Below are 72,089 nucleotides of genomic sequence, written 5' to 3' on the forward strand. Positions count from 1 at the left end.
CTTTTGGTATTTGGTTTGGGAACACAAACACAAACAAATGTTGTTTACTCTTTTTATTTTGTTTTGGTTTTGCTGGTAAAACATAAAGTGTTGAGTTTTTTTAAACATTTTTTTGAACTTTAGAGTTCTCAGTTACTCTCTTTCAAAGTGGTTCTATGTATTGAATAAAGCTGTTCGAAAATCTTCTAGAGCAATTAATTCAGAAAATTATAGTGATATCTTCGTCGCTACTATTATTTGAACTGGCACCTTTATCGTTTCCACGAGCTTGTTGCAGATCTAGACATCATTTTACATTCTTTTTAGTATGCTAGAAAAATTAAGCTCATAACCACAATTCATATTCATAACAATTGCACTCCTTTTTGTGGACTATAAAACTGACAACTTCTACTTTATAAAGGAAATTCTATCAGGAGGATCGCAAGTTTCATTCTTAAGACCGAGTGTTCGACTCAAGTTTTTCTTTCGCGCCATTTTACATTACACTTATTTTAATTATTTGAAAGCTGCTTCTACACTATTGAGGCAAACTGTGAAAGCATTCTAAATTTTTTGTGGATTTGGAAGCTCATTTTTAATATTTCTCGATACATTTATATTTTCTTACAATTTATAAATAAAGATGTCTGAATGACCAAATACATATAGTGAACCAAATTTTTGCTCCACTTTTTCTTTTTAATAATTTATTTCCCTCATTTTTTCATATTTTTAATACAATGTGCAGAAACTAGAAATTACCTATTCCACAAAATCTTTTTTCAAATTTTTAAAGAAAATTTAATTTCACATGGAACGTCTTTAAGGGTACACACTAATTAATTATGTATCCTTCATACACAGCAATTTTCCTGTCAAAATTGGCAAATGTCAAATTCTGGAGGAAAATAAATGCCAACTGCTTCTACATGGAAGCATACGAAATATCCTGAGGATATAGAAGCCCATTTTTAAAATTCTTCTATACAGTTATATTATCTTATAATTCTTAAAGAAGGATGTGTTTGAAGTACCAAATAGAGTGAACCAAATTTTTGCTCCACGTTGTCTTTTTTAATCATTTATTTTTCTCATTTTTTTCATATTTTTAATACAATGTGTAGAAACTATTGAATTTACCAAACACCTAACATGCACCTAATAGTTTTGAGGGTATCAAAACCTTGTCACGCAGTGTAATCTATTTAAAACAAAAACGAAAAAAAAGTTAGTTGTCTTCTGGCGACCACTGACCATTTCCAAGCGGCATTGAATGTGTACAGATTTGACTTGCTTCTAACAAAGTAATATTTTTAAATCTGACAAAATATGAAAAATAACACTTTTAAACTTTGGTCACAAGCGCCAAGCTTGGGAGGTCGTATTGGATTTTTTTTTATCGACCGTCCATTTAATTAGTTTAATATTGGTGATATTTCAAGGATTAAAAACAAAATACTAAATAATTTCTTTTTTCAAAAAGTCTTCGAGGTGACTGAATTTTTTCTCTTGCCCCATTTTGACCTCAGAACACTTTGTACTTCTTTGGTCTCTTCGTAAAAGTGATTTTGTCCTCTCGGGTGACCCTAATTTTCCTTCTTCAACTGCATTGGTGAAAACATTTGCGCAGGTTATGCTTCACCTACGTCTCATAGTTTTACATTTGCTTTACAAATTCTTCTTCTGAGCCTGAGCATAGAGCTAGCTGCGTCCTGTTGTAGCGCTCATAAAGGCCAAGGAGTTGTTTTCTCCTAAATACTAATATTGCATTTTCACTTTTTTGTCTACAATTAATATTTTTATTGATATTTTCATACTCCTAAAATTCAGTTCTAAAAGTTCCATTTGGTTGTCATACTTTTTAAGTAATGTTCCTTTTCTAAAACCTTATTAACGAAAAATGAGCGTCCGCATGAGATATGTTGAAGATAACCTCCTTTTTCCACGTCACTTAATTACGAAGATTAAAATTTATATTTCAAATATTCTCCGCAAATTTGAAGTTTCTTCTTTCTTTCAGTGGCGTTTGCCAAACAAAAGACTGTTTCTTTAATCAAAGACATGACTTGAACTTTCAAAGTCGACTGAGAATGAAATTTTTTTTTGACCGCAAGATACAATAAAAACTACTTTTCCAGCTTTTCTTTTACAAATTTCTCTGTTTTGGTTAGGATTGCTTGAATTTTTCTGACTTGACACTTGTTTTTGAAGAGCTCTTGAGTTTGATTGTTGTAAATATCGGTGATGTTTTTTTAAATGAAAAATAAATTTTAAATAATTAAGTTTTTCAGAAGTTTTAAATGTGACTGATTCGTTCTTTTACACCATTTTGCCCTAAGAGAGCTCAAAACTTTTTATAAAACCATGTCGACAGTGTTTCCAATCGGAGACATCTTATTCTTGTTCTGTAAAAGTATTATAACTTTTTCAGTTTAAAAAATGATTGTTACTGTTTTATTATTTTAATATTTAGAACAAAAACAAAAAAAACTAGTTGGCCCCTAGCGACTACTGACTGTTTTCAAGCGGCAGCAAACGTGTTAAAAATTTAACTTCTAATAAAATTAAAACTTTTGACAAGTTTAAACCTGACAAAATCAGAAAAATAACATCTCTTAATTTTGATTACAAGCTTTAAGCGCTGTTTAGAACCGTTTTATATCAACAGTCCTTCAAATTAGCTTCCTTTTGGTGGTATTTTAAGGATTTAAAACAAAATATTAAATATTTTTTTTAAGAAGTCTTGAAAGTGACTTATTCTTGTCTTGCACCATTTTGCCCCCAAGGAACTGCAAAGTAACAAAAGTATTTTCAATTTTTTGTTAACAGTTTAAATATAATTCATTTTGTTTTCTTATAAATACCGGAACAATTGTGTAAACAAAATAACTAAAAAGTGTAGAGTTAAAATAAATGAAAATAAAACAGTATTAGAAAACAATAAGATATTTTAATATCTTGAATGAATAATGAAACAAAGTAATTACAACAGTAGAAACGCACAAACCATCTAAAGTTTATTTTTTAACAATTTATTGACTGATATGAAACCAAAAGCGACTGTCAGAACAACATTGTTAATTCTTATTTAGATAGGCGGGACTTATCGGCTACTTAATAGGAGAATCGCAAAAACATTGTTCGGCAGCTTCAGTTTAGCAAGTTTCAAGTCTGGTGACATTCACAACCATTCTTCTAAATTTAAATACAATTTATAAATAACAAAATATGCACAAAAAAGACACACAGATAAAAAAATATTAAAGGTTCTAATGCCTGTGTAGCTGTGTGACTGCGTAGCCTTTTAGTGCAATTATGAAGGCCAAGACGTTAAAAATGTTAAATCCTAAATAAAACCAATATTAAATTATTTTTTTTAGTTTAAAAAATAGAAGTATTTTTTATTTACATATTAGTTTTTGAAAGTTTTATTTCGTTGTCATTGAATTTCAAGTAATGTTTGATTTCCAAATCCTCAACTATCGAAAAATGAGGCTCGTTGGGACGTCCGTGGTGTGGAGAAAGTGCAGAAGCGGTTCTAGGCTAGAGTCCTGAGGTACTACTTCCTGTCTTGCTCCATTTGTTGGTGGATTCTTCTTCAATCATTTGATCTGAAAACAGCGATTAGTAAGGTATTTGTGGAATAATTTAACGTAGACCAACAAACTCCGTTAGTTAAGTTAAATTTCCGGACAAAACCTTGGTTGGTGCTAGACTCTGTCGAAGGCCAAAAAGGCTCCAGACTCCATGTTTTTTTTTCATAAACTGACTAATGGGTCGGTAGCTGCTGAGGTCCTTTTTCTTTCCTTGTTTCTGGATCAACTTCCACGATGTTTCTGCTGTATCTGCTAGCCTACAATATTACCATCTTCACATGGTCTCTACGCCAGCAGTACCGGCTAGCCACTCCCGAAGCTACAAAATTTACCACAAAACGCTACTTTTTTTTTCTGTTCTCTGGGGGGTAATAATTTGGTACTACAGTCTATTTCACCAACTTATCCCGATCTCTCATAAAAATTTAAGAGTACGGTTCAAGTACCGATATCCCGCTCTGTCTGTATTTGACAGAGTAAGCTGTCAAATATTAGTTTATTTTTAAAAATTTAAATTCTCATTGTTTTGTTCCAAGTCAGGTTCAGTGAGTCGCGGGTACTAATTTCTCAGGTACTCAAGTGATTTTACATGGAGGTAAATTTTTTTATGTTTTCTTAGAGTAAATTTTGTGCAATTCTTTAGTGATTTTTGTGTTCTATTGTTGTCGGTGTTCGCATTCCTAGTTGCACCCTGAGAGCTGATCTAACACTCGGCGTATTTGAGAGCTTCTGTCTATCTTTACTTCTTAAATTAGAAAAGAACAGAGAGAAACACAATCTTAATGCTATACGTTCTTGGTTTGCTTTAGCTTCAGTTATCGGATAGAAAGAGATAAAACCATAAACGTACTTCATTTCTTGCTCTGAACGCTTGTATGAGAGATCGGGATAAGTTCGTGAAATAGACTGTACGTGTATTCTATGTCTTTTTACCACACGTTGGAACACGTCTTCAAGTTTTATTTTAATATCGACATTGGCGTGGATTCTAGGAAGTTTTTCACTATGCTCGAGTGATTCAGAGTTTCTTTTATCAACTGCACGCTACTGTCACATTTTCAAAGACAAAATATAGAAAGTGACACTTGTTAAATTCGATAACAAACGCCAAGATCTGTTTGGCACCGTCTGGAAAGTCCAAGCGTATGATTCTTACAACTGAACTTATTTGATAGCGTTTTTAAGCAGTCGCATCGAAGGAAAATTTCACTTTACTTGAAATGTCTTTAAAGGCACACACGAATCAATAACATCATCTTAATCCACCCCAACTTTTTTGTCAAAACTGAAAATTGTCAAATGATAATAACGGTCTGCTGTCGGTGCATCTTGTGCATGACGGCTTTGGGTACTTTAAATACTTCTACATTTTTTAGCGTAGTAACCAAATTTACGAGTTCTTCCATTTATACGGCGGTAACAATATAATAATAATAACATAATATTTGACCACACAAACACTTGATAAATGACATATTATTATGTATTTAGTATTTTCCCTGTTTTTTTCATACAAAGACTCCAAAAGTTTTATTGTTGTTTTGAATATATATTTGTATAAAAATATTTGTTTACTATTTATTAGCAACTTATCAGCTGCTTAGTAGAAGAATCGCAAAATAATTGCTCGGAAGCTTGGGTTTTGTAAGTTTCAAGTTTGGTGACGTTCACAACCATTCATTTTAACTACAATACAATTTAAAAATAACAAAATATGGACAAAAAAGACTTACAGAAAGTTTTATTTTGTTGTCATTAAATTTCAAGTAACGTTCGTTCTCTAAACTATCGAAAAATGAGACTCCTCCTCATAAGATATGTTGATTTTCCTCTTTTTCGAGTACTCTTAGGTGGACGTTGTTGTTCTTGTGGTACGGAGCAGCAAATGCAGGAGAGGTCCTAGGCCAGAACCCTGAGGTACTCCCTGTTTTTCTCCTACTTCTTGGTAGATTGTTTTTTATACACTTGACTATGCTTTTTTTCGTTAACTGATTGATGGGCTGGTAACTGGTGGGGTCTCACTTTTTTCCTGGTTTGTGGATCAACTTCCACAAAGTTTCGGTTAGCCACCTCTAACACTAGCTATCTTTACAGATTTTTGCGCTAACTGTACTGATTAGCTATTTCTCACTTGAATACCATCTAAAAGCTAAAATTTACCACCAATGTAATTGAAAGAAAATTTATTGGATTAATTCTTGGTGTTGACAAATTATCAAAATTACAATTTTTTCCCAAACACCAAATTTTGTCAAAAAATCCTGACGCGCGTTTCGATAGTAATGCTATCATCATCAGAGCGATGATTAAACTAAAAACTAACAAATAATTCGTCCTTATATACTAAAAGCTTGTCGACGCGCACCCTTTGGCGCAGGTAGCAGATAGCATTGCTAGCGCGTGAGCATTTTTTGACAAAATTTGGTGTTTGTGAATAAATTGTAATTTTGATAACCAATGTAATTGGCAAGGGGGAAGAAAGGTTCTGGTGTCCTAGGGAAATCTTGTCAGAAGCAGCAAGATCTGACGATCCGCCGTTCAGCCCGTGCTTATTAAGACGCTGCCCGAGTTGCTGACGCCCCAACTTATTTTTAAATTTTTATTCCTCGGCGGTTCGTTACAGAATCTCTGACCACACAAACACTTGTTAAATCTAGTTCAGCCAAATTGGTCTGAGCTACCATAAAATCATAAAAATTTGACGGCAATCGCAACCGAACAGTTTGCGGTATTTTGACATTTATGACGAAACATCTGACCTGTTTAGGGATGCTGTTCTTATCACAGGGTACAAACTTGAGCAAATAAATCCTCATTATGTGTGTGCACTTGAGAATCTTTTTAAGCTGCCCCGTTGCGGTAGCCCGCAAATTTTTATGCTTTTATGGAAGCTCAGACCAACTTGGCTTAACTATATTGTCGGTACCTTCTGCTGAATTCGTTTGCGCTTTTTTTTTGTAATCCTGAAAGACATTTTTGTCTTGCTTGGGCTTCTGATTACTGAATCTTTCAACACAATAACACACGTTTCCGTTCATATTTAGCTGATCCACGCGGATGCGGTTCTGAAAACTCCGGTTGTATTGGGGAATTGACAGGAAAATTTCACTTTACATAGAACTTTAAGGGTACACACTAATTAATTATGTAACCTTAGTACACAGCAATTTTCTTGTCAAAATTTGCAAATCCCAAATTCTGGAGGAAAATAATACCAGCTGCCTTCACACTATTGAGGCACAACTGTGGAAGCATGCTAAAAATCCTGGGGTTATGGAAGCTCGTTTTTAAAATTGCTCTATATATTTATATTTTCTAATAATCCTTAAAAAAGAATGTGTTTGAATGACTAAATACAGTAAACCAAATTTTTGCTCCACTTTTTCTTTTTTAAGAATATATTTTTCTTATTTTATTTTCATATTTTTAATACAATGTGCAGAAACTATTGGAATTACCTATTCCGATATACCAGGTGGGGATTACTGTTCCATCAAATAAATAAACGATCAAATAAATGTCCTTTGTCCGATTGCATTGGTCCGTTTTTAGTTCATTATTTTCCTTTACAACTTATGGATATTTATTTATACTTTTTCCAAATGGCATCCTTAACCTCCATCAAGCCTCCGTCGGTCTGGTGGCGGCGACTGCATGAGGGAAGTCTCTTATTTATTGGACTCAGCGGTGCGATTCTCTCCAGCATGCTTGAAGCAGCGCAGATTGACCTTACACAGTTGACACTAACTAGTTGTCATAAATCTAAATATTTGACATGTCCATGGTGGAACACGACCAAACCTTCTGTCTTGCAATGATTAACAGGATACTAGAGTGCATGTCCGGTTAAACTGAACTCTGCGCGAAGTTTTATTTTTGTAACTTCACCCACCAATCAGGGACGTTCGTGCGCACATACATATTGATCGTGTTCATTCAGTTTACAACTACCTACTATATCTCCTCTATAGATTTTTATATTCTCTACAATGATGGCAATTTAAAGAATTTTGTATCTTGCCTTTTTCATTTTTTAATTAATACATTTCTAAATTCGATGATTTTTTAAAATCATACGTTGTCTCTTCCATAGTTCTCTCTAGGATGTAAAGACACCAAAAAATATTCAAGCTTCTGATGCCTGTGCATTGAGCTACCTGCGTAGTCATTTAGCGCAGTGATAAAGGGCCAAGAAGTTAAAAATACCAATCTTGAATTTTTACTTTTACTTCACATTTTTTAGTCCACATTTTAATACATTTTTTGAAAGTTTTATTTTGTTGTCATTGATTTCCAAGTAACGTTCGTTTTCTAAACCCTCGACTATCAAAAAATGAAGCTTCGCATAAAATTGTTGAATTTTCTTTTTTTTTAAGTACCCTCTCAGGTGGACGTTGTTTCTGTTTTTCGGGAGAGCCAATTTGAGTCGTCCGCGAACGTCGCGATACGGTGTCCTCGTTGTGACCTCCGTGGTGTGGAAAAGTGCAGGAGCGGTCCTAGGCTAAAGCCCTGAGGTACTCCTGTTTTGTTCCGCTTATTGGTGGATTTTTCTTCATTTATTTGTCTTGAAAACAGCGATTACTAAGATCTGAGTGGAATAACTTATCGTAGACCAACGAACTCGGGAAGTCGATAAGTTTCCGGACGAGACCTTGGTGCTAGACTCTGTCGAAGGCCAAAAAGACTTCAGACTCCAGACTTCATAATTTTTTTTCATAAACTGACTGATAGGTCGGTTACTGCTAAGGTCCATTTTATTTCCTTATTTCTGGATCAAAACTTCCACGATGTTTCTGCTGTATCGGCTAGCCTACAATATTACCATCTTCACATGGTCTCTACGCTATCAATACCGGCTAGCCACTCCCGAAGCTACAAAATTTACCACAAAACGTTACACTTTTTTTCCTGTCCTCTGGGGGTAATAATATGATACTACGTGTATTCTTTTGCCTCTATTCAGTGACAAAATATAAAAAGTAACACTTGTTAAATATTGTTGATACCAAGCGCCAAGATCTGTTAAGTACCGTCTGGGAAGTCCAAGCGGATGATTCTTGCAACTGAATTGTTTTGTGTCCGTTTTTAAGCAGTCGCATCTGAGGTAAATTTTACTTCACTTGAAATGACTTTAAGAGCACACACTTATCAATAACGTAACCTTGATCTAAGCAACTTTTTTGTCAAAACTGACAAATTTCAAATTCTGGGGGAATATGATGCCAACCTTGTCATCTGAAAAATTCCAAAGTTAATTTATCAAAATTCCAACCCTAAAAATCAAATAACTGCCTTAGTGAACACTTGCAACCTAAACCGACTGTAATATGTAATAACTTAATAACGGTCGCTGTCGGTGCATCTTGTGCATGAGGGCTTTTACTACTTTAAATAACGGGTGTCTAAATAAAAATCTGGTCAAGAGCGTAATGCCACCAGTTTTTGTTTTTTCCGTATGTCGGTTCCAAACTCAACGGCTGTCAACACGTTGTCACACATTATAGGTTATTTTTCCATAATCTTTCAAAAAAACATTTTGTGCAAAAGTAAAACTTCAAGATCATAACTAGCATTCAAAAAACTTTAATGAGTAAAGAAAGAATTAAGACGGAAATAAACTGGCGAGACATCTCTCTTTCTGCTTTTCCTAGTGTAACTTAATAAACACGTTCAACGAATGACGGCTGTCAAAACTGATTTAGAAGAAGACATACGGAAAAAAACAAAAGCTAGTGGCATAACGTTCTTGACCAGATTTTTATTTAGACACTCGTTATTTGACCACACAAACACTTGGCATTTTTTAGCGTTGCTACGAAATTTACCAGTTTTTTCATTTATATGTCGGTAACAATATAATAATGTTAATAATATGTATATTCTCTGACTACTCAAACACTTGTTAAATGACATATTATTATGTATTTAGTATTGACAAACATTTTTTTTCACAACACATGATTGTTGTTTTGTATAGTTTAACCAAGATGGTCTGAGCTACCATAAAATCATAAAAATTTGAATGCTGCCTAGCTACGGACTACTGTCAGTGCTTTTTTTGCTGTTGGCTGGCGCATTTTAATACATTACTTGCGCTTTCTGTTGTAGTTTTTGATTGTCTTCTTATTTCACTTGGGCTTCTGATTGCTGAATTTTTCAGCACACGTTTCCGTTTGTAGTTAGCTGCTCTACTGAGATGGTATTTGGCAGCGTTAGGCCGGAAAATGAATATATCAAGCAATTTTTTTCTTATCAGTAGCTCTGTCGAAGTTTATTGTATCATCTCATCGTTTTCAGTAAACAGGTTTCGTCAACCAATTGTTAACTGAAATACCTGGAGAATCGGATAGTGTACAGAAAGAGCTCTGAGTGAAAATTTTCTTTTTTTTTGATTTTCTTGTTAAAGTTAAAAGGTTGCGAAGTTGACCAATCAGGACTCGAAAAATAATTAAGGATGTGATTGAAAACATAGTTTGGTTTTGACAAAAACGAGAATGCCAAACAACTGTCACATTTGACGTGATTAGTCAGTGGCGGCACAAATGTACTTAAAACTGAAAATTTATTTCGAATGATAAATCGTATATGAAATTAAAAAAAACCACTCAAATTGTCCTTTGTTCCGATCTAGACCAAGATAAAAACACCTCACCAAGGAATGATTTTCTGCAATCTGAAGACCATTGCAAAACTGTTCTGCACACCTTGACAGATACTTGTCAACGTACGCCTATGTCACAAACTGTAAGGTGTGACATTTTGTTCCACGAAATCACTTGATTTCCTAAATTTTCCAAATATCCAAATTGAGACGTGATTGGTTACTTTTACGTCCTTCCACTGCTTATAAGAAGTGCCTCAGAAAAAAAATTCTTTGAGATATCAATTACTACCACCTTCATAATACTGCTGTTACAGTTTGGTGCTTTACTTACTAAACAGCCTGTATAATACAGTATGATCCAAAATATTTCTGATCATTCCCTCTCTGAAAACCAAAAAACATGGATAACGTAGGTTCTAGTTGAAACAAGCTGCAGCTGTCAACCTGATTATTGGTTGTAAATGCTTTAAAAATAATTCAAATTGGTATTGGAGCAATTTGAGTTCTTGGTGGACAAACAACAGAGTGCAACGTGCACTTGCTGTTCTTAACAAATAAATGATAAATAAACATTAAAAAAGTGTATTTATTAAAAAAATATTAAAAGTGGTTGTTGTTCGCTTCCAGGCACATCCTCATGAGTTTTCATAGTTTTCAAAACACAACTTATCTAATATGCTTGTAGGGTGATTCATTGTGTTCACCCATTTTTTCATTCACATTTTAGCATTATTTCTAAAATAGAACTCGATGGCAAAAGTCTTTTGCAACGCTGAAAACCTTTTCAATACGGACAGTAAGGACACTAATGGCAGCTAAATGATAACTGATTTATTATGCAAAGCTTTTGACTAGAAAGGATACAGGCACGGCGGTTTCTCTCGTACTGAGCAGGATTATTATCACCATGACGAGTCAGTAGGGTAAAACTAACTTGTTTCACGACGGTCTAAACCTTAGTGGGTGAACAATGCGACGTCTTGCAAATTCTGCTTTGCAATGATAGAAACAGCCGACATCGAAGGATCAAAACGCGACGTCGTTATGAACGTTTGGTTGCCACAAGCCAGTTATCCCTGTGGCTACTTTTCTGACACCTTGGTGAAAACTTTTCAAGCCAAAAGGATCAAAGGCTGAGCTTTCGCAGTCTCTATGCGTTCTGAACATTGGGATCAAAGGCTTTTAAACACAACATTAATGACTCCCAGTTACGTCATCATCATTACGACATTTTTATTGTCTTACACTATTAGTAATAATAATATTAAACGCCTTTATTGTTGTATTTCTTTAAAATTTGAAACATATTTTTACAGTTTTATTTTGTCTTTTTTTAATCAGTACTCAATTTTTGTAGGCATAACATACTGTTGAAACTTATCCAAAATCTGATCAAGAAAAGTCTCAAAAAGTACTACATATGTGTATATATGTAGCAACATAGCTTCACGTACTATATCATCACAAAACTCACATTTGAAGGTTATGCCCAGAATATATTTTACGAAATGGCCTCAGTGGCAACATTCGATTTCTGGGTTTGAAAATTATTTCAATATTACTTAATCTTTTGTATTTCTGAACCATTGCCGATTCCATTATAAAAAGCCTGCCCAATAGCTTCCGAAGCCCGAAGTCTGTTCCCGCAAAGTAGACCATGAATACGCGAGGAGTAGTTTCGACAATTTTTTGAAACAGTTCTGGCATTTTATGATTTTTAATTTTATATTATTTATTAAATATAGCAGCGATAACACCAAACGCCCTGTATTTGCATGACTGCTTTCACCCTATTAGGCAAACCGAGAGATCGACGCGCCGTGCATCGGAAAAAAACTGAACTGTCCGGTTTAGGATAAAAATGGGACAAAATCTTGCGTTTTTGACTGTTAAAGTGTGTTGTTTTTATGTGGGGAGAGATTTTTTGTGTTGTAAATTTCCGAAATACAAAAGTCCATTTCACATTCTGGGTGCAGACATAAAAGTCCATTTTTTTAATATTCACTATCACTATCGCAGCAGATTTCGGTATTATCAGATAAAACCTTAACGTTTTTCAGCAGTTTTACACAGCTCGGATGACTAAAAGAGTTACACTTTATGCACATCGACTCGTTTAGGGCCATTATTTTGCACTTTTTGCAAGGTATCACAGAGGGATTAAATGATGAGAAATGTTTGTCCCATTATTAATAACATTTAAATAGTGGTGACATTCACAACCACTATTCTTAATGAAAATACAATTTACACATAGCGAAATTAGAACATTTTTTTCTGCTATTAGCATGGATATTTCTTTACTGCAAAGTCGCTCTAATAGAACCTTAAAACAAGACCTTTGCGAATTCTTGTTTTTTCACAATTTCTTTCTTGATGTCTTTTTTTTGGAGATGATCAAGCAACTTAATAAAGTTCACGACTTCTCACTTCCGTCAAAGAACAGTTAAAACTGTTGAGCTTTTTATCATCGTTGGATTCGAATGTTTCTGACGGTTTCGTTTGGAGACAATAGGCCACATTTATAGATCTAATAGTTCTCTTAAACAGTATTTTCTTAAATACATTTTTCTGTCTAATTCTTCCTCGTCTTCACTCATTTTGGCCTGAAACTTTCCATTTATTAAGTGACCTAGTAAGAGAATCAACAATTATCATAGGCAGAGCAAAACTACTCCATGTTTTATTTTATTCTTATTCGATCGTGTAGTAATTTTTTATGCAAATTAAAAAATGTCGCTATACAAAGATAATTAGAACGTTGGTTGCAAAATTTTAAATAAATATTTTTTTAAAATGATCAGGTAAATAATAATAGTTTTATGTTATTACTTTGGAAGCGTGACAGCTACCTTGGCAGTGAATTTTGAAGGTCAAAGCGATTAAAAGTTTGAGTATGTTGGTTGCATAATTAAAATGTCTCGATTCTTAATCACTATCATTACACAACTTGTTAGTTAAATAACTATTTTTATCAGCAGTCCATTAAATTGGATTAATATCTGTAATATTTTAAGGATTGAAAACAAAATACTACTAAATATGTTGTTTTCTTTTTCAAAAAGTCTTCAAAATGACTGATTTTTTTCTTGTTCTATTTTGCCTTAAGAGACCTGCAAAAACAAAAGAATTTTATATTTTTTATTAAGTTCTTTAAATTTGCTTAATATTCGCAGTAGGTTTATATTTGAAAACAAAATATGTTCTTAATTTTTTTTTTCAAGAAATTTTTAAAGTGACTCATTCTTTCTCTTGCACCGTTATGCCACAAAAAATTTGTCAACACTTGTTTTTGAAATTTTTCAAAATGAATACACTATTTCAAAGTCAAGAATTTAGCAAAATCATTTTCCATTTTTTACCAACAGTTTTTTAAATATACTCAATATCGGATTGAAAACTGAATATACTTTATTTATTTTTTTTATAAATACCGGAACAATTGTGTAAATAAAATAATTAAAAAGTGTAAAGTTAAACTAAATAAAAATTAAAGTGTATTAAAAAAGAAAGTGATTCGACACAGTACCAAAATTTATTCTTTAACAATTATTATTAACTTTTTTAATTGTTTCTGTGGTAAATTATTATATTATATTTTGTACTCAATTTTGAACGCCATAAAACCAAAAAATAGTTTATCAGCGAAACAGTGTTATACAAACTTTGCACGATGGCTTCCAAGCAAATGCTGCCTTCGACTGTTATGTATCCGTTAAATCCTATTTACATTTGCTCGAATGTAAATAACGATTTCAGTGCGGCAATTTGTTTCAATTGTGAAGTTTTTTTCCATGTTTAACATCAGGACTACAGACGATTTCTGAGTTGCTGTCCTCTAAGCTATAAAATGCTTGGGACTCATGACAGGTACCAGGACTTCTCAAACGCAAAATCTGGCGTAAAAGATTGACTAAGGTTTCTTACTTTAATCACACCCGTTAACGCACGGCTACTTCAATACTTTATTTAGCCATTAATTTCTTTTTTTGTTTAAATAGAAATTTGAACAGAGAACAAACCCTGTTATTCTTCACAACCTTTTTAAAATAGTACCAGTTTTGTTATAGTAAACATCTTCTACCATAGCGCACCTGACTTTTAGAGTCGAATATTATCTTATTGCACTCACAATGTGGGGGGTGTAAACAGACTATTGTGTCCGAACATTAAAATTTACGACATTTCAAGTAGGTAGGAAAACGTTGCACTCTTTTTTTGAGTCAAAATTGGCAACTTTTACTTTATAAAAAGGGAACTCAGAGAATCAAAGTTGCAAGTTCCATTCACAAGCCTGCGTGTGCCACTAGAGTTTCTTCGCACTTTTCTACATATTTGAATGGCTGATATTGTCATTTCTTACAATGCTTAAATAAGGATGTGTCTAAATGACCACATACTATCAACAAAATGATCGCCTCAGTTTTTCTGCTTTGATCATTTATTTTCTTTATATTTTTAATACAATGTGTAGAAACTATCGAAATCATCTATTTCACAATTTTTTTTTCAAACAAAGTTTTACTTTTCCAGTTTTGAAGAGGGTAGGTAATTACTGTTCCATCAAACAAATGTTCTTTATCTAATTGCATTTTGCCATTTTTTATTTTTATTTACTGCTTGCCTATGATTATTTAATCTAAAGTTACAAGCTCAATTTTCATGCTCTTATGTTCAACTGCTTCCTCGCCAATTTTCTTGATACTCTTCTCAAGTATAATTTGAATTGGTCGTTTCCATGCTTTCGGAATACAATTGTGGGAGCGCACAAAACAGACTGCAGACATAGAAATTCATTTTTCATATTTCTTTACACATTTATAATTTCTTACAATTTTCAAATAAAGATGTATCTGAATAACAACATACAGGGGTGTCCCAGAACTCGTGACCCAGAGAAAAAAGGCTTATTAAGGCAACAATTCTGAATCAAAATTTCAAAATCAAAATTTTCTAGCTCAAAAAAAAATCGAGTTAAGACAAAAAAACGGTAGCCAATCCGGAAGCTGAATAAAATAGAAAATTAGTAACTATGGATGGATACATACTATCGTCCATTGGTCAAGTGAACATTATACTCTTGTTGCCTAGGAAATTTTACTCCATCTCTAGAATAAGTTTCTAGAATTGGTTGTTAAATTTTTATCTTTTTTCCGAATAGTATTAAACTTAAGCAATTTTTGTTTTAAAATTTACCATCTGTATTGGTGCCGGCACCCTTTCTTGCTCTCTGGGTCGTGAGTTCTGGGACACCTCTGTATAGTGAACAAAATGTTTTCCTAACTTTTTCTTTTTAATAATTTATTTTTCAGATTTTTTTATATTTTCAATACAATGTATAAAAACTATAGGAATAACTTAATCCACAAATTGTTTTTTCAGTCTTTAAAAAAAAATTGACTACCAGTTTTGAGATCGTGATTGTTGACATGTTCTTTGTCTAATTGCATTGACTATTTTATTATTATTATTTGTTCAAATATTTGTTGCAGTTATTTGTTAAAATAACGATAGTTGGATTTACCTTCAGATTATTACTTTTTATTACAAGTTGGTTTGATACACTTTAATGCTATTGACTAGTGTTAGGTTAAGGCTGTAGAGGGCGTTTGCCGCACTTAATATTTGTCATTCTTTAGAGTGCGCTTACGCACCTCCTACTTAACCACCCCAGTTTACTTGGGAGGGTTGCTTTCTCTGTAAAAAGTGTAAGCTCAGGGAGTGGAATATATTTAGACGCTTAGTTTTGTTTACTACTTTATTGAACTTCTTAACCTACTTACATTATTGCGGGTATTCTCTGCCGATCTGCCCACTAGCCTCTTGGACACCCCCGTCACTTTCCACCCAACTCCAACACCAACTATCAACTGACTACCGTCTTACAAAACTCCATTGGTCAAGGAGCCGATGAACCCCCTCAAATCACGACGTTGCACTTCCTATTGCTGAATTGCATCGTCTGATCGTACGACAGTTCATCGATTTCATTGACCTTACATTATGTCTATTAGGTGGTTTTAGTGTACGGGGTGTCCATATCTTACAAAAGAGTCGGTTCACAACCCATTTATTTTTTATTTTCCGCTTTTATACATACTCAGTATTCAAATAAACGGTGAATATATATTTCCGAATCAGCGCATTATTTCCCGCACGACGCTAACTACGTTACGTGCACCAGTCGCGTAGCCCAAACAACTAGCACTTGAGAACATCAATTGAGATTTCTATTCACCATCAAGCTTTCTTTTTCTGAGGGCGGCAACTGCATGGTTTCTTGGACTCATTGCTGCAACGTTCTCAAGCACACTTGAAGCAGTGCAGGTTGATTTTAGACCAATGACAACTTTGGTGAAAATTTTCTCGGAGATTTGGATCACTCTGAGCACGAGGTCTGCATGACCATTGACAATTGGAGATTCTGCAGTAATTGGTCACTGGTGATCCTGACTGGGACATTTTTAATGACCATTGTGCTGTAACCATTTGGAAGGATTTGGCATGTATTTTTTATCGATATTTTTATAATTTTTCTGAAAATTTCTGAAAATAAATGATGAAAATTCACATTTTATGACAGTATAAAAGTTCTTTCTTTAGGACATGGCAAGCGTGAACACACCAGCTCGGTATTAATTAGATACTGTTACTTTTTACTCTTTCATTAATTAAAAACAAAGTCGACTTTTACTTTATTGAATAGAGCATTGACCATCAATTGAAAGCTTTTTGATGCCTGTCCAAAAAATGCATTTTGTGGTCTGTATTCCTAGAATGCAAAAAATGTGGCCAGGACTTTTTCTATTTTGAGATGTCAGAATAGCAATGAGCAGGATTGATAAACAGTTCCTTTAAGTTATTTTTTTTACTTAAAACTTTTTTTTAATTTTTATTAAATCATCTTTTGTTGGGTATGTTATGTACAACCTTAACATAATATTAATTTATTACATTTTATTATAATGTATCTGCTAAGTAAGTGAGCTTTTATGAGAGTGATGAGCTCATTGATACATTCTAGAGCTAACGTGATTACTTTAATTTTCGCAATTGAGATGATTTTGTCACAAACGGATACAATAATAGACCATTAGGTTTTTAGTTCTTTGGTCTCATCGTAAAAATGATTCTGCTGGTTTACGTTTATTGTTGAAAACAAGATTTTCCAAAGTTTTTAATGTTTTGTTGTCGGTAAGAAAGAATCCTCTTGCATGAATTCACCTTCTTTCAATGACTTCAATTTTTTTTAATAATTTTTCATTTTTCAATTAAATATCGTTTCAAAGTTTTAATGTTCTTTGGCATGATGTCTAGCTGTGTGTGCGTTTTTGCACACAAAACAGGTATAAAAACAGGTCTGAGCTGGTCAGGAAACAGGTCAGATCTGGTCTGGAAACAGGTCTAATCTGAGCAAGGTCATATGTCAATTAGCTTTTTATTTATTTAGTGAGATATAATGATCAAACTTTTGTCTATATCTTCCTTTATAATATTACAGTCTTTAAATATGGCTAAAAAACCATATGCATCTTTCCAGCAAACACCTGATGTCTTCAAACGTGTCAAAAGTCATATCAGAACCAACAAGATCAGTATATATGTATATGCCTTAAGATCCTGTTTGAATAAAACAAGAACATTTGCTTTATCTCGAAGAAGATATTAAAATAAATATTTGGGACCTGTTACACTTAAAGCAGCAAGAAGAAGAAGAAATCGTAAATTGGCGAATGAAGATACCTCATTAAAACGAGTGAAACTTATTTAAAGCAAATTTATTAAAAAATAACTGTTAGTTGTATTCTAACATTCAGTCAAGATGGTTAGAGTAAAAAAAGTTGCTAGAAAAAGAGTTAGTAAACATTTAAAAATCAACAAGTTTTCTACAAATTATTAAAAACATTCGACAAAATATTCGTAAAAGTAAAGCAAAAACTTTGAAAACTAAAAACAGCATAAAAAAAAGAAGAAGAAGAACAACATTAAAACTGCTCGTGTTATAAAGATACCAAAAACTGGTGGAATTTTACCATTAATTCCTATTTTTGGCTGGTCTTAGTGCACTTGGAGCACTTAGTGGAGGAGCTGCTGGAATTGCGAAAGCCATTGATGCAGCAAAAGAAGCTAGACAAGAGTTAGCTGAATCGGAGAGACATAATAAAACAATGGAAGCTATTGCAATGTGCAAAGGTTTATTTTTAAAACCATACAAAAAAAGGACTGGGTCTTTTTTTAGATTAAAAGGGCTACCCAAAAGACCCTTAACAAAAAATGTATAAAGTTCCTTATTTTCGAGGATTTTCAAGAGATGTTCTTCCGAAAAAAATACATCACAAAGAATCTGGTGTTATTAATTTGGATCGAAACAGTGAAAATGAACACATTGGGTAGCTTATCGGAAACAAAGTAATTTCGTTGAATATTTTGATAGTTTTGGTGATTTGCAACCTTCACAAGAAGTGGTTAGGTATTTTAATTCAAATGGATTTTGTCAAATTCTCTACAACCATAAGTGATTTCAAAAATTTAATACGTATAATTGTGGTCATCTTTGTTTATCTTTTTTAACTGAATAAATAAATAAATAAATAATCTAATAGAACATCATTTGGACTTAGTTTAATTTCAGTTGTACACGCATCAAGATGTCTTATCATTTTCTTTTCCGTGATAAGAACTTAAAAAAAATGCATTGCGCTGCATTAGTTTGCTGATACATGATATATTAGTAGTATAGGACACGGGGTTCTGGGACACTTCGATGGCATGTACCATCCGCATCTGTCCATGACCTTGGTGAAGGTCATTCTTGTATTTGAAGAAGTCTTCAGGAGCCTCTGGTGTTGTTGGTCAATCCGGAGGCTGCTGAAGAGGCCTTAGTGGATGCCCATTGGCTGTTCGGTTCTGTGCTTCTTGAATGATGGTTGAGAAGTTGATGGAGCATTATTGATGACAACTACATCATCCATCAAATCTTCATCTTCTTCTTCGACTGGTGGCTCTATGTACACCCGTTTCTTTGGACTAGTTAGATTCTCCACTTCGTTGACATCTTCTTCAACGAGGTTGAATCTGAAGCGTCTCACAACGCTTTCCAAAATCTTGAATTCGGCTTCATTGTCTAATTTTGTGCGAATATATCTAATAGGTAAATTACCAAATTTTCGTTTTAACGAACTGCCTCGAGGGCAATATTTAAGGGAAACAAACACTTTGTCTCCCAAACGTTTAATCTCGAGCACGCCATATCTGAACATACACCAAACACATGAGTCAAAAAATACTAAGAAAAAAATAATAAAAAACTTACTGGAATAATTGCTTCATTACAACCTTAATATGCTCAGCAGGCTGATTTTCAGGATCTTCGCTAAACACTACAATAGTACATGGTGTGGTCGACATTTTGGTTGTGGTGTTGAGATTCAAACACTGATGAAGAAACAGAAAATTCTCGAAGCTTTTATAGTATGCAAACTAAAAAATGTTGATAATTTTTGTTACAAAATTGTAAGGTTAACTGATAAAAACATGCTGACAGAATTGATGAAAAAAAACACACCAAAAAATATCAATTTTGCACTTACGCCGCATTAATTTGTTTTTGCAAAATATATGGAAAAACACACACCAGTTATCTTTATTTTGTTTAACATTTAAGAAATGCAAATGCTGCTTAAATTATTGGGAAAAACATCTTTATCAATAACTCGTGCATGCATTTTTAAAAAATGTTTAGGTATAAATAGGTGAAGATCTGTTTCTGTAATTAAATTGTATTTTACATCAACTGTGAAAAGAAGCAAAATGTATCTACTTGACATACAAGGTTACCAACTCGGTACATGCTTTGTATGCAAAGAATTGGCAATTCTGGATGTCGACACCCAACAATACCAACACGCCTTCGTCAAGTTTCCGGTCACAATCGAGATGTGCAGTGCTGCCTTCCAAAAACAGATTGACTACACCACTGATCAAATACACGGGGTTGAATACTACTATGAAGATCCATCAACAATAAGGTATGAAAGCATCGAGAAATTTCTAAAGGACTTCATACAATACAATCCAAATCAAAAAGTCCTTGTGGCAGTGAAAGGTCTGCCAAAGAAAAAATGGTTACAACAATTTTTTCTGGATGAATACTTAAATTGTGCTTTAGAAAACGTTCACAACTTATACATGTGGTATATGTATTGTAAAAAATAAAAATATATAAAATATAATTTTGGTTTTGTTTTTTTTTTGGAACAAACAAAGTTGGCTTTAAGTGGTTCGGATGATAAAAGATTAGTAAATAATATGAGCACAGACACTTTACCTTGGGGATATTTGTATTAATTTAAATTCTTTATTTCAACTTTATTTTAATTTATTAACACTTTCAATTTAAAAGTTTAACAGTCTGAGATCTAAATGGGACACAGTTTTTGTAGACGTCAATCGTTTTGATAAGGATATAACTGAAAAAGCTGTAAAAAGAAGAATTGTTCCTACACCCATCCAAAGCAGCAACAACAACGACCAAGGAACTGTGTACTGTCACAACTGTGATTGTTTTTTTTGTTTTTGTGATTATTCAATTGAAGTACATAGTGAAGAAGTAGTAGTAGAGACTAAAAAAAGTAAACTGTGTGGTGGTGGTGATAACATATTAAACTTGTTGTATTGTACTGAAGACTCAACATGGTTAAAACTAGCATAACTTATGAACAAGCCACAAAGGAGCGTATAAACAATTTTTTTAAAAGACGATTTTATTTATATCAGGAAACCAGATACTTAGTTGAGTTGGGTAGGAATCCACGACAATTAAGCAAAAATGATGTCAATAGAGTTGTTGTGAAATCGATTTTACCAAAAACACTTAAGCAAAAGTTTAAAGAAACGTTTAATTTACCAAACGAAATTGAAGAGTCTGACTATGATTCAGAAGAAACAATTGCTGAAGATGGATAAATCGTTTTAAAATGTTTTGTTTTTTTTCTTTTTAGATTTTACCACATCATATTAAGTATATTAGTAAACGATTTTATGGTGATTCCTGTGAGGGAACAAAATCAAATCCGTTTCACCAAGTTTTGACTGTTGTGCAAGAACAATTAAATTTGTATAGTAGTACTAGAAGATGTTTTGTAGCAGGTGGTTTTGCCGCTTGCATGTTAAATAAGACTAATCATTTTAGTGATGTAGATATATTTGTTGAAGGCACGCAAGATGATGCTCCTCAATCTGTTGATACAGTAATACGCTTTTATAATCAATATGTTGGTTACAAAACAGAACAACACTCATTTTTTTCATACTATAAAGTCTATAAAAATATTGTTTTTAACATTATTTGGATTGGAAACTATCCAGAAATTTCAAATTTCGAATTATTTGTATTTAAAATTATAAATACATTTGATATGGACTTTTGTAAAAGTGCCTTATATTTAGAAAATAATAATTGGTACAAAATAAATTTTGCTGTAACAAATTATAGAATAACTAGCAACCGTAATGAAGAACATAATAAGCGTAGGTTGAACAAATATCTCAACCGCAAAAGATCTGATAAATTTAACGTAAATTCCTTAGCTTTACTTAGTTTTAAAGCAGCAGCATGTCACATATAGTCTGCTTGTTTAAACCGCAACTTGTTAATTTGTAACCATAATCTGTTATGTATTGTTAGAGGCAACATGCCTGTACCTGTTCAATTCAAATGTCCAAAATGTCAAGGTGAAACCACCGAGCAAGGGGCTATGTGTACTATATGCCTTTATGTAAAATATGTCCAAATGTTATATAAAGAGAAACACCCAAAATACTAATATGTAAATTTACGTTAAATAAAAAAAAATGTTAAAAAAAACTTGAATATTTATTTGTTCCTTTCAGAAATCCAAACAACAACTGAAAAATCTTTTGAGACGGAAAAGAAAACAGACCGAATCTTTGCTCAAAGCCTTGAAGAAGTTAAGAGCTGACATTGAGTTCTTGCAATTACAAAAACAAATGCAAAATTTACATGTAAAATAAATAAAAATATATATGAATTAATTATATTGATTTATTGAACCCATTAGTTACAATGTTGCAAAACTGATTAAAGTTGAAAAACAAGATGATTTGGTGTTATTCATAAAAATATAATGTTGCAAAACTGATTGGAGTTGAAAAACAACACTTTCACATTTTTTCAAAGATCAATCCAACACAGGTAACTGTCACCTAAGCGAAACAGGTAAATATAAAAAATACATTTTTTTCCATTGATTTCAACCTACCTGGAAAACACCTTTAATTACACCTGTGACCACACCCTTCGGTGACCACGCCCACCTCGGCAACAACCACCACCACCACCACCTCTTCAGCAGCCTCCGGAATTGACCAACAATACCAGAGGCTCCTGAAGACTTCTTCACCCGACGAAGAATGACCTTCATGAAGGTCATGGACAGATGCGGATGGCATAGGCCATCGAAGTGTCCCAGAACCCCGCGTCCTATACTACTAGCATAAAAAAAAGAAGAAGAACAACATTAAAACTGCTCGTGTTATAAAGATACCAAAAACTGGTGGAATTTTACCATTAATTCCTATTTTTGGCTGGTCTTAGTGCACTTTTAGCACTTAGTGGAGGAGCTGCTGGAATTGCGAAAGCCATTGATGCAGCAAAAGAAGCTAGACAAGAGTTAGCTGAATCGGAGAGACATAATAAAACAATGGAAGCTATTGCAATGTGCAAAGGTTTATTTTTAAAACCATACAAAAAAAGGACTGGGTCTTTTTTTAGATTAAAAGGGCTACCCAAAAGACCCTTAACAAAAAATGTATAAAGTTCCTTATTTTCGAGGATTTTCAAGAGATGTTCTTCCGACAAAAATACATCACAACGAATCTGGTGTTATTAATTTGGATCGAAACAGTGAAAATGAACACATTGGGTAGCTTATCGGAAACAAAGTAATTTCGTTGAATATTTTGATAGTTTTGGTGATTTGCAACCTTCACAAGAAGTGGTTAGGTTACAAGGTTAAAGAATAGTGCACGTGTTATCAATTATTATCAAATTTATTGCAAAGATGATAAGATGATGATGTAAGAAATGTAAGTATTCCAACTAAAATTCAAATATGCTGTCATGAAAAAATGTAAAAATTATTCAATTGATACGTAAAAATATGTACATTTGGAAGATTACAATCTGATTACTTGTGATTGAATTCTACAAATGCAAATGCTGCAATTCAAAAGAAAAAACAAATGCACTCTGAACTATTGGATTACGTGTGTCAGCATTGTAAAAAAAATTTAAGTATAAATAGAAGTTGATCCGTTTCTCCATTTCTACTATCAAATTGTACTTTTCATTAGTTGTGTTTGTGTGTTACTTGAAGAACAAGAAGAAAAATGTTTATCCTTGATGTCCAGGGGTTTCAACTTGGTAATAAATTCGTTTGCAAGAAGACTGCAATTATTGATTGTAAAGATGGACAATTTCGGCATTCTTTTGTGAGCATGCCCTTTTCTGAAGAAATGTGTAGCCCTCAGTTCAAAAAACAGATCAAGTTCGTCAGTCGGTATGTCCATGGAATTAGTTATATGTTTGAAGATCCAACAAACACGATTCCGTATGAAGGAATTGAAAAATTCATTAGGGACTTCATTCAACGTCGAACTAGTGAATCCAATCAAGTTAAATTGGCTGTTAAGGGACTCCAAAAAAAAACGTGGCTACAGCGCTTCATGAAGGAAGAAGAAATTGTCAATTTGGATGATGAGGGAGTGTTAACCTTTCAAAAGCTGAAGACAATCTTCAAATCCTGTCATTGCCAGAAACATTGCGTGAAGCGGAATTGCTCGCTTGAAAACGCACATAACCTTTACATGTGGTGGACTTACTGCGCAAAAAAATAAAAGGTATGTAAATTTTTTCTTTCTTTTATGTTTGTAAATTATGTATATAAGTAGCAGATTTGATATAAATTCACGTCTAGAAAAAAACTCCAATCAGTTACTTCACCGACGAAGAATGACCTTTATGAAGGTCATGGACAGATGCGGATGGCATCGGACTTTGACATACTCGAAAGTGTTGTTATAAAGATATAAATTTAATATTGTTGAAGAAGACATTAGTGAGATTGAAATTCTTACAAGCCCCGGTCAACGCAACCATTCTGATGCAGAAGTTATTTTTTAAGGGTTTTGAATAAGGCAATAACAATATAATTGTCTTGTTTTTATTTTTTCAAATTAAATTTATAAAATCTTTTTACAATATATGACCAAGATCGGTCAGGCTCATAATATGTATCACCAATAAATGGCAAAGTTTGTTCTAAAAAGTGCAAAGTGCAATCTGATTTATTAGTTGACTGATGCAAGAAATGGAAAGAAATCCAGTTGAAATTCTAAAAAAATGCAATCTGATTACTTTGTGACAGAATTGCACCGTAAGCAATTAATAATAAAATTTAGTGCGAAGTTGCACAAATTCTATAATATGCGATATGATTTATCAGTTGGCTGATGCAAGAAATAAAATACAGCAATTAAAACTTGTTAAAAATGTAATATAAGTAAATTATTGGAAAACATCCTGTTACACTTTGAATATAAATAGAAATGAAATATGTTTATATTATCAAATTGTTAGTGTTTACTCTAAGAAAAAGAGTAACAACGTTCATCATCCATGTTCAAGGGTTACAGCATGGCAGGCCTTTTGTGTTTAAAAAAATGGCCATCATTAATTGTGAAAACAAAGAATTTGTTTTAAAAAAAGATATAAAACAGGCATGATAACAAATTGACATCTAAAAGATTCAAAAAATTTCACCTAAAAACTTTTCATATATTTTCAAAAAAGATTATACACGAACTAAAAAAGTCATTATTTAAAGGTAATGTAATTTCTTTTGGAGGATTTATAAAACTTCATACTTTAGAGACAACTCATTTTTTTTTTCTATTCAAAACATGGTAACCGACAAAAGTACGGATTTAAAAGATTGGTATAAACTGAATGTTATTGATTTTGCTACAGCTTAAAAAATTTCAAGGAAGGGACAGTGAATGAGCACTGAGGGAAATTTTACATTTTAAAGTAAGTATTAATGAATATAATTCGATAGACCGAAGTCTTAATGGGACACACTTTTTATAGACCTGAATCTTTTTAATGTTGATGTAACAACAACAAACAAAAAAAATCTTTTGAGAAGAAAACGAAAATAGGCTGAGACTTAGCTCCAGGCTATACAAAAGTTACGTAGTGACATTGAAGTTCTACAATTGCAAATGCATCACTTAAATGTAAAAAATAAATAAAAATGTGTGATTGGTAACTGACTTGGTGTTGACTGGTAACTTGTCTTCAGTCTATAGAAATCCAAACTCATGAGTGAAGATAAGAAATCATTTTTATTTTAGGGTATTTGATTTCAGTCCCTGTTATTGCATTACCATCTTGCTAAGTGAATAGTCATCACTACACTACCGACTTCGGTCTACAAGTTTATCAGACTCACCATCTTTCACTTTGATACAGTTTATTATTACCATCGAAGCTTCTATTAAAGTTCAAGTTTTACGGCTATCATAAGGGTATAGCGACCTATTAAACAGAGTTTAATTCAGCTTTACCAACAAACTGTTCTCCCCAGTTTAACATCATAACAATGAGCATTCAAATGTCACCTATCGAGGCTCTCTAGCAGGATTTAGAAAATATAACAATAGATTCAGAAGATTTATTCTCAACAGAAAACTTCTCAAGAAGAAAACTGCTCCAGCTGCTGCTTCACATATCTGCGCCAAAATTATCTTTTTTTCCAACAAATGAAAATTGTACAGCTAATAATGTTACATGGTCCACTGAAGTATTTGGCATTCCTTGTAGAAAATGTAAATACAGTGAAATCATCTCACGAAACTGCACATTAGAAAATTTTGAATATGAAGGTTTGAGAAACTATGGATGTTGTTGTCTTCCTGAAGGTTTAATTTACAAAAGTTTTCAAGAGAAACGTCAATAATAATTCAAGATAAAGATCACAATTCTTTAGAGTATACAAAGTTTGATTTGGATTTTTTTTTACCACAATTACCAATCCTGCTTGGAAAATAGAACGTTCTAGAAGAGAGCAATAAAATAACATATTTATTAAAGTACACAATCAGTCTGCCCAATGTCGATTAAAGAAAACAAATACTAAATAAAACAAAACAAATCATTTACCTAGTTTGAGCATGTCTGTAATTATTTTCTCTCCATTTGGAACTCATTCAGTGCCCCTTAATTAAAGACCATTAGGACAAACCAACGCGAATGTGTCTATACATTTAGTAAAATGTAAACGGCGTTTACAACCTGCCTTTAAAACATTTAAAGACCAACAACTACAAGAACGACAGAATGCTTAGAATAATAAAACTTCTCAAAAACAACATCTCATCTTCAAAAAATTAAAAAATGTAAAAATAGTGAATGTAGATTAACGTGTACAAAAATATGTACAGTAGACTTAAAATAATTTAAAATTCAAGGAACCTGGCAAAAAGTTTGAATTATCGAGAGTTCAAAATATAGTGTAATCCAAACAATCGAGATAAGGAAACGAAAAAGTTCAAATAAACGAGAGTTTAAAGGCAAACAGACAGACAGACTGAACTGACTATTGTCAGAATAAACAAACCAATCAGAAAAGAGAGCGAAAAATCCAGTTACTCCACTTTGAAGAAATATCGTAAAACTTATGTTTTGTAAGCTATGAATTCTTCTGGTGAAACAGATTTATGTTACAACGAAACTTCCAAGAATCCTTTATTAAAAAAGTCAAAAAATCTAAAATCTAATTTTAAAGCTGCAATGGAATTGTTAAGAATGAATTGATCAAAAATTTTCTGTTTTTCTTGTACGCCCATGCAAGAGACTTCAAATTAACGAGAGTTCGGGAGAAAAAAATTTAAATTATAGAGTGTTGGAGGAAAAAAGTTTTCGATTTCACTTTAAATTTTAAATTAACGAGGTAACCAAATTGCATTGAAATTTTTTAATTTATCGAAAGACATCGAGACCCGAAAAAACTTCAAATTATCGAGGTTCAAATTATCGAGAGTATATTGTATTTTATTTTTTTATTCAAAAAATTAAGGAGGCAACTTCTAAAAAGAAACAGAAACGTTCTGTTTCTTTCTCGAGTTTTGGCAATTTTTCGGATTCTTTGTTCAGTTTGGCAAACTTGCGATCCGTCTTCGAGGGTCATGATGGCCAATGTTGTCCCCCCTTGATCAATGAGACCATTTCAGTCCAATCTGTCGTTTCCGGGAGACAACCCGTAAAAATGTCGAAAATGGTGTGCATCAATCCCGTTTTCTACTACGTGTTCGTCGAAAATCGATCGCAATAAAATGTGACCGACGTTATTAGGTGACGTTTTTTTCTCACGTCGCCAGTACAAACACTTGATTTTAAAACATCAAAGCCCTTATGACTACGTCAAAAATATTAACGCAGTTAGCTTTAGCATGGGCATAGGGTGTATTATACCATATGAGCAAAAAAACTTTAGATAAAGGGTGGCTGTCTACAAACTTTTGTTTTGGAAACGTATGTCGGCTTTTGTTGTCATACCCAATCATATGTGCTTCAATCTTTATTGTCTTCGGCTCTTTGAACTTCTTGTTCTGCCAGAACCATTGCTACGATGCACGCTCCCGATTTCTTCAAATAACTGCACACCAATCCATACCATAATAAAATAATCACCATCCAAAGATGCCATGCCGAGAACTGTCAAATTTTGACGGCTTAGTTTAGACAATCAACGACAAATTCATTTGTTTTTCATGGCCTCCTATTATCTAAAATTTTGTTGCTCATACGGTATGTCATGATACTAGAATGGGTTAACAAGCCAGAATTGAACAAAACTTCCATACAGTATCCGGAAAGTCGTGCACCACCTTAAAGATTGGTTGATCACTACGAACTCTTTAGAGTCCGAAAAATTCATTTTGGCAGTAACTTTATCAGAATACATAATTTGAGTGTGTATTATTAAAAAAACAGTTTATTGGGTCATAAAAATAAAGTGTGTTTACTTAAATAACATGTTAGCACGAGTAGTAATAGCCACACATCAAACTACAAGTGATGAACCAGATGTTTTGACAACATAAATAAATCGCTGTCTTTTCTTTGTTTAAAAGACAGCGATATGAGACTGACTACAATCAATATCCTGAAAATTGCATTATTGAATAATTATTTTATAAAAATAAGTGAGACAACTAACTATACGCCAATAAAAAAAATACCAAGAATAAAATCTCAAGAATAAAATAGTTGACCTGCTCTCCTACCAACCTAACAAAAAATTACTAAAAGACCGAAACCCAGTTAAGACTCATTTAAGCCAAAAAGCAGGGTCTCTTAAAACCCCATCTAGTCCCCCTCACTTAACTCAAAGACAAACTAACATAGCAACTCAAAATTTGCTAGAAATTTAAAAACAAACCTAATTTTTCCGTAAAATTATGCTTTTTGAAAGTCAAATTTTACACGATATTAAAAAAGAATTTGTAATTTTTGACATATTTGAAGTTAAAACTTAATACACAGAATAAAAGCTTCAGAAAGTTTGTATTAAGTTCCAAACTTTTTATTTTATCGCGCCAAATAAATGTCTTGAAGTCTTTGATCAAGATCGCATTTTAATAAATTCATAAAAATTCCGAGTTAAACCAAATTGCGTTTGGATTAAAACGGTAAAATCGTTACAAATTAAGTAAAATTGATTATTTTAAGACTTACAATTTATTGCTGTGGAAAGTTGGAACCGAACACGTAAGGATCAACTCTTTGTGTCTGCTTCATCGTAGGTACTGCGTATCATGGAAGAGTTGCTTGACGACAACGAATGACCTCAAAAAATTGCGATAATTTTCTAATTATATACGTATCTACTTACAAAACAAGAGTTTCGTAATTTCTGCATTGAAGAACGAAAACAATTTATTTACTAGTTTAAACCCATTATCGAGAGGTATTCTATACAGGTGTACCAGGATTCATGACCTATAGAAAAATTAATTAAGTTTATTAGAGTTCTAGAAAGAATAAAAAATTAACATCCAATCCTGAAACCTTTTTTTAGAGGCAGATTAAAAGGACATCCCAATTTCCTAGACAACGAGAATGTAATTAATGTTCACCTGACCTCATGATTGATAGTATGTGTTCGTAGTTACCGATTTTGAAATTCTGTTCAGCTTCCGGCATGGCTAGCGTTATTTTGTGTTAACTCGATTATTTTTTGAGCAAAAAAACTTTGGTTTTAAAATTTTCGTTCAGAATTGTTGCGTCCATAAGACTTTTTTCTCTGGGCCACGAGTTCTGGGATATCTGTATACAAGGTGTATTAAAATGACGTACTGTGTACTATGCAGTTTAGAGAGAAGTACCCCAAATTCCAGAAAAATGTTTAAAAAATATTATTTTAAATATTTTTGAAGTAATGAGTGTGGGTGTTTAAAAATGTCTTAAGTATGAAGTCATTTGAATAAATATCTGATCATTTAATTTGTCTTAAAATTATGTTAAATTGTCCATATTATTGGTAAAAACAAGATTCTATAATAAAAAATATTTTAAACATTTAAACTTTTTAAATTACGTGAAAATTCATAACGGCAACATTTGGATGGAATTATTAATCTCATTATTAGTTTCCATTTAACGTCTTATTAATCTTAAATCAAAACTGTTAATTTTTTTCTGAGATAACGGTGATCCCCTATATTGAACGGTAAACAATGTACTTTTTTGATAGACCTGTATAGGACAGCCAGTGAAAACTAGGTAGTTTAGATTTGCTTTTTTTTGTATTTTTCAATTTTTGCCATAAAATACTGCCTTTGAACTTTATATAAACAAATGTTTTTAAGCAAATGCTTCCTTCAATTTTTAGCAATAAAACGTTGAAAAACCTCGGTTTTCTGTGCATTTATCTCCTCTCCGCATTTAATTTTTATGTGGTAAAATGATAAAGTAGATACACAGGGTGCTATGAAAATTAGTGCACAAAAGACTGGGAAGAGAACAACTCATTCATCATTTTATTTTGAAATTTTAATAAACTTATGTGACATCACTAAAAATCGTTTTCCATGATTTATGGTATCAGAATGAAAAGAGAGATCTCATAAGAGGCATTCGGTGTGATACAAAAATTACCGAAGCAGAAAAACAAGAGGAAGAAGACGATGTAACTTTGCTGTAAAGTTTTTCGAAAAAAAGTTACGTCAATTAGAGCGGAACAAACGAGATTTCGCAATAATAAAAATGCAATTGTTTCTGTACAATTTGGAAAAAAATGAACAATCTTCTTTTATTGTACCAAGTGATTTATTATAATACAAGTTTATAAGTAAGCCTTTAAAACACGCAGGACGAGTTTAAGAGCACGACGCGTCAGCGGAGTGCTTTTAACGTCGTAAGTGTTTTAAAGGCGCTTATAAACGAGTATTATACGCTATTTTTTATTATACCTATCCATTTACAATCCTTTAGGAGCATTGAAAAAATGTGAACTTACACAATAAAATTATCAAAGATTGATTGTAGATCGTTTTCGAAGAGACGGTTAGCAATTGTTTGTTTACGTTGTTAAGCACATTTTTTCAAGTTTGTAAAAATCCGTTCAGAAAATGAGTGAAGATATTAAAAGGCTACCAAAACATGCAGAACTGCGATTAATTCAGAATCTATCCGACGCTGAGAAATATACTGGTCATGCTTTCCGACGAACTTCATACGATTATGGCAAACAGTGGTATGAGCATCGATGAGTTGAAACGTCAGGTGGGATGGAAATCTTCGAGTGTGGCTAGTGGTTATATTGAAGAATCCACTTCAAACAAAATAGTTGTTTCCAAACGCATTGCTGGTGATCTGAACACATCGGTTGCTAAACCAACTTCATCAAGAGCTATGGACGTCCAACAGAAAAATAAAAATAAAAAAAACTTTTACTATTTATGAATTAGAAGCAACAAACAACAGTAACCAGGTTAAAGCGGCGGGCTTTGAAATTTCAAACAATAGTAATTGTAACTAGCCCGTCTTGATTAATAGCACTCGCTTGTTTTTTAAGTATACTTATCTTTTTTTTTTTTTTTTTTTTTTTTTAAATATCGCTTGGTTCGTCTATTTCTTAATTAAGACAGTCGGGGGAATAAGCGCATGATTTGTGTATTTGTGAATTAAGACAGTCGGGGGGAAAACATGATTCATCCATTTGTTAATTAAGACAGTCGGGATAATAAGCGCATAATCCGTCTATTTGTTAATTAAGACAGTCGGGATAATAAGCGCATGATCAGTCTTACTGTTAATTAAGACAGTCGGGATAATAAGCGCATGATCCGTCTATTTGTTAATTAAGACAGTCGAGATAATAAGCGCATGATTAGTCTTACTGTTAATTAAGACAGTCGGGACAATAAGTGCATGATTAGTTTTACTGTTAATTAAGACAGTCGGGATAATAAGCGCATGATTTGTCTATTTGTTAATTAAGACAGTCGGGATAATAAGTGCATGATTAGTTTTACTGTTAATTAAGACAGTCGGGATAATAAGCCCATGATCAGTCTTACTGTTAATTAAGACAGTCGGGATAATAAGTGCATCATCAGTCTTACTGTTAATTAAGACAGTCGGGATAATAAGCGCATGATTAGTCTTACTGTTAATTAAGGCAGTCGGGATAATAAGCGCATGATCAGTCTACCTGTTAATTAAGACAGTCGGGGGAATAGAGATGTAAAAATTTTATTTTCACGTGGTTTCATTTAAAAATGAAAAAAAAATTGTAATTCTTTTTGTTTTCTTTAGAATTCAACCTGCCCCACCTTCCCCTATTAAAATTCAAATTAAATTTTTATTTAGTTTTAATTTGCATGGTATGAAGTTATAAAATTAAAAAATTAAAGTCTCAGCTTTGTAACTTATTGAAAGAAATTTTTCTCCACCTTCCCCTACATATTCTAAAATTGATTATTTACTCCTTATTTGCCTGTTGTCGTAGTAAAAATTACCAATTAATATTTAGTTTATTATTTATTTGTTCAAAATCCATTAGGACCTACCTTTCCCTATATCGCTCAAAGATTACTTACTTTTGCTTGTTTGTAAGTTTTTATTTTAAAGAAACTAAGATTCTAAATTTTTATTCCAACATGTCTTTAATTTTGGATTTTCCAATTTTACCCACTTTCCCATACCAAATTTTTCAATTTGTGGAAAATGATCAACCCTCCTTTGCAACTGTTTTAAAGTCAAAGAAAAAAAGTTTTGATTGTCTATTTCCACATGTCTTTTGGAGTTTAAATTTTTACCCACCTTTCCATACCTAACATTTAAATTTGCCAAAAATGCCCGACTTTCCCTGACTATTGTTTCAAAGGCAAAGAAAAAAGTTTTGAATTTTTATTCCTACATGTCTTTAATTTTGGAGTTTTCATTTTTGTCCACCTTCCCCTACTATTGTTTTAAAATAAAAGGAAAAACGCTTTTAAATTATATTCCTGCATGTCTTTAATTTTAGAGTTTTCACTTTTATCCACCTTTCCATACCTAATTTTTCAATTTACCGAAATTGCCCTACTTTTTCCTACTATTTGCTTTGAAGTAAAATAAAAAAAAATTTTCGAATTTTTGTTTCCACGTCATTAATTTTAAATTTTCTATTTTTATTTACCCACCTTTCCATACCTATTTTTTTAATTTATCGTAAATGTCTTACTTTCCCCTGCTATTTATTAAATTGGTCTCATGTTCAATTTTTCTTAATTTATAATTTAAAATGGAAAAATTGTTAATTCGTACCGTTTTTTATATTTTGGAGAATGCAGTCCTCCCCTAGCAAAATTCAAATTGGACTTTAACTGTGAATCAACCAATACATAACAATAATGTAAAGAAAAAAAGAAGGTCTAACCGATGTCATTTATCTGTAAATCCAATTTGTCCTACCTTCCCCTATATCTGAGTTTACCTACACTCGTGTACCGACGAAATGATGACAGTTGAAAGTTAACATGGAGAGATGGGAAATTCGAATTAAAAAGAAACGGTTTTCCTATTTTCTAAAATACATTTAATCCCAGTAGGCAGAGATGGGGACTGTCTTAAGTTATTATTAAACAAAAAAGTGAGTTTGTAAGACAACCCCCATCTTTCTAATAATGAAACAATTTGGATAGTACCTTAAGACAACTTGAAACATTGAAGAACTTAAACCTGCCACTTCCATAGCTCCAGTTCCTCGTTTTGACATTCCAGTTTTTATTGGGGCTCCTCAATTGGACCCTTGGCCTTAATTTTCTTGCACTGCATAAGAAAGTTCTCGACGCTCCTCTAAGAAACTGCCCGATGGTTGCACTTCCAATGTTGATTTCTTTATAGAAGCTCGTGTTGTTCTTTCAATTTTCTACAAAATGGCGTCGTTACTATACGCATGGAACTTGAGTGATAATAAATACCTTGGATATAAGACAGTCTCATGCAAAAGGGCCCCCTTGTTTAGTCTTCAGAGTCTTGTTTCTGCATTCTTGTAGCTATCATGACATAACCTCACTTTTTGTTGATTCTCCATGACTGCCAGTGAAAGAATTTAATGGGGAACTTATCGGTTGTCTTCTTGAAATGCTTGAAAAGCAGTCGGCACACAAATCCAACGAAACTTCGATCGATATCGATTTATTTAACAGAGTTACCAACTTACTCAGGCTAACTTCAGAGGGGATTTTGTAGTTTTTAATAATCTTTCTCCATGAATCAAACATTCACAATTGAAGGGGGGCTTTCTGCCGTCGGCGTAAACAGCAATGGTGGTCTTCCAAAGCGCCATTTTCCTCCAAATAAATCCAATTTTCTCGAGCAAACGTCACTGGCGCGTCGACGATGGGAACTGTCAAATTTAGAACCTCCTTGATTTTGATGAAATTTTTCAAAATATTTTCTCATTTCTTACCGAAATGCTGGGTCTCGCACCACATTGACGGGCATCGATGGCTTGGTAATTTTTCTCTGCATTCTCCTGTTATTTTTGCTCTTTTACTTGAAATATTTAGTGTTTCGCGTGTAAAAGACAAAATCGAGTTTCTAGTGTGTCAATAATTGGTTGCTAAGCCAAAAATCGGTTTGTTAATCATTCCCATTTGATATCATCATCAAACATTAATAATACATTAATATATATAGGTACATTTCTTTCTATCTTATTTTAATTTGTTCTTCCAAACAAGTATAAGTATTTAAGATAGATTAAGAAATTCATCATTTCATTTTCTTTAAGTCAACACTGGTTATCTATTACAAACACTATTATAATTTTCTTATTCATTTTTCTTTGTTTCACAACCGTGTTTAGGCTCGTTCATCAACATACTGAGAACTGTTCGTATTTGTACTGTTTGTATTTTAAATTAATAATAAACGAAAAGTCAATTATCAAAGACTCAATTTCATAACAGTTGAATTTATTCTATTAATTGCATTTTTCTGTTGTTTATTTTTATGAATTTGAGGTAAGTAATAACATTAGATAAAATTTTATCCTAAATTAATTGAAATTATTATTTATTAGCCTTCTTTTAAATCACCTCTTTTCTGTATTTGCTTATCATTTACGATAGCACAATGGAGCAAAAACGTTTTGGGGTAAAAAATTCACGCATAGAAGAACTGAGATTATTTCAGTTGGGTCTTAAACACAGACACTTAACCATGCCATTTACCACAAGTGCCAAAGTTTTTTCGGGGGAGGACTTTGTGGAAAAAATAGTAACCGCAAATACAAGAAAAATCACGATACAACCAGGTGATCGCGTACTTAACATCCGGGATTTTGGGCTTCCAAGACAAGAGTTAGTGATAACAGAAAATAACAAAATTAAATTGAGGATGACCGATTATTTGAATATTACCATTCAATTTACAAGTATAGATGAAAGAACTAATTTTATTAGAGCGTTGGGAGATCTGGACCCTTTGTAAGAATGGTTTAACAGTACTTTTCATTTTATGTTGTTTTATTTTTGCAATTCTAGGGAAAGCTCAAGTGATTCAGACATCGACCAACCCAATAGACCATCAAATGGATTGAATGGATAAATTAGTCATTCATTATTATAATTATTATATGTAATATAAATTAATAAAATAATGTAGGTACCTACTTATAATTTATTCATTAAATTTAATAAATCCTTGAAAAATTTGCTTTTCTAAAATGTGTTCTGGAGGTGCCTACTACCTAGTTTTCTTAGTTAGTCATTTTCGTATGTTCTATGCATTTTTTGTCAACAAAAACCACAGATTCAGTTGTTACGTCTGGCTCACATTTTTAAGAAATCGTAGAAATCAGAGTAGTTTTCCTTATTTTTAGCATAAAAATCTGGCTCACATTTTTAAAAAGACTATAAAAAAGGGGGTAGTTTCCATAAAAAATTGATGTTTCAGTAGATAAAATGAGCCTAAAATAAGTCATTTTCTCAATTTTTTGTGTTTTTGAACCGACTTCAATGAGCTGTTTTTCCAGACTCAACAAACTTCAACGACAAAACTTGAAAATCGACTCATTTTCCTAAAAAAATTGATGATTTGGGAAAATCTGAGTTAGAACTTAGGATTAAAAATCAGGGTAAAAAGTCAAATTCAATGTTGTTTTTTGATGTTTTGCTAGAAATACGGGTTTTTGTTGAAAAAAATGCATTAATTTTGGACTTTTCATGTTGACCCAACTTTCCATACCTAATTTTTAAATTTGTCGTAAATGCTCTACTCTTCCCTATTATTTATAAAATTAATCTCATATTCAAAATTTCTTGATTTATAATTCATAAGAAAAACAATTTATTTGGTCCCGTTTTTAATCCTATTGGAATTTCTAATTTCTCCCACTTTCCCCTAGCAAAATTCAAATTGAACTTTTAATCAATCAGTTCATAACAGTAATGAATAGAAAAAAATGAAAAGCAGAAAGTCTAATCTATGTTTTTTATCTGTAAATTCAATTTGTCCTACCTTCCCCTATGTCCGAGTTTACCTAATCTCGTTTTTCGACGAAATAATGACAGTTGAAAGTTGACATGGAGAGATGGAGAAATTCGAATTATAAAGAAACGACTTTCCTATTATCTAAAATATATTTAATCCCAGTAAGCAGAGATGGGGGCTGCCTGAAGTCATTAATTAAACAGAAAAGTGAGTTTGTAAGGCAACCCCCATCTTTCCAACAATGAAACAATTTGAATGGTACCTTAAGACAGCTTGAAACATTGAAGAACTTAAAAACCTGCCACTTCCATAGCTTCAATTCCTCGTTTTGTCATTCCAGTTTTTATAGGGGCTCCTCAATGGGGCCTTCGGCCTTAATTTTCTTTTACTGCATAAGAAAGTCCTTGACGCTCCTCTAAGAAACTGTCCGATGGTTGCACCGTACACTTGTATCACCTCCAATGTTGATTTCTTTATAGAAGCTCGTGTCGTTTTTTCAATTTTCTACAAAATGGCGTCGTTACTATTTGCATGGAACTTGAGTGCTAATAAATACCTTGGATATAAGACAGTCTCATGCAAAAGGGCCCCCTTGTTTACTCTGTAGTTAACTCTGCATTCTTGTAGCTATCATGACATAACCTCACTTTTTGGACTTTCCATGACTGCCAGTAAAAGAATTTAATAGGGGACTCACCGGTTGTCTTCTTGAAATGCTTAAAAAGCAGTCGGCACACAAATCCAACGAAACTTCGATCGATATCGATTTATTTAACAGAGTTACCAACTTACTCAAGCTAACTTCAGAGGGGATTTTGTAGTTTTTTAATAATCTTTCTCCATGAATCAAACATTCACAATTGAAGGGGGGCTTTCTGCCGTCGGCGTAAACAGCAATGGTGGTCTTCCAAAGCCCCATTTTCCTCCAAATAAATCCAATTTTCTCGAGCAAACGTCACTGGCGCGTCGACGATGGGAACTGTCAAATTTAGAACCTCCTTGATTTTGATGAAATTTTTCAAAATATTTTCTCATTTCTTACCGAAATGCTGGGTCTCGCACCACATTGACGGGCATCGATGGCTTGGTAATTTTTCTCTGCATTCTCCTATACCATTCTTGTATCTTGAAAAACTCCAGAAGTCCCAAAACAAATAATGCACAAAAGTCCGAGCGCAGATTGAATTAATTCAGGGCGACCTCTCGCTTCATCATGACCATGAAAAAAATTATTTATTTTTCACGCACTGCATCTGTTCTAAACCATCTAAAAATGGGCCTTGATGATGTTTTTCATTAGAAATAACTCGAATTTACCTCTAATCCATAGACTTGAACGCATTTTTTGCTCAGTTACGGTAGGATCATCGTTGTCTCAAAATTCACTTGTCTCGATGAATCAAACACTCCCAGACGAAGGGGGCTTTCTCTCGTAGACGCACGCAGCCACAGTGAGCCCTCAGAGCCCCATTTTCTTGGAAATAAATCAAATTTTCTGAAAGAAACGTCACTCTCGCGTCGACGATGAGAACTGTCAAATTTAGAACCTCCTTGATTTTGATGAAACTTTTCAAAACATTTTCGCATTTTTTACCAAAATGCTGGGTCTCGTACCCGATTGATGGGCATCGATCGTTTTGTAATTTTTTCCTCTTTCCACCAATACCACTTGTGTACTTTGAAAAGCTCCAGAAGTCCCAAAACAAATAATGCACAAAAGTCCGAGCGCAGATTGAATTAATTCAGCGCGACCTCTTGCTTCATCATGACCATGAAAAAAATTATTTATTTTTCACGCACTGGATTTGCTCTAAACCATCTAAAAAGGGGCCTTGATGATGTTTTTCATTAGAAAGAACTCGAATTTACCTTTAATCCACAGATTTGAACGCATTTTCTGCTCGAGCACGGTGGGATCGTCATTCGCTCAAAATTCACTTGTCTCGATGATTTCGATGAATCAAACACTCACAACTGATGAGGGGCTTTCTGGCGTCAACGTAGACAGCGATAGTGGGCCCCCAGAGCCCCAATTTCTTCAAATAAAAGGCAATTTTCTCGAACAAACTTTACACTCGCGTCGATGAGAACTGTCAAATTTAGAACCTCCTTGATTTTACCAAAAATCAAAAAAACTCTTTTGCAATTTTTACCAAAATTTTGGGTCTTGTCCCAGATTGATGGGTATCGATCGATTTGTAATTTTTTTCTCTATCCACCAATACCACTTTTGTACCTCAACAATGTTCAGAAACCCCAAAAGCAATGATGTGCAAAAAGTCCGAGCGCAGTTTGAATAATTACATGCGACGTCAAAGCTTCGACATGATGATGGAAAAGTGAAGAATCTACCCATTTAACGAATTTTAAACCCAGATGTTGGTACAAAAACACATTCTAAACTCTTCAGAGAAGGTCCGGTCAACACTTGCAGTAGTGGAAAAGCTTTAACGTTTGAGAAAAATGGAAAAATATTTAGACCTGTCATTTGAAAATTTCAGTGACATTTCATGATTTTGCTTCACGTTAAAAATCGACGGGGTCGACGTAAAGTCGGATCGGAAAAAAATTAATAACGCAGCCCCAAAGACAGGTAAAATAACGAAAAAAATCCTATGCGCTGTAAAACGATATCCTCTATCCAAAAAAACACACTCCAACCACCTCAAACTCACACCTTTCAAGGAGTAGGATCCCCCAACGAAAACTCGGAACTGTCAACTATCTAAGCGAGAGAGCCTGCTCACGTTTTAGTAAGTATTAAAAAAACTAGCGGACATTTTTACTCCGTCTTCAAAATAAAAATTTCGAAAAACTTTATGTATAGCTCTAAAATTTTGAAATTTTGTACAGCTAATAAACAAGTCAAAAATAGTTAAACCTCCAAATTTTACTTTTAATAATATACCTATGCATAGTAACCTTAGTAATCATTGGCGTAGCATGAAAATTGGAATCAATTTCTTTTATTTTTTTCTGAAAAGAGCAATTTAAAAAACGAAACCTAAAAAAACTTAAAAAATAATCGCCATCCTCATTTGAACTCAGCGTACTGTCTAATTTCGTTTTAATTTTTTTTGTAAATGATCTTTACTACTATAAGAAATGGTGAAAATATGGGGTATTCCATACCAAATCGACCACTTTGACCCAGACCCTTTTCGATTTGGCTGAAAGATTTTCATCTTTTTCTACCATAATAAAAACAATTTTTATTTTTTTTTCTAATTTTTTAACCCAACCCAAAAAAAGTTTTTTATTTTCAAATAGCTATAACTTTTTTAGAAATTAACTTATTGGGACGTTTCAAAATTTTTGTTGTACTTTTCACCCCCTAAATCGTCTTCAATTTCAAAGATAAAAATTTGCAAGTTTGCATACGCTAATACTAGATCAAACTTTAGAATCTGTTTATCTTTAAATTTAAAGATAAGGTCCAGTTCGGTAGTCGCTCTTGTGTGAATATGCTTTATCAATTTTATCATTAATCAATTTATCAGCCCAACTATTGCTTATGTGTTACGAAATATTGTTTTAAATTTAAAGTTACGACTTACTTTTAGAGCATTTTAAAAAGTGAAGTGGCAACTGAACAGTGTTCTATTAAGAATTTTATGTCAAACAAGGTATGTAAAGCATCATGTTGAAAAAACATCGTTACTAGCCTACTCGAATTTCTTTTTTTAACAAAGTTATAGTACGCTTTGGCTAGTAACATCGCAATTGTCCCCTGCATTACTAGCTATAGTAATTTTCTAATAACCAAAAAAAATTAACACTTTTTTAAAGCAATGCCAAATTTTTTTACCAACACTCATTTAATTTTCTAAGCAAGTTGCATCTGCCTTTCCATCAAATTAAAACTCCTCATTGGATTGTATTTAATTAATTAAACGATTAATATTAACTTCATCTTCATCTTCAGTTGGCTTTGAAATTTCAAATCATGTTTTTATTAAAAAAACATTGTCAAACAGAAAAATTTGTGGAAGTTTTAATAAAAGATTTTGTTGTTCTCCATTTGTTTATATTTCAAGACACTTCCCTTTTGTAGTTGTCAAACTCCTCATTAAGGACAAGCTATAGAATTTTAAATCTGGATATAACTGAGGAAAAAAACAAAATTGTAACTGAGGATGAGTTTTTATTTGATCGCTTGATATAAGTTTTAAGACATTTTGACACAAGTTGTTGACAGTTTGATGCAGTTTGCGCATTTATAACGTTATGAGTTTGGAAATCTACTGGATTAAACAGCATGTTTTCTTCAAATTTTAAAAACAAATGGCATAACATTAAAGATAAAAACGGAGAATTTCTCCTGAACTTTAGTGATCTCTGTTCTGCAACAAGTACTTGCATTTTCTAGAAATACCCACAACATAGGAATGTTTGATGATAGAAACCAAATGACCAAATAGAAAAACTTTTCCAAAATCATGGAAGGAAATACGAAACAACAATCAAGTGAAATGGATGAAGTTGAAAATGACACCAGTAATTCTCAGGTAATATTTTAACTAATTAATAATAAGTCATCTATTATTAGAACTGAGAGTTTTGTTCCTTAAATAGTTAAAAACAACCACTATAATTTTACCTTTTATTGTTGGATATTTATGATAATAGTACATTATTAACATGTTATGCGGTTCATTATTTATAAGGTAGATATTTACGACATGAGCGAATGGTGCAAATCAACAGACTGAATAAGAGCTTTAACTTGCGTGTGTGATGCTTTACGACCATTTTCTGTAATAAATTTTTTATTGATGAAAAATTTATTAAAAAAATATACAGGGTGATTTTGAAATAGAGGCGGAAAAAAAATCTACTACAACTTATTGTAAATGAAGAAATTTGGCAGGTTTCGTTTTTAAAATTGCTGACTCAATTTTAAGAAAAAAATAAAAGAAATTGATTCCAATTTTCATGCTACGCCAATGATTACTAAGGTTACTATGCATAGGTATATTATTAACAAACAAAATGCTCTGCGTTGTTGTTAAGATTATTTTGTCCATATCAGTGACGCCGAGTAAGGTCAGGAATTTGGAATTTTTACCTTTACCTTAAAATTAATAAAAAATACCGAAAACCTCATCAACGTATTTCCGTAAAGCCGTGTTTTTTTTTCGCTTCTATCTCAAAATCACTCAGTTCGTTCAAAAAAACCGATGAAAGTCAGCTTTGACACCCTTTTGTTAGCGTGGACGTATGTCGTTAACTTTAGTTTAACCAATTATCAACAAAATCAATTAAATTTATTGACAGAGCTACTAATAAATTCTGTAACTTTGGCACTTGTTACCTTAACACAATAAAATTAGGAGGTTTTACAACTTCTGACCTGTTTAACAATTGTACAAAATTTCAAAATTTTAAAACCTTACACAGGATTTAAAAAAAAATACTTTTAAGACAAACCAAAAATGTCCAGCAATTTCAATTCAACTAAAACACTAAAATTTAGAGGTTTAACTATTTTTGACTTGTTTATTAGCTGTACAAAATTTCAAAATTTTAGAACTATACATAAAGTTTTTCGAAATTTTCATTTTGAAGACGAAGTAAAAATGTCCGCTAGTTTTTATTAAATTTTGTGACTTTGCACATTGTTTACTTAAAACAGTAAAATTTGGAGGTTTTACTACCTTCGACTTGTTTATCAACTGTACAAAATAGCAACATTTTAGAGCCATATACAGAATTTTTAGAAATTTTTATTTTTAAAACGATCCAAAAACGTGCAGCAGTGTAAACTGTTTTTAATTAATTGTAAATAAATTCAGTTATTCAAAATGTAAAAATGATACCAAATGGTCTATTGTAGGATACTTCAGGCAAACCTAACGAATCATATGAAAATTTCATAAAAAGAAAAGGTACAAAGGATATAGAACAAGGGCCTCTGTTTGAATTTTTTACATATGCTTTTTATGCTATAAAACTCACATTGGATAAAAAAGTTTCTAATTTTAAACTTACTTCAAATGATCGTGATGCTGGTAATTTTGATGACATAAGAATTGGTTTAAAGTTTGAAGAGGGGACGGAAAAGGAATACCGTTTTCAATTGAAACACAGACATAAAAACCAAAATATCACTAAAGAATTGCTTGAAAACCAAACCATTTATAAGAAAAAAAACAAATTTTCCTTAGACAACTATTTTCCAATCATCGTCTCCAACAAATGGTGTGAAGATGTGAATCACATTCTGTATACAAATGGTGGTACAGATATTAAAGATGGCGACGTACTGCAGAGTACATCGTCATTTGGAGTAAAGAAATGTCATAATGAAAATTATCATGATCAACTTTCTACTAATGAGGAAAACACAAATGCACTATTTCATATTGAACTAATTCAAGAAAGTCAAACCAAACAGGTTGAGGGTTGTACAAGTTTTTATCTGTATACAAAGCAAAACAATGTAGACACCTTGCAGACAAACATTGAAGCAATTCTACAAAACGATCTTAAATGCGACTTTTTACCATTTCTGAAAATTATGTATGACTTTTGGAAAAGCGATCATGTTCTAACTAAAGATATTGTACTAAAACAATTAACTGAATTAGTTTTGTCTTCTCATATATGTTCATTAACAAAAAAATGTACGAATTACGAAAATGAGAAAATTGAGCATCTTAAGGCACTAATTGCAGCTTATGACGTAATAATAATGGAAGAAGGGTCCGAAAGCAGTATAACAAACATTTGGCAGGAAACACAATACTGCAAGGACGAGAAAAAGTTAACAGATTTACGGTCTACAGAAAAAGTACCACTTGTTGTAAAAGTCACCGAATTCAACAAAAATTTGGTGAAAAAAGTCCTAAAATTGTTCCGTAAACCTTGTCAGAAATTTATTCTCATAGGAAAAATTGATAAAAATGACTTTAAAAACCAAAAAGTTTGTCAAAATTTGTACGACGTGTTTCAGGAAAATCGAAAACTTTACGACCAAATTGCGAAGTCCTTCAGAGTGTCTCTACAAGGCCGAGAAGATATCAGTTTAGAACAGTTGTTGAATATCGATTCAACCATTGCTAAAAATATAGGCATGAAAGAATTGTTTAAAATGTCGCTTAATGAGAGCTTATTAATTGGCGAAAAGACAAAAGTACCCAAGTTACACATCAGTAGAAGTATTGTTAAAAACGGACGTGTTTTCATGGAAAAATACATCTTTGAAATCTGTACAGAACCTTTAAAAGTTTTTTGTGCTCCTCCGGGAATGGGCAAATCCAGACTTTTTCGAGTTTTGACTCTGAATTGTCTTCCAGAATCTTGGGGTCACCTTGTTGATTTGAAAAAGATCGATTTTGAAAAGTATTCTCATGATTATCCTAAAATTTTACATAAATTACTTGAATTGGACAACGACAACTTAGCAACAAATATTAAGAAGATTTTGTTGAACAACAAAAAAATTGAGATATTTTTAGACGGATTAGATGAGGTGAATTTTAAGTATTTAGATAATGCAATGAAGTTCATTAAATATTTGTCAGAAAAATTCGGCAATGTTTGGATTTCATGTCGAGAAAATCTACGCAAAAATATAAACAGTCTTAATGTTACGCCTATCGAAATTAAGGAATTTGACGATAAGCAACAAAAAGATTACATAACAAGAAGTTTGGGAACAACGTATGATTTTAACAAAATTGAAAAAATAATTGACAAAATATTTGACAATGTTAAAATAAATAGCTACCCACAATTACTTGGTATTCCACTTCAGCTAAAAATTCTATGCAAAATCTTTTTGAACGACGAAAATTTGCAAGACCAAAGCATTTTCATCTTAACTCACATGTACCAGAAATTTTTCGAACATCAATTGAAGTTCACTCAAAAAAAAGCGGCTATAACTGAAGAAATGTTGCGTATAGGCGGAATATCTCAGGAAACTCTCTTGAAGATGTACGAAATTCCAGCATTAAAATTGTGTTTAAATCTTGATGATTTTAGAAAAATGGGCATCGATCATAAACAATGGGAAGTAGAATTGGATAGAATAAAAGAAAACGGAGATAGAAATGGAATAATACGATCAATTACCGAAAATAATGAAGTGGTTTTCAATCATCAAACATATCCAGAATACTTCACTTGTGTTTGGCTCAAAAACAATGAAAGCAAACTGGCGTTATTGGACAATTTCTTTTCCAAAAAATACGAAAATATAAGACGCATGTTTGACATCATGATGGCAGAAAAGAACCCTCTGCACTTGAGTGTAGTTTATCAGAATATGACAGAATTCAAGAAACATTTAGACGCGAAATTCGACGAAAAAGACGAAGGCGAACGCACTGCATTACATTTGGCTTGTTCTTATGGAAAACCATTTATTTCAGAAGGGACCAAATTGTTTAATTATATAAAAATGGTGGATATGCTACTCGAGAAGCAGCAAATTATTTCAGAAATGGACACGTTATTCAAATTGGATTGCATTGGATACGCACTTAAAGTTCAATTTTTGTACCCAATCGAAAAAATTTTGGAAAAGAAACTACTCAGCTACGATCAGATAAGAAAAAAAATCGGACAAAGTGGAATTGAGTCTAAAAGGTTAGCTATCGATGCTGCTGAACAAGGACAAGTGAATTTGTTAAAAGAAATTATAGATGCAGAAACTAAGTTTATAAATGAAAATATCCATGGTCAATATTTGATGCACGTTTTGGCGAAGACAAGGATTGTGGGCAAATCTCCCGAAACCAACAACAAGCTGGCATGCTTACACTTACTCATAGAAAATGGGGTGAATATAAATCAACCTGCGGTGAGTGGTAAATCAGCTTTGGACTACGCTTGTCAATTTGGAGCTTACAATATTATAAAAGTCCTCTTGCAAAACAATGCAGAATGCTCTGAAGGCAACACGGTTTTACACGTGTTAGCACAACACCAAACTATTAATGAAGAGGTCAAAAACATTATGTCGACTTACAATATAGATGTGAATGCAAGGAATGACAAAGGGCAAACTGCCATTGAGTTGGCACGTTTTTCTCGCCGTGAAAACGAAGAATTACTGATAAACCTAGGAGCTTCTGTTATTGGTAAGTATGAAAGATAAAAACCATGGACTCATAGATTGTTTTCAGTTTAAAAACCAACCTGATGTCGAATGAGGTATCTTATATCTATAAAATTGTTTTTATGTCGATGTCATGTTTATTCATTTTGTAATGTTTTTGAGAAATATACAATGAAAGGGAATTAAACTAAAAAGTTTATTTAGTTTTGTCTTTCGGATGTACGTTAATCCAACAGGATATAATTTCCCGAAATTGTTCTTTATTGGAGTTGGAAATTAAGTAAAAAATATTTTTAAATGTAGTCCATATTGCCGCGGCCTGTCGACAATGAAATCAAGTATAACACGCAATTCTTTCTTTTCTTATCGTTAATGCCATTTTGTAAATATAAACACTCACTTCTAAAGTGGTCATCACTTATCAACGTAACCAAATACCTAAATAACCAAGTACGTACTTGATCGATTGTATAAAATAGTAGAATGCATCAGCAAAATTTTCTTTACGGATGAAACAAAATGGAATTGTCCAAAGGAGAGCATTGGATCATTTTTCGTAATAGCTTCAGGTAACTTTTTCATTATTTGGTCTCTAAATAAATTTTCAGTTTCAGGTTTTCCAGTTTGAATTTCTATTCCGTTTGCTTGCATGAAATTTAGCATGTCTTCTTTTTGTGTGGCTTGATTCGAAATTTTGACTAGGTGCCTAGAATTATATTTAGCATTGTTCATAACAATCACTGAGGTTTCTGGGATATTAGGAAGCAACTGATTTGCAAACCATAAAATAAAAAGCCGTCCATATCCGGATGGTAATCCGCTGAACAATTGTTGATGTTTTTGGCCGAGAGCAATAAACCTCTCTGAATCCATCCATTTTCACTTCCGGCATGTAAAATGATGATGCTTTTTTCTCGATTTAGGGAAATGGTTAAGACACAACCAGCAAGGTCTGTAGGACCCTTTTCTCACCACATCATGACTATCATACCAAGTCTCATCCAAATAAACTATGGTCCGTCCTTCTTATCGATAAGATCTGATTTAAATTATAAAATCGAATCTCATTTGTTATAAACGAGGCGTTTCCACAATCGAAGCTTTTTGGTCAATGGTTTTATAGAAAAAAACAGTACCTCGTAAATATTTTATGAAAACATTCTTCTGTATATTTAATGTTTATACCGTTAAGTTTTTCCATCAGACTTCTTGTTGTTGGCACTTCATTATTTTTATACCACTCATAAATTGTTGAGTTTATTTCCACACCCAAGTTCTCGTTAATTTGTGAAAATTCTTTTGCGCATCCATTCTTATTTTTCAGATCAACGGACACTTTCCTTATATCTAGTTTCGGAGAATCCGACTTGCTTAATATCGGCGGTAGGTTTAAAATCTCCTCTTTTTCATATGGCTTTTTTGATGTTCCATTTTTGTCAAACTTCATAGATGGAGATGCTTGCTGACAAAGCAGACGATGAATTCCGTGGAGAATCTGAATACTGGCGCGCCTTGCGAGTGCAACTTTTGTTCTTTTTGTTTGAGTCTTCATTCTTCTTGGTAATGTAATTCTCAATGACTTTCTTCGCGTTCATTGTCGTTGTTTATTGTGTGCAGACGAATTACAAAGGATGTTTTTTTCTCAACTGTAGACAGTTTGATTACACAAAAACGTTACACGAAGAACAAGACGCAAGCAGGGCGGAATGCCGGAATTATTTGTGACAAGTGACAACCAAGGTGACAACATCGAAAAATCACCAACATTCCCGGGTTTTCGACTTGATTTTAATTCGTTCGGATAAACGCGACACTACTTACTGGACTTCATTTTCTCTATATTGTTATATACAGTTCTAAATACATAACATTATTTATATTTACATATATTACAAACAAAGCATCTTTTGTAGCAAATTTATTCTTGTGGCATTGAATTTTGTAGTCCGGTTTTCTCATCGGACAACCTCGAACAACTTCGATTTACCCGGGTGTCAATAATTTTCGAACGTGAGCAATCTTCCAAGATGGTTTTCAATTTCAGCAGCATCTTATTTGGCAGAAATCTGGATCTTCTTTTATTTGACTTCAAAATCACTATCTGCATAAAATATCAAATCAGACTTGTTGTTGTTGGTCTCGATCCAACCACTGTTTTTGAAAGCAGACGAATAGATCCAATGGCTGCTCCTTTTGATCTGTTCCTTAGAATTGCGGCCCGGCTTTACAACAATAGCTGACCTGACCTGACCTGGCCATGGGGAAAATTTACATCATATGCTCGAACAAACCATCATTATTTTGGACACACAGATGAGCTCTTCAAACCAAACTTTGACATGCATTTTGAATCATGTCTTCATGTTATGCGTGATGCCATTTACAGCTCCCTGAATGCGTTGTCTGAGCTCCGATTCAGTATTTAGCGGCACCACATAAAGAACATTTTTGGAGTGACCCCAAAGGAAGAAGTCTAGCGGTTTTCGTTGATAAGGCATTTGTAAAAATCTCCTAGAAAAAAATGTTGGTACGAGTGCCTGTGATCAGTCGCGAGAATTCTTTGTAGAAGATCTTCCGATGTCTTACTGGCGTGCCATTCTCGGATACTTTGCATGGGGTCTTATCAACCGCTTCCAAAACGGCTTCTTCATTTTCAACAGTTCTGGCTTCTCTCGGTGCTCTACCAACTTCGCACCGATCTGGTATTAACACGAAGAACCAAGACCTGGAAAACGTTCTCGATACGTTCGCACTCTCCAAAAATAAGATATATTTTAAGGCATTCTGCATTCGGCATCCTGTTTGTTAACACCAAACACCAACTAGAAAACCAGCAAGCGAGGGAAATCGAAAGAAACACCGTTGACACACTCCACTTGACTTTCCACTGTATCAATTGTCCTGCCGCCATTTCACTTGTCATTCAACGCTCGCCAACCAGTGATCTTCAACCCCTAAAGTACACTGAGCCGTTTCTGCCCATTAAGTTCAATATGGGTTTACTGATATATTAAGGCCTGTCATTCTAACATCAATAAAATTTACAGTGAACCAGATTGTTTATACAAAATTCAAAGGCGGAAACTTAAACTGCTCTCTTGGCAACACGCGAGTGTCCATGGTCCTCCCAGACCATTTCCACGCGGCCTTGTGATTGGTCAACTTTGTCATGTCTTTTCTATGTTTCTGTTGAAGCTGGAACTTTTTTTCACCAATTTACACAATATACAGCTTTTCCCGTTATGCCCGGTTTTTCAAAACACTAGACGCTAGACATGAGTTCTAAGAGACCTGTATAAAACCTGTATAAGACCTGTATAAAACGTCAAATATTCTTCTTCAGATCAAATCAAATCAAGTCTATTTCAATTCTTTCTTTTTATATCGTTAATGCCAATTTGAAAAGATAAACACTTATTTCTGAAGTGGTCGTCAGTATAACAAAATACATACGTAGTTGATCGCTACTATAAAATAGTAAAATGCATCAGCAAACAATAACGTGTGCAAATTGACCCAAATTTCAGCCTTGATCAGTCGATATGATTAGCGACAGTAATACCATACATCAACAACCTTATCACCAAGATAAAGACCTCGCTAACCAATTTAATTCAGACTATGTACAATTTTGAAGGCCGAACACTTCAGCTTCTGCACAAAAACAATTTAATCCAACATAAAGATAACTGAAATACAAGTATTTTTTTTAGATTTGTGTAACTGATATTGATAATCAAATTTGGTGAAAGAGGTTTAAATAATACATAGTTATACTACAAATAACAAATTGGTAAATAAAAGCTATTGATCAATCGGGATATTAATAATAATAATTAATAATAAACCAATATTTATTAATCACTTAGCCGCGGACATGTATACAGGATGATGTTTTTAAAATGCATGTACAAACATGCATGCAAAAACAGTCCAGCGCTATTCCAGATGGCGTATAAAGTATGAAAAATCAATTTTCAAATCATAAACTGACAAGGGAATTGGGAATTGGGAATTAACCCCAATCCACAAACTTTCCACACCACGGGCAATAAAACGACGGTCCACTTTACTCATTTTACTTACTTCTAAACAACCGATCAAAATGACAAATAAAAATGTCAAATTCATTTTACTTGTTGTCGGGGTCATACAAAACGAAATGTTTTGAGACCCGTAGATTTAACAATTGCCCTCAAGTCGAAAAACGAAGAATCATACGCTGATATATCTTCGGTACGTCTTCATTACTTTTCGTTTTCCATTAACTTGGAACCCACTCTAACGGGAGGCGCAACTGGATTGCACACGTTTATGCCGAAGCTATCAAAACTTTCTGTCTTCTTCCAAGACTATGTCATCAAGGATGCGGATGTATTCTTATTTTTCAAATTAACCGACGCTGTGCTTAAATCTAATTTCGGAAAATCCGACTTATTTAATATCGACCGTAGGTTTAAAATCTCTTCCGATGTTCCATTTTCGTCAAACTTCATGGATGGAAATGGTTGCTAAGGAAGCATCTTCGCAGACGATGGATACCGTTGCGAATCTGAAGATTGCCAATTGCTGATTGTTGCCAATGCCAATGAAAGATCATGTTTTTTAGAAGATTGTATTTGTTGCACAAGTTGCGATTCAGTCATAAGCAGATTGTCAAATTTCGCCTCATCGTTTGAGTCTGCATTCTTTTTAGTAATAAAATTTTCAAAAACTTTCTTCACATATCATAGTTGTTGCTTAATATGTTCAGGAATCAATTACAAACAACGGTTTTTTGTCAACTGTATAAAGTTTGACCACACAAGAATTTAAGCACGAAGCAAGCAAATTGAATGATGGAATAATCTGTAATAAGTGACAAGCAAGGTGACAACACCGTAGTATTGTCAAGCACGACACCGAAAAATTTTCTTAGTTTTTATAACATATTTTCGGCGTATTGGTTTTAATTGATGCGGATTAACGTGACTATACTGTATTTAATTTATTCTATATTTTTTAATTCCAAATTAAACGCTATTATTTATGTTTATTACAAACAAAGCATTTTGTGTAGCACCTCTGTTTACTCAGCTGTCTATAATTTTTGGAAGTAAGCAACCATCCAAAATCTTTTTCTATTTTAATGACTTAAACATCATTAGCCGCATCTATAACATTTAATCAGGGTTGTTATTGGTGTCAATCCTAGCAGAGTTGTTGGAACTAAAAAAACAGATCCAGTGGCTGCTACTTCTGGTCTGTTTCTTAGAATTGGGGCCCGGCTTTATAACACGAGCTGGGCATGGGAAAAATCCCTTCATTTTTTATAATCCATGCTGCACAAGTTCAAATCCGTCTGGGTACGGCCCAGCGGCCTCTGAAGAGGTGGTACGCCTTCTTCGACGAGAAGTACCAAGTTTCCCTCTTTCTTGGGTGGTGTCGCTATTTTCCATTTAGGGTCGCTGTTGCATTTGAGTGATGAACTCGTTTTTTTTTTTAAAGAGGAGACCGTCATGGGTTATCTGGGCTTGGTTTCGATCGTCTCGTAGTGCCGGACAGAACAGTCAAAACTTTTTGCAAAACATTTGTTTTTCGTCTCCATCTCCCCGAGAACTGTGTTTTCATTACAGTAGACTTTCGATTATCCGAGCTAACGTGGACCAGCCCTTGCTCGGATAATGCGAAGGCTGTTTAAAATAAAAAATGTTTCACGAAAAATGAACAATTATTGTTTTTATTTGCTGTACAATTGCCAAAAATTTTAAAACTTTTAGAATTATGTCGATTTCAATGTCTTTGTTGACTCGGCTACCAGTTACATCCCAGTTATATTAGATTTTCATACATACAATGCAGAGCGTTTTCCTCGAATTTACTGGTAAGTCGACCTACGCCACCTACACACTTTTTCTGCAACGTGTGTTATTCGGAAAACTGCAGCAATCGATTGGGTTTTTCAGAGTCTGGCGCAGAAACAAAAATGTTTGCTCACGGAAAGCAAAACACTATTTTACTACCTGGGGCATTACACGTCGCAGATGGCCAAACTCTTTGAATGGAAAGAATACCTTCACGTCGAAACAGCCGGGAAGATTTTGACAACCATGGGCAGTCTTTACATCGTGTTGAACCAGGTCAAATTCTTTTTAAATACTTGTCCTCATGACAAAATCACGACGTCCATTAACGTGATTACTTTGAAACCGGCTACAACTGACAGTGTTCAAAACTATAACGATAACAGTTGGAAAAAAGGCTCTAAATTAATCTCTACAATATTGAACACTTGTGAGAAAATTAGTGACGAAATTAAAAAATCTAAAGGCGACATTCCCCACACTAAGTTTGGCATCGCGTCGTTCACATTCATTCCGTTCTCGACTTTGTCCTCCATTAAGAATAATCTTAAGAAGACTCAAACCAATTTAGAGAGTTTGAGCTTACTTTTTGGGCAACACACTAGCTTTGGTGAAACATTGTCTTGGTTAGCCTTCGAGCTGGATAGGGTTATTGAAGATCCGCACTCTTGACGAAAAATACTTGAGCGAGCCCGTAATTTTTAGGGTTGAACAAGCACCGATAGAAGGCGACCATCTTACCATCTCGATCGTGGAAAACCTCGAAAACGACTTTGGTATTTTAAATATCAAAACAATTCTCCTGAACACCTGGAACTACGAAAGACTCTCATCGGTCCTGTGTTGCTGCTCTTGGAACAGCTAATTATTAGGTTTCTCTAAAATCGTCTTATATTTAGTAGATGTCGATGCTGCTTATGGTAAAGTAGAAAGCACCACCCCCACCAGTATCTAATTCTTGAACGCTTTCGGACCTGTTGGACTAGGAAGGATTCTGTGCAGGTCTCTACCCTCCAAAGAGAAAGCTACTGTGCAAAGCGTAATCTACTTTATGAAACCGAAAAAAAAAGCCAATATCGAAAGTGGCCAGATTTTATCATCACCAATTTATGCCTACGTGACGAATTGGCAATATTTTATAGTACAAATTGTTTTGATAACAATCTTTAATTGTTTCCAAAAATATCTAAACCTTGCAGTTTTATTACGCAACTTGAGTACTTAAAAATTTGCTGACCTGACTTTATCTCCGAAGCATTACAAATCAATCTTTAGTTTGATGAGACGTACCACAGTGTGTGCGCAATTATAACAAAAAAAGAAACTGCTTAAACTTTGGTTGTACATCTAAAGTAAGTGTCATCTGATAAAAAAAAATCATGTCATGTCTTTCTTTGAAGATACAGTCTTTAGTTTCGGTCAAGTAATTTGACCTTGTCAGACTGAGACTTTTGCTAATAGTCGGTTACAAAATAGCTTTTCGTTTTACAGAAATAACCTGGATTAAACTGATTTGATGTCAAAATCTGGTGCGTCTATTAAGATGGAAGAAACAAGGAGCAACCATACTATTAAGGTAATCATTTTTCGTTATGAAAAATAAAGCAACTTAAGCTGTTTTGGCGAAATTTCCTACAATCAGTTTTTAAGCGTATTCATATCATTTTTTTTATTCGGAATCTTATACTGTATCATATCATTAAGATATGTATTATTATGCAATGTCAATTTTTTTTTGTATCTCGTAAATTCGACGAAAATTGTTTTCATTCTTGGCTCGTCGTTTTACATACAACATTGTTACAAATCAACCTTGAACTTGATTTTTCTGTATATGTTCAATTTCCCGCTAATTTCTGTTCAAGTTTGAATACTGCGGCGCTACATATGAACAGTAGCATCCAAGATTTCCTTACACTTCCCCAATATCAACAAAGTATTTTTTCGGAATTTGAAATCCGTTATCATTGTAGTCTGTGCTGACACAAATGTGTTCTACACACAAAACATTAGGCGTATCGTGCGTTAAAAAAAACTGATCAAAGTCACCTTTGACACGCGTTTGTTAGCGGGTAGTATGTCGTTGATCTAAACTTTTTTAGAATTATAATATGTTGGTGCACGAAAATAAATTGCACAATAACAATTAAAGATATGCAGGGTAACCCACTTAAAACTTTTGACCCCAATAACATCTACTTGTAATCGGATTTGAATTAAATTTAAAACAAACATTTTCAAATACGTGAAGCTTAATTTTTAATTCTTATTGAGTAAATTTATTCAAAATGTCACATTAAGTATAAAAAATTACATTCATTTAAGGTGACTTGGGGTAAGTCCGAACGTGTGGTAAGACCCTACTGTGGACTAATAAGTCCGAATTTGCAACGATTTTGCAATAATAAAAACTTTTAATTTATTTTATAAACTATTATTTGAAAGTACGTAGAGATAGTTTATGAAAGTACATTTTACGAGTTGTTTCCTTAATTCGATCTTGCCCCGCCAAACGAGCTAGTTCGAAACGTAATGTTCCTTGATTCATTCCTTTCAATTTGGATGTATACTGGGTGAACCCGATTAAGTGCAAAGATTTTAACCCCAGTAGCACGCCACGCAGTTTGACATAATGGCCAAATGTCGCGTTTCAAAACGTCACTGTTTCAGAGAAAAAAATGATTAAAGTTTTCCGTAGAAAGCACGGCGCGCAACTGATTTAAGTGATTTATTAAGGCAGGTCGAGGATTCATTATCAATCAACGGAATAGGTTGAGTGTTGGGAAAAAACAAACGCTAATAAACATGCGGCAAAAACTGTCTTTATCGGAGATCCCGCTAGTTTAGCAATAATCGTGGTAGAGAAATGGGGGTTTTACAGTGCCAAAGTGTTTAAAATGTGGATTATTTGGAGTAAGATTTTTTTATTTTTTGCCAATGGTTCCTTTAAATGTGTTATGATAAACCTAGAGTTATAAAAAGTGTTTTGTTTATTGCCGAGATTTCACACTGGACATTAGTTGTTTAAAAAAAAATTAAAAATACGTACTTTGCCATTGTGGAAACTGAGCCTGCCACATATGCAAGAATTATGAAATTAGGATTATTAACAATAAAGTGGGCAAGTTTTAAGATGTCTGAATATGTGAAAATACTGAGATGTTATGATTGTGGCGGGTTTAACCACATAAGTAAAAACTGTAATAAACAAAACGTGTGTTTAAAATGTAGTGCAGACGATCATATACAACTGAAAATTGTGTGGAAGATTAAAATATTTTTTTCAAAATAAAGAACAATTTAAAAAATTAAAATCCTTCATAGTTACAATACAAGGCAAAGTGATGTGAATATTGAAAATTTGAGACTTACTAGATCCAGATGTGGAAATAACTATTCTTGCATAAAATAACGCTCTGCCACATGCATTTAGATGTCAACAGTATCAAACTGTTTTAAAACAACTAAAAAAATACTTGATTAGCAAATCATTCTACTCAATTGAGGAATTGATTAAAAATAAGTTCGACGATATCTGTAATTAATTAGAAACCCAAATTGACGTGTGTAAAAATACAATGTATTTATAGCACCAATAAACATTATTATTATTATTATACTTAGACATCGTCAAAACATTTGATACGATTGACCATACAATTCTCATTAGCTGTGTCGGTTATTATCAGCAAAGTGTCTGTAGTTGTGGATAGACATATTTTCTAACATCTGGCATCCCCCAAGGGTTTAATCTAAGTCCTCCCTTGATCTTAGTTTCTTAGTTTCTGTTTACTTTATGCCGATCATACCAAACTCGCCATGCCTATTATGATGCCCATTATAACGCGGGCTGATTACTTTATTCAGCAGAATAACCTAGACAACATCGCAAAATGGTGTTAAATTAACTGTCTTGACCTAAATGCAGCTAAATGTGCAATATTTTCCTTCTCGAGACGTCATGCAGTGATTAATTTCAAATATAATTAGGCAGGCTTTGTCCTTCCAAGGCTGCAAGAAATTAAAGATCTGGGTGTAACATTTGACTTCAAACTTACGTTTCAATCCCATATTCAAAACATCTGTAATTCATCAAGCAGAGTTATAAGCTTTATCGATAGAAATACCAAATCATTTAGAAATTTAGGCGCACATAAAATTTTTATGTTGAGGACGAACCAAAATGTTCACCAGTTTCTATTAAATTCCATAAATTTGGCAGGTTATGTCCTAAGTTAGAAAAGCTTGGAAGTTTCACTACTTTAGATTTGTTTATTAATTCTACAAAATTCCAAAATTTTAGAACCATCGACAAAATTTTTAGAAATTTTCATTTTGTAGGTAAATAAAAAATGTCCACCAGTTTCTTTCTATTATAATCCGTAACTTTGACAGTTTTAAATAATAATAAATGTATAATATTAAGTAATTAATGTCTAGGTGAATGAAAATAAACAGTTAACTTAATTGCATAATTATAAAAAAAACAAAACAAAATTGACGAGAACGCGGAAACGTTGATGATTTTTTAATGTCGTGGTTGACAATGCTGCGGTGTTGTCATTTGCCACAGATTATCCCGGTAGTTTGCCTTGCTTATTTTTACCGAAAAATATCATAGGTAACCTGATCCATTTTTTAACGCATGATACTTAATAACAACATATTATGAACATACGTATGACATAAAATATAAAAAAAACCTCAACTCTACTCGTGACTTTAATTAATGTTTTTTTCTAGCATTCTGGTCCAGGAAGTCAACCATCAGACCATTTCAAGTTTTTAACTTACTGTCTTTGCACTCTAAATCTGGCCTTCAATAAAAGAGTTGTTGATTTTGAAATCTTAGGAAATGACAAGAATGTTGGTTTCAATGACATCAAAATCGATGTAACTTTTGACAACAAACAGAAGAAAACAATCCTCTTTCAAGTGGAATACATCAATGAAAACGAGCGGGTGATCGAAGAAATGTTAACTAAAGAACAAAAGGAAAGTAATTATCATCTGGTAAAACATCTGCAGACCGTGGCAAGCTCTTACACAAATAGTGAAAATGTAGATTATGTTCTATACACAAACGGTGTCTCGGATATTCATGATAGTTCTGTCCTTACATTCGAGAATCCTGACTCATCTCTTGTAGTAAAATCTTGCCAACATGTAGATTTTCACGAGATTTTTTCAAATCGCCAAGAAAATAAAGATTCAGTATTTGGGTTTGAATTTGTATCAATGAGCAACATTGATCAGAAAAAAATCTTGGAAGGTCCTTGCAAGAATTTTTTCTTCTATACAAATCAAGAAAACGCTGACACTAAAATGAAGACAATTCTAAAAGAATATCTGCAGGGCGATGCTTTAGAAGCAATGATAAACTTCATGAATCAGCGATGGAAGGAAAGGTCGGTTTTAACAAGAAAATATTTTCTGGGTAAATTAACTGAACTAGCTTTATCTCCATACATTAAAACTGTCACCGGAGCTCGTGACAATGATAAAACTAGTGAAAAACTGAAACTTCTTAAAAACTTAATCCAAAGCTTTGATTTAACCAAAATTAAAGACGATGGAGAAAACGGAATTGAAGAAATCTGGAAAGAAGCAGCGGACCCGCAACAATCAAAATATCATGATATCCAAAATTCAACAAAATTGTGGGTTGAAGGAAAAGTTCCACTCATCGTAAAAGTCGAAGAATCAAATATTCTTTTGGTGAAAAACATTCTGAAGTTGTTCGTTAAAACAAAACAAAAATTTATTCTACTGGGCAAATTTGAAAAAAGAGGGCTGGAAAACTTTGACATTCTTGAAAATCTGGACGATGCAAAACAAAGTAAAGACAAACTTGAAATTATAAAAAAATTCAAAGTGTCTCTGCAAGGAAGATCACCTATCAGTTTAGAAAATCTGGGGAAAACTATGGCACAATGTATTACTGTAAAAGAGCTGCTTGAAATGGCGCTGAAGGAACATTTACTAATTGGTGACAAGACGAAATCCCCGAAATTTCATATCCCAAGATGTGTTCTCTTCGAAGGAAATTTCATTACTGAAGATTGTATTTTTCGACGTTTTCTTGAACCTTTGAAGATTTTTTGTGCTCCTCCCGGAATGGGAAAATCGAGATTACTACAAAGACTAAATGTAAATTGTCCTGTAGATTCTTGGGCCCACAATGTCAGTTTAATCAAATGTAATTCTTTGTTTGCAGAAAACTTAGGCGAAGACGCCAAGACGCTAACAAATAAATTGTTGGAATTATACGGCGATGATTTATTAACTAAAATTAAAAAAAATTGTTTGGAAAACAAAAAAATGGAAATCTTTCTAGATGGGTTAGATGAAGTACATGGTGCCCATTTAGATCGCGTAATTAACTGGATTAAGTCCATACAAAAAGATTATGGCCATATTTGGGTTTCATGCAGAGAAAATTTGCGCAGAAAAATAAGCTCCTTCGACGACCCTGCAATAATTGAAATTCAAGAACTGGACAAAAAACAACAAGACGACTACATAAAAACAAAGCTTAAAAAAGAATATAATTCCAAAGAGATTGAAAAGATTATTGATTCAATATATAAAAGTGTAAAAATAAGCAAATGTCAACAATTGCTTGGAATACCATTGCAACTGAAAATTTTGTGCAAAATATTTTCATATGACAGAACTATCTATCAAAACCTCGAAACAAAAAACATTTTTGTGTTAACTGAAATGTATAAAAAGTTTGTAGACGGAAAAAAAAATATTTGTTATGAATAAACCAGGAAGTGACCAAAGAATGCAACCCATGGATTATACCTACCAAATTACGGCATTGAAATTGTGCTTAAGTTCTACAAATTTAAAAAAAATGGGAGTCAACGTAGAAGATAAAAGTGTTCAAAACGACTTACAATTAATAAAAGCAAATGGGGACGTCCTTGGAATAATAAAAAAGGTAACTGAAAACAATGAAGCAGTTTTTGTCCATCAAACCTTTGCAGAATATTTCGTTTGTGAATGGTTGAAGACGAACAAAACCAAAATTCCGTCGATGGAAGATTTTTTCTCTTTAAGGTACGAAAATGTGCGCCGTATGTTTGACATCTCAATGGCGGAAAATCACCCTCTACATTTGAGCGTCATTTATGAGAACATGGACGAGCTGAAAAAACATTTGGTCACGAAACTGAATGATATAGATGAAGCTGGTCGTACTGCATTGCACTTGGTCTGTTCTTATTTTTCCAATTCCGGAGACAAAAAGAAATCTGTTTATCCGGAAATGATGAGAATTCTTCTTGAAGAGCGCATAAACGTCAACCAGCGTGACAAGTTGTTCGGCTTTGATTGTATTCAATATGCAATTAAGGCGCAATATTTGTATCCAATTGAAAAAATTTTGGAAAAGCAACTGGCTAGTTTTGACAATATGCGGCAGAAGCGAGATATTTTCTTCGATGTTAAACGGTTTGCTTTGGATGCACAGAAAAAGGTTACGTGAACTTGTTACAGCACATTTTAAAGACAACAGAAATTGCAAATGAACCTATTAGTGGGCAATATCTACTACACGTTGCTGCCAAAAGTAACAATGTAAAATGTTTAAAGTTGCTTAAAGATAATGGTGCGGATATAAACCAGCGCGACCCCATTGGCAAAACGGCATTAGATTATGCTTCCAAAAAGGGTCACCAAGAAGTCGTCGCAATGTTGAAGAAATGGTTAAAAGAATAATTCAGTTATTTTATTTAGTAACAAGTCTAGAGATTATGTATTAGATAATCTAATATAAATAATTTTATAAACATGTAGTGCAGCTAATCTAGATTATTATAAAAATAGTATTCGTACACATAACCCCAGTGAATAAATAAGATAGAGCATTTTGTTTATTTATTTGGTTGATATTAATAAATGATAAACAAGTTAAGAAATGAAGCCTATAAATACTATTGACATTATGAATTTACAAAAGATTCAAAACCCATGAATCCAAATGTTATCGACCCTCCTTTACATTGTGGTTTCTTTTTCATAGTTTTCGTCGCTCGCGTGTTCTTCCATAGTCTTGGAGCCTTTTCTTCGGTGATGTTTTTCTTCTTCCTTGGTTTATTCTTCGGTGACCTTGGTTCAGTGTTTTTTAATTTTCTGTTGAAGTATTTTTCTTCCTCTTCTTTCTTCTATCTATACACCGCAAGTTTTGGTCTCGGATTGTTAAGTTTTCATGATCCACTGCCTTCTCGTGCCTCATGGCGATCTTCTCGATGAGATCTTCAGGTCGTGGAAGATTTGTTGGTTTTTCATGTATCATGGGGCGTTGATGGGGTTTCTCAAGATCTTGTTCTGCACAATTTAGAGTTTTTTCTTCCTTTGTCTGTCATTAATTACTTGTCACATGTCATTCTCAAATAGCTTAGATCAACGATATACTTCCACGCTGACAAAAACATGTCAAAGGTAACTTTGATCCGTTTTTTATTTGAACGCTCCATATAAGGTTCAATTTCATCGCTATTGTATTAAAAAGTATACGATCTCTGCACTGTTTTTTTCGAAATTTTGACCGTATTTGTATAGTGTTTATACAGGTGGGCCAACGAAAACCCGTAGATTTTCAAAGAACGCTGAGACATGTCAATTTTAGTGGAGAGGGGAACATACAATACAAGTAATTGTAACTTTTGACAGTCAACCCTCTATGAGGGGTGAAAATGATTTGTTTAATTTTTAAAGATAGATATAGGACATAGCACTTTTTTTAAAGGTCTATTGCGAAGCTTTACAGTAGTATACAATTTTTTTGTTCTTTCCCCTAAAAAAATAATTAGAACTACAAAATTTTGATCAATTTACGTATCAGCTTAACCAAGCATTAACTAAAATTCGTAAATTTTAATTAACCTGGCAAAATTTAGTGTGCGGCGCACCAGTGCCTTGAGATTAAATATCCCATATAATTACCAAGATTATACTGGCCCAGTTGTCCCATGCCCCTGTTGTCCTTTTGTCAGGCAGACAATACGGTCCTGTTGCCTAGGAAATTGAAATGGCCTTTGATTTCACCTCTATTCTACTTCTCATTTATTTTGAATACCGCATTTCAAGGTCATAATTTGTGAAAATTGTGGAACTACGGCAAATTTGAGAAGATTTATGCATTGGATTGAGCATAAACGAGTACTTGATCAACCAAAGACCCGTTCGTGATTCAATTCAATACAGAAATCCTCTCAAATTTGCCGTAGAGTTCAACAATTTTCACAAATTATTACCTTGAAATGCATTATCCAAAATAAATGAGGAGATTGGCTTTCAGATTTTTGTTCTTGTTCGAATGAATACTATTAAAGCTAGACAATTTTGGTTTTGAATTTGCAATCTGTATTAATGTCGGCATTCTCTCTTGCTCTTGAGTCATGAATTTTGAGCCAGCCTGTATACAGGGTGTAACAGAAAATTAAACTGGTAGTCCAGGGAAATTAGATCCAAAATGACAGTCAAAAAAAACAAATTATTAAAGTTCAAATGATAAAGATTTATAGTTATTGTGAAATTTTGTTGCTATAGATTGAAAACTAACAAAATTACAGTTCCATACCAAATACTTTTTGAAAAATTTTGGTTAGCTTTAAAAATATTTTTTTAGAATTTGTGTATTTCAATTAAAATTTAGAATTTTTATACATTTGACAACGAACTGAAAACTAGACTTTTCTCTAAATTTCATATTTGTAGCGATAAAATTATCAATATTACATGAAAACTTTTTTTTATTTTTGGTTGTGTTTAAAAATTAACATTTTTTAAGAAGCTGTTTCTCTACACAATAATTTTGGATTTTGAAAAAGTTGCCAAAGAGCTAATAATATGTAACATAATTCAGGCGTTAAAATTACCAAAATTACATTAATTTTTTCGTCCAATAATTATGAATTTTAACACAATTGATAAGCAACGAATGATTTGGATCTTACTGTAATTTAATTGACAAAAAAGAAGAGTTTTCACAAAATTGAAAAAAATGGAAATTTTGTTACAATTGTTAAAATTCCTCATTTGTATAGTTCTCTAATATATTTTTTAGGTTTTCGTAACATTTTGATGAATGGTGTCTTAAATTTATATAAACATGAAAATAAAGTTTTTTTTTCGAAATACATACGTATTTAAAAAATCAATAAAAATTACTCGAATAGGTGTTAATTTAATCTGTTTTTATATTAATAAATATTTAATTAAGCATGGTAACGACGATTTTTAAAATATTTAGTAAGGCCAAAAAACCGGTTTACACAAACGTCAGCTATCGTTGATTTAGTTGCAACTTAATTTCAAGTAAACTTTTCCCGTGGAGTGGGCTCCTATCGGGCGCGTTCCCAGGTGGCGGATAGGGGTAAGCCACGGTATGCCGGTCTTCGTGAACTGTGGTGAGTGCTGACCATTAGTGATTGCACTGGTCTAAACTCCGGATGTGATCATAAAAGTCGCATCGCGGACCAGCTCCCCCGTGTTTGTGCCGTGCGGGACAACCCGTGTCGGGGGATGAAAGGATCGTGGTCGTAGGAGAAGACCCCCAAGCTGCTGCAACACACCTCTTTGGCCTGGATTTCTCCTAGACGGGCGGTTGAAGACTATAACCCGTCTTCGATCAATCGGATGCGTCTTCCAGTAAGATGGCCGGCAGGGTGAGCCTACTGGCGAAGGAAGCGTGCACCGGGGACCCGTAATTTCTGCGTGTTGCGTCCCTTCGCTGTAAGCTATATCTTTCTGATAGCCCTGGCGTTACGCACATAGCCTTGGTGCTATGGGGCGGCGTCCCCGTGTTGGACTCCGTGGTGGGTGGAGAGTCAGAGAGACGAAATCAAAAACAACCGCATGGAAAACAAGAAAAACCCAGACCCGAGGTTGTCCCTGAGATACTTCGACCTGAGGCTGTCCTTGTGATACCTCGTCCCGAGGCTGTCCCAGAGGTACCTCGCACAAAACGGACCAGTGGGGCGAAGCGTCGGAGGAGAGTGCGGCTGGAGAGGGGGGCAATTCCCTCCACTTCTGCTGCACCCGTTCTACCGTAGCCAAGGGCGTTGGGCAACCTAAATCGAAAGGTCAGACCCAGTCCTCGACATCCGGTCAGGGAAAAAAGACCTAAAGGGTTCGGTCAGATGGCAGCAAACTTTCACCGCAGGTGAAAAGAACGAGCACCTCTGGCGCCGAAAGAAACCCTACCGTCCGCTATGTCGATGCGACAATCAGCCTGCACGTTGCCGTGTGCAACCGGCGGAATGAGCTGGGATAGCTCACGCAAGTGCAGGCTGAAGAAGTTCAAACTGCTCTCCTCCAGGCTCTGGACAACATCCTGTTTCGACCTGGAGACAGTCGGGACACGACACCGCCAACGTTTTCGGGGATGCGTTGCAGTGGGGAGATCCTCAGGATCACCTGGAATAACGAGACATCCCGAGCGTGGTTGAATCATGCGGTCGGTGACATCAATATTGATAGCACCGACCTTGCAGTGGTGAGGGTCAGTGATCTTTCGAGGCTGACCAGTCACCCTTTTCATCCCGGAACCACCTGAGGAAAGGGATAGAATCCTAGGGCGGCTGGAGATCCAGAACCCTGACCTTAATATCAGGAGCTGGTGTCACTTCCACTTTTCTCATGCCGAAAACGGAAACGTTCTGGTAATGAGAGTTGCGAAAAGGGACGCATCAGCCCTGAGAAATAAAGATGGTGCAATGAGCTACCGCTTCTCCACCATCAAAGCAAAGGTAGCAAAAACGGTCGACCAAGCCTCTTCGATGGAGGTGGAGCAGACCGGAGATGAGGAGCGTGTTCCTCAACCGGAGAGCGCCTCTCCATAATAGATTGGCAAAATAGCGGCCAACAACTAATTTGCCCTGATAAACCTGCATCACTGCCGTACGGCTGTGGCAACTCTGCAGGATCCAGAAACACTATTGCACTAATTCAAGAACCCTGGACCGTCAAGGGACAGGTTCGAGGATTAGGACTGTTAAGAGCGGTCGCACTGACACTGAAACTAGACTCCCACGACAGCAACACATCCAATTCCTTTGAAACTAACAAAACAGTGTTCTTTCTTAGACATTCTTCTCTAGTTAAAACCTTCAATTTCGCTGATTCCGTCAAATCCATATTGGCTGTTGGGTTGGTATCGTACCATTTCGCGGAGGGTTCGTTGTAAAATTCCAAAATTCTAGTTCTAATTTCTTAGTTCCATTGAGAGTACAACACTGCCTGTCCCAAGAATGACATCCATGCAGACAAACATTCACAAATCCTGATATGATGACATTAATGTTGAGCGAACTTAAAACGGAAATCTTCAGAGATTCTAGCGGAAGCTGCACTTGTAAAGTTTTGGTATTCTTCAAATGGCGAAGCTGAACTCTCCCCAAAAACGAAGACGTTTTTTTTCGCGAGTGTTTAAGTGTAAACAACGACTTACACTTAAACAACGACTCGCGAAAAAAAACGTCTTCGTTTTTGCCACGTAAAATTGTGAACTGTTTTCTTTCAAGTAACAAATTTCTTACATTACAAGCGAAACTCATGGAAATTTTGTCTTCTTACCTTTGGAGACAAAGAGAACACCTTCAGGTGTAATTTAAAATCGGCTTGCAGGGACGTAACTGTGAACGTATCATGGAAGTAAACGATTCCGTTTGATTTGGTCTTTACAAACTTTCGAAGCAAACAGTTTTGATCCACAAGTCACCATACACATAAAGCTTCTTGTGAGAGAATTTGATTCTTGGACAATTCCACAGTTCCGGAAAAAAATCAGAAGACAACTTGTCTTCGACAAAGAGCAGACTCGCTTCAATAACAGTCGAGTCAGTTTATACTTGGTCAAGTAAAGACAACGTACCTGTGACAAAGAGGATTTTTTCTGCTTCCAGTCTTTCCCTAACAATAGTCCTGGAAGATTTGGAGCAAAGTTCGTGGTAATTAATTGCCTTAACCATTTGATCTTTAGTTTCGTGCAGCATCGACAATCGCAAATTCTTGATGACTTGGGTCAAAGGAAGAGCTTCGAGCTTGAACCTCAACTTCTTTACTCCCATCAGCTTCATTTGCCGTATAAAAGCAATCTGGAGAAACGTAATCTGACTCGTTTCTATATTGGAGTGAAATTAGTCCAAAGATCCCACACGTGAGGATACTTATGTCAGAACTCTACACTCACTCAAACACTTACCTCTTTGGACATTTGGGACCATCTAGAATTTCTTCTAGATCTTTTGGAGTTAGCCCTTGGATAAAGTTTTGAATAGTGGAAACCAAACCTAGTCATCACTAGCGATTCGACAACTTCTATTATCGTCACTGGATCAAAAATCTTTTCGATTGAATTAATAGAGCAACTGCTCCCTTTGTTCCACAACTGGATTGCTTTGTTTGACGAGTCCGACAAATTTGAATTTAATGTGGAGATTTTGATGACTTTGTCTTGAACCATTTTCAGAAAAAGTGGTCCTCGGAGATGCGAAAATAAAATGATTTTAAAAATTCGAGAAAACTAGTAATGAAACCACACAATAAACACACTTCACTGAGAACAAACAAAAATTTAGCAAAATGTTTCGGTAAGTTCATTTATAACTTTTCAGACAAAGCAAGATGGTGAAGGAATGGAGATGTCTTGGAAGAGTGGTAAGTGGGGCAAGTAATTTTCCCATTTTGGGCGTTTAAGTTCCTTAATAACTTTATAATTTAATACTTAGTCACATTAAGAGTAGATAGCAAGGTCGAGCTTTTAATCTGTTTAGAACAGAATCAAAGAATTTTGAAATGTAAAAAATATTGAAGCGTTCAGAAATTACAGGGTGTGAAAAATCTTTAGTTTTTTGTGTACATTTCTTATTACAAACAGAAAAAATTATGAAACTACAAGGTGTTAAAAAACAATGAAATAACATGTTTAGAACTCTACAGGGTGTTTCACGGATTGCTGCACATAGAGAAATAACAGGGAAATTTGAATTATATTTTTTTCCTGCTCTCCAGAACATCCAAACAAAGTTCGATTAAATGTGGATTGTACTTAAGTAATTCGAAAGCCATTTTTAAAATCACTCGAAATTTTGACATTTTGAAATTCCTCGTGCCGCTTCGCAATTTCCACAAAGTTCAAAATTTAGAGAAAAAATTACTCACGGTAATTTAAAAAATCTAAAATAGATTCTATTGAAAATGATCTTAATAGTGCAAATCACGAATTTAACACCGATGGATATGGAAATGCTATTAATAACTACATTACATTTAAACATTTTTGAAGTGTAAGTGGCAAACTTGTACTAAACCTTGAGAATTTAACGAAGATGATAATTGTGAAAAAAGTTTTGAAGTATTTAGTTTTTTTTTTGATAAGTCCAATTTATACCTACGGCGAAGTCAAACGCCATAATTGTCGGTATTGGCCGAATGAAAATCCGCGACTGATCCACGATACCCATACTCAACACCCACAAAAACTAAACGTCTGGGTTGGTATTTTCGGAGATCATCTTGTTGGACCCTTTTTTATACCGGGAAATTTAACTGGTGCGATGTATTTGGATATGTTGGAAAATACCATTGATCCTATGCTAACAGAAATAGTTGAGAATAATGACCGCTATGTCGAAGATCACGAGATATGCATATGCATATATAAAACGTGTACTGGCTGAACCCCTCTTATGAAGCGAGAATAACGTCGAACCGGTAACACGTACTTTGGGTCGGAACTCTGTATGGACCGATTTTTTTCCGAAATAGGAGTGGGGGGGTTTCGTCCTATTCGGACTTTTGGTTTTCGCGTGAGAGACTTTTGCAAATCGTTTCGGTTCGTCCGGTTTTGCTCGACGTTTCACAAATTCTTTGAGATAGAGAATGTTCTTTGGGATAGAGATATAAACAAGCCTCTTGACTTGGAAGCGGCCACCTAAAAGGGGTTACATTTACGGTAGTGTTTTTTTTTGTCTCAGGGAAACGTCACTTGAAATCGGTCCGAGCGACGAAGAAAATATAATCGGAGATTGAGTTGCACTGAACGTATACCAGTTTTCAGGTAGAGTCCTAAAAGCAAGAAAGCTAATCCATCGTTCTAGAAGAATTCCAAGTATTATATTAAATTGTCTTTAAAATGTGATTAACAGACACTTCACATGACAGAATCAAAAGAAACAAACCCAACTGAGTGAGTGAGTTTTTATTTGATCTCTCGATACATACAAGTGTCGGGAAAGTCGCGCACCACTGTTATACTGTACCATAATGCCATAGATCACCGGAAAAATGTTTAAAAAATCATGTCTTCAATTTTTCGAGTTTTGATGGGTTAAAGAGGAAACGTTTAATGCCAAAATTAACGATTTCTGTGCAGTAAATTTAAGTTCAAAAGAATTTTTTACCTAAAGGAAATTTTACGCAAAGCCATGGTAAAAAAAAAATCGAAAAAATTTTGTTAGAAATGCTAGAAAACTGTTTATAAGATTTTGTAATCAACAATCTCTATCAGTGTGACATCGTTCACATGAAACCATAGTTACATTACTCGTTCATGAACGGACATGACTAACGCCAACAATACAACACCGACGTTACTATGGCTTTGAATACTAGAAATTTAAATTATTTGGGGAACAGTTCAGCAATGTTGCCATTTTCCTAATTTTCTTTAAGTCCTCCTGCAAAAATAGAGAGTCTGCACTTTTTTAAAATTTTTTTAGTACTCTAGGGGACCACCCAATTACCTCCTTTCGAGATGGTGTGCCAGTTTCCGGACACCTGTACATATACAGCCGCGGACAAAAAATCTTAGTCGTCAATGTCATTTAATTTTCGCATGGTGTAAAACCCCACTTAAAATATGTAACCTTACTTTTTTGTACTGTCAATTTCGAGTTATAATTTTTTAATTTCAAAATTTTCAGTGTTTTCAATATTGCAAGGAACTGACTGTAGCTCATACCGCTCTGTACTAAAGATAATATTCTAATTTTATTCGTTTCAGTCTTGATAATTCTTAATTGTTAACTTGTCAATACTTTGATGTTTTAAACGTAAGTAATGGCAATGACAGTAAAGCACAGACTACACTCAAATTTTTGAAACGTCAGAAAAATGACATCTAAGATTTTGTGTCCGCGGCTGTATGTGTTGTTATTTATTTTTTTATTTATTTATTTATTTTTTATTTTCATCGCTTGGGAAAATATGAGATTAATTCGCAACAAACTAACAAACAATAAAAATCTTGGGTCAAAAAAAATACTTACTACCTTACAATTTTTGCATCTCGAAAATTGAAATGTATCTTATATTCGAGTTGGAATTTACAGTCGATAAATCAATAAAGATCAAGTCTAACATTTGGAAAAAGCATAGCATAGCACCGTTGTATAGTTTGGGGACTGAAATACCGTGTTTATGACTTAATTGGGGTACTCACTGCACAAAGAGACAAAACCACAAGATAAAGGAATCAACAACGGTGGTGGTTTCGTCTCTTTGTGCAGTGAGTACCCCAATTAAGTCATAAACACGGTATTTCGGTCCCCGAACTATAAAAACCCTTAAAAGTCAAGTCATCTGAGCAGGTCAGCGCTACATTATCTTGGAGGCTGCTATATCTGGTTGGGGTTCCAATGGTCAATCCCGACTCGGTCGAGCCGTAGTCGTCGAACCATAATCAGGATTAGAGACCCCTGCTGTGAGGGGTAGTAAATCATTTGTATTTTGAGGTGTTGTTTGCCGACTTTAAGAAAATTGAGGACCATTTTTACATTACATTTTATTTTTTTCTAAAAAAACTATTCATAATTGAAAAAATCAAGGAGTTTCCCGGGTGTAGAATACAATTCTCAATCTATCAAGTCGTAGTTCAAGCAAAAATTCCTAAAACTGTGCCCGTAAAACGTGCGTTTTTTCAGATTTTATTTTTTTTAAATAAATCTATTAAGAATTTTTGAAAATCACAGAGTTTTCCGTGTACATTTCAATATTGTCTACACGTACAAAAAAATCAAAACTCCAACTCTTAATTTGTGGCCGTAAAAAGTAATGGCGTTTTTCGCTATTTCCTATGCACTTCGACCGGGGTAGGACAGAGCCTTAAGGTGGCAATGATACCTTAACAATGGTATTCTGAGATAATTTGTCAATGACAATGTCAAATGCAGCAAATGCTTCACTAAAAAAAAGTCTATTTGTTTAACGGCATTCCATTTTAGTGACATTTGAAAATTGCAAGAAACTACCTCTCCCGCTAATAAATTAAAAATATTTTAAATTCTAATTTTACTGGCAACAAAACCACCAAGCATGAACATAACAACTGCTATAAAGCAGTTCGAAAAATATAATTAGTGTGTTGAAAAATGTAGTTTATTTGTCGATGAAGACAAAAGACTTTTATCCGCCAGTCCTGATGGTTTAATCAACAACATTGAAGTGAATTGTCCAGCAGTAGCCGCCACACTTCATCATGCAGACGCAATTGTGGTAAAAAAAATAACATTTGCTACATTGTCAGTCAAAAAAGAATTAATGTTAAAACAAAACCACAGTTACAACAAATTATGTAAATGCAACACTAACATCGGCAAAATGTCTCCTATTCAAACCGCTGCAACTTCAACTTCAACTTCAATGTTATTGCTCACAAATGTGATCTGTTCTGTAGCACACTTAATGAGAACCTGTCGCTAGCTGGTGATCAGAGAATTGAAAAAGTTAAGCTCGAGATCGACAGTAAAATATTTGAATATATCCCACTGTCAGAATTTAAAGCAGTCGCTAATGATACACTTCAAAGTGTAAAAATATTATTGACAAAACCAATAACAAAAGTTTTTGATAAAACCCAACAAAATACATTAGTTGAACAATTTCATAAAGATCCTATTTTAGGTGGACATTGTGGTCAAAAAAGATTATTAGCAAAACTTAGAGAATATTATTTTTGGAAGCACATGTCAAAAGATGTTTCAAAATTTGTTAAAACATGTCATCAGTGTCAAATTAACAAAGCTAAAATTACAAATAGGGAACCATTATGTGTAACACCTTAACAGCTTTCGATATTGTGATCATCGACACAGTCGGTCCTTTCTTGAGAACAAGTTCTGGAAATTGTTATGCAGTTACGATTGAGAGTGAATTGACCAAATATTTAGTAACCGTGGCAATTCCTAATAAAGAAGCCAAAACTGTAGCGCGTGAAATTTTTGAAAATTTTATTTTGGTGTACGGATCTATGAAAGAGATTCGTACCGACATGGGTACAGAGTATGTAAATGAAACAATGACAGAATTGACAAAATTATTTGAAATTAACCATGCAACATCAAAGGCTTATAGACCCCAAACAGTTGGAACGGTAGAAAGGAACCATCGTGTACTGAATGAATATTTACGAATGTATTTGAATGATTTCAGTTATGAATGGGATGAGTGGATTCGTTATTTCACATATTGTTATAATACAACTCCCTCAACAGTTCATCACTATTGCCCTTTTGAGTTAGTATTTGCGAAAAAACCAATGTTACCAATAGACTCTATACAAAATCGTGTAGATCCGTTATATAACATAGACTCTTACGCAAAAGAAGTGAAATATAGACTTCAAATAGCCCTAGCGAGAGCCAGCAAGTTTTTAGAAAACTGTAAGATAAAACGGAAATTGGACTCAATTAGAAACAGTAATCCAATAGATTTAAAATTAGGAGATTTAGTTGTAGTTAAGGACGAAGCGCGTAGCAGTAAGTTTGACCAGTTGTATAAAGGACCCCTTAAAGTGAAGGAAGTGTCGGACTTTAACTGTACGCTAGTAGATAGTAACAATAAAAGTTTTGTAGTACATAAGAATAGAATAAGCAAATATTATAACTAATTTTAAGTAAAAATTTAAATAGTTAATTTGAAAACGGCCGTTTTCAGAAAAAAAAATAGGTATTATTTTATGTAAGATTGTTAAATGTATGTTATTTAATTAATATTTACCTAATATTTAATTGTATTCATTTTTAATAATTGATTTATAATTGTAATAGTTCTATGTAAATGTAAATTAAAATGTAAAATGAACTTTCTTTTTTGGGTAAAGAAAATTCATTTTCTCAAAGGGGGAAGGTGTAGTGCTTAGGTATTGCGCTAAGGTGCGGAAGTAGCAACCTGACTGACCTCTTTTGAGAAAATATAAATAGTTGCTATTGTCATAATATGGACATTGGTAATTGGTAATGTAATGGCACGATTTGAATTTAAAAGTACCGCCGCCGCGGGGCGGAAGTGACAGCGCCACCCGCCGCCTAGCGGGAGATACGGGAAGGGATGTTGACCAGTGGAGAGCACTTCCGCCGAGTACTCCAAAGGGAGCAGTCGTCTTTGGTTCGAGTGGTGCCGCCATTCGTTGAAACACAATTCTTTTGCAGTGACTTCGCGCTACCGTTTTTGTTCTTTTGTGCATTGTTGGTTTTGTTTTGTTCTTTCAGTTTTGGTTTTGCATGCTTTAACGTTTAGTAGTTTTTATTAGATTGTAAACGTTAGTGTAGGTGGGTAAAAAGGTTGCCGGTGAGCTAACGTTGAAAGGGTATGTAGAATGTTAATTTGTTCTTCGGTCGAGGAAGCTTTGATTGTTAGCAGGTTTCTGGGAGGTTTTTCGTGTTCAAATGTTAAGGGAAATTGGGTTGAAGCGTGGGTGGTACTCCCAGGAAACTTGTTACTTTGTCTTGTATTTGTAATTATGTGATAAAAGACTTAATGTTGGGGGGGGGGGGGCGCATGTCGGTTTTCGAGGACTTTGCCAAATTTGCATGTTTCAGAATGGGCGTGGGAAAAAGCGCGCCAAATCTGGCGCGTCGCTTCGGTGAGAGTTAGGGTGGTTGGGGGCGCCATTTTGAGCGCGTCCTAAAACGTTGTTGTAATTAGTTTGATTTTCTATATTTTCTGACAAGTCGTAACGTGTTGTACGATGCCGCGATTCAAAAATTCTTGTTCTTTTTTTTTGTCGTCCAAGAAATGAAGAAAGAAGAAGAGGGCCCAAGTCGTCATATGTATGTCTTGTCTGTTTCCGCCGATACCACGCGGGACTTTGATTTAGGTGATTTATCGTAATGATCCTCGGTCGATAATAGAGTATGATTGCTAAAACCGTCTTTTGTTTCCCGCGAGAGCGAGAATGTGGAGGGAATGAGTGCCTTTGGTCGTTCGGTTTTCAGCGGCAAATTCAAACGCTTTATCTTTTCGGGTGTCCGTATTCTGACTGGAGGCCTTCGAGGTACTCCCACAGTGGAGTGTTGCGGGTGCTAGTCGGCCGGGTTCGCCCGGAAACGCCGTCGCCCGTAAACCCAGTCCCGGGTGTATTTTATTATCCAAAAATTCCAAAGATATGATGATGATCTAATGTGCTATAATATTTATGAAAACTGAGAAGAAGAGGCCGGCAAACCGCATTACGACAATCCACTTGCAATTCAATTCAAATTTCTCGCAACTTCAAAACAAATCGTACAGACACGTTACTACGCTTTCATAATTGTAATTTTCTTGTTCAAATCATTGTAATCTTTATAATCGTTTTTGAAAAGACTAAGGATTATGGGTAGCTTAGTAGTTGACTGTGAAGGCGAGGTTTTTATCCCACTGGGTTTTTAGTCCAACCAGTCTTGTAATGAGTGGTGGTGTTCCTGAAAATTTTGCTTTTTGTTTTCCGTGACTGTAAACGAGTCCCGACGTTTTGACTAAACACACTCACTACAGGTCTAACGGTCCATTTCATGACTAGTTTTTCATTTTCCATCCTAAATCACGAACTACACATATTTTCCAAAGAAAATAACAGCAAAGATCAACGTTTATTAATACAGATCTCCAACCCATTTGTTGTTTTATTTCACTCTTCCGTTAGTGTCGTTTT

At 34.0% G+C, this 72,089-nt stretch overlaps 1 protein-coding gene and 2 long non-coding RNA genes across 3 annotated transcripts; all 3 read right to left on the bottom strand.

Annotated features, from left to right (window-relative positions):
- Window positions 1–18,357: 18,357 nt before the first annotated feature.
- Window positions 18,358–20,297, bottom strand: LOC148167647 (uncharacterized). Its single transcript, XM_088048133.1, has 2 exons — window positions 19,496–20,297; window positions 18,358–19,434 (listed from the first exon to the last, which is right to left on the bottom strand). The coding sequence occupies exons 1-2, from the start codon at window positions 19,588–19,590 to the stop codon at window positions 19,062–19,064; spliced, it is 468 nt and encodes a 155-aa protein (XP_087904259.1). The 5' UTR covers window positions 19,591–20,297; the 3' UTR covers window positions 18,358–19,061.
- Window positions 20,298–33,327: 13,030 nt separating this feature from the next.
- On the bottom strand, window positions 33,328–34,211 carry LOC148167648 (uncharacterized). The gene is made up of 2 exons (XR_015770898.1): window positions 33,736–34,211; window positions 33,328–33,683 (listed from the first exon to the last, which is right to left on the bottom strand). It is a non-coding gene; the product is annotated as an uncharacterized LOC148167648 (long non-coding RNA).
- Window positions 34,212–36,383: 2,172 nt separating this feature from the next.
- On the bottom strand, window positions 36,384–37,073 carry LOC148167649 (uncharacterized). Its single transcript, XR_015770897.1, has 2 exons — window positions 36,810–37,073; window positions 36,384–36,757 (listed from the first exon to the last, which is right to left on the bottom strand). It is a non-coding gene; the product is annotated as an uncharacterized LOC148167649 (long non-coding RNA).
- Window positions 37,074–72,089: the final 35,016 nt, after the last annotated feature.

Source organism: Gnatocerus cornutus, chromosome 10, assembly GCF_029298725.1.
Source record: "Gnatocerus cornutus isolate USDA-ARS CGAHR chromosome 10, icGnaCorn1.1, whole genome shotgun sequence".
NCBI classification, from domain to species: domain Eukaryota; kingdom Metazoa; phylum Arthropoda; class Insecta; order Coleoptera; family Tenebrionidae; genus Gnatocerus; species Gnatocerus cornutus.

Bases quoted from the DNA above. Each gene is read 5' to 3' on its own strand.
- LOC148167647 (XM_088048133.1), bottom strand. From the start codon at position 19,590: ATGTCGACCACACCATGTACTATTGTAGTGTTTAGCGAAGATCCTGAA. The intron at 19,435-19,495 runs GTAAGTTTTTTA...GTGTATGTTCAG, and splicing joins GTAATGAAGCAATTATTCCA to ATATGGCGTGCTCGAGATTA.